Genomic DNA, 72,089 nt, shown 5'->3' with positions numbered 1-72,089 from the left:
GGAAAATTTGTGCCTTCCTCACTAATCAAGGCTCATCCCAGGCGACATCAATTGCTCCTCATGTGAATTCCCTCAACCGATGAGCCGCATTTTCTCCCTCTAGAAAAGATTAGACAGCTTAATCGATTGAGGTTCAGGTTGCGCGCGGAAGGAGTCCCTTCCATCACTAGTGTAAGGTCTTCGCAAACTCGGGCGGTTGAGCGTCGGGTGCGACGGGCGCATGGGAACGGCGGGCGCACATCGGTGCGACGGGCGGGCGGACATGCGACGGGCGGGCGCTCCACTTGTGACGATATGCGACAATCCTCCGGACATATGCGACGATAGAGTGCGACGATACATAAGGGCGCACGACACTTAGTGGGAAAAATGCGTGGAGGCAAAGGTTTATACCTTGGCTTGGAGAAGCCTTGCACGATGGCAAGGCCGACGTATGTTTGGGCATATGTACATTGATGTGGGGGTCGGCCATGGGGCTTCACACCCCCCTTAACATATACATATGATGCGTATAAATGAGAAGTGAAGGGAGTTCATTTCACCATCGACATTCGCTCACAAGACCTTCGCATAAGAGGGAGAAGTGCGCAGTAGGGGTAAAGTAAATGCGCATATCTCATGTGCATTGGACTTAAAGGTTGTGCAGATTGTCTCGGTTGAAGGGTGGCAAGGAGTGTCGTGTGTTGGGTGAATTCCGAAGGGCAGTTTTGTGCAGGACTTAGAGGTGGAGTTCTTGGTGTCTCGGGTGAGCACCCTCCTACCGTATGAGGTTGGCACATGTATTGTAAAGGCTGTTCTATGCCTTGATTGTAAATTATTCTAAGTATAGACTTGGAGTTTTGCCAAGTATACTTGATGATGTATTATTGAAGAACTGTTATAATATATTGTTGGGCAGACTGTTCGGGAGTTGCCCCTCCCTTTATACTTGTTTGCAATTGTTGATGTTCTTGGTTAATTGCATATGGATAATGAATGAGTATGGGCTTCATTAAGTATAAAGGATAAATGCATTTTACTTGGTTGCGAAACACAAACTAAGTAAGGACAAGTGAATTAGGCGTAGTCCACGAAGGTGAGTATTGGTGAAAAGAAAGTGTTCGGTGGTGCCGCACCTCGCTATAAGCGGTTGGAAGAGCACCGCAGGTGTAGGGGCATGACAGTTGGTATCAGAGCAGCTGATCCGGATATTGAAGCTGCTACACAACTTCACCGAAGTGAAGTTGGTATCAGAGCTCGGTTTGGAGCTGGTGAGCAAGGTTGCTCGTGACGAAGTGCAGGTGTGGGTACACTTGGAAACTTGACAGTTGATATTTAAGCAAGGTTGCTCGTGACAGTGGAAGCAGGTACTTGCAGGTGAAGGAAGCTAGTTTCACATACAAGTGGAACAAGGGTCGGTTCATGGTTGCAAGGAACTTGGTGAAGCTGGTGAAGGTTGAAACCGGGTATCATAGAGTTGGGCAGGTGGTACTACGTGCTGGTCATACGATTTGGGCACTTGTCAGATAGACAAGTGGGACTGTGTGTGGGCAGGTATACACGGTTTGGGCGTCTATGGACCAAACGAAGTACGAACCGGGGAAGACGAAGTACAAGGCATGGCAAGTTTGGGAGAAGGTGAAGGGAAGCTCTTTCTTACCTTATATAGGTTGAAGAGGTTGAAGGAAGAGAATCCCCGGATCCGGGATAAGCTTGAAGTCTTGGAAAAGAATGTTGAAGGAGAGCTTCTTCAACTTGGTTGGACAATGGAGCAAGGTGAAGTTGCAGATTGTGCTATCAAGGAAGAGGAAGTGATGATGATTGAAGATGTTGCAGACATGACCATGATGAAGAATGGACTTGAGATTGATCAAGTTGGACCAGGATCGTGCAGTTTGCCGACATGGATGAATGAGGAGGAGCCTCATGATGATGAAGTAAGTATTGATACTTGTGTTTCATTTGGGCATTTGGTAGATGGACCATATGCAGGGAAGGGCAAAGCCATTTTGCCGATGCTAGGGAGGATCTTACTATGGATGACTATGATGGGACCTTGTATGGAGAAGCAAGGATTGTTGATTGTTGCAAGACTTGTTGGGGTTGTTTGTGACCTTATGGTAGAAGGTACAAAGGCCCGTGACAAGGGAGGAACATGATGATCATTGTGTAGGATTGGGTCATGCTTTAGCCACTTTGGTTAAGTGCCCGGCATGACTCATGAACAGATTGGAGGGCACATACTTGGGTTGCTTGGGTAGACTTCTCATGGCCTAGACCAAGAGATAGTCTTGGTGGACACTTTGGTGGAGGAGCTATGATGGAAGGGACTCGTGATGATGTGATGATGATATGGTCGAGCGACCGAGTTCACTAGACCGAAGATTGCAGACTTGGATGAGGATGGCCGATGGTTGTGATGAGTCTACTTGGTTGGACTACATGGGCAACTTAGTCATGGACATCAGGTTGGAGACATGAAGCATGGCAGTCTTATGCAGGGACATTGTGTGGGAGCACTTATAGAGGTGTCACTTATGGGCATCCAATGAGGAGTGCCAAAGCAGGGATGTTGTGCAGATGGATTTGCTGATGTGACATGGAGACTTATTACTTATGAGCCTATGGAGAGGTTGTACACTCTTGTGCAACAAGACCATGGATTTGGATGGAGTTACGAGTAGATTATGGAGCATTCCTACTACATGGAGATGTTGGTTGGAGGTGACTCATGGAGCTCATGATGACATGAGATTGTTGTGACTTTGGGGACTTCATACATGGTGGACTTAGAGGATTTGATGCACTGAGGAGCTGAGGTCAGAGACTTTGATGCAGGATGGGGTGCATACTTCCAAGTACATGTATGGGCATGGCTTGGAAGGGTGACTTGATGTAGAGGATCGATATGAGGCACTTTGGGGTGATGGAGTTACAATGATGATGATGCCTTGGTGGCAACACTTGGGCATGAGTTGAGCCGAGACTCAACTACCTTTTGACACATGGGAGCTGATTGGTCTATGATCATGGGCAGCACATGGATAGATGAGGCAGGTGTATACATGTTTCTATGGAGACTTGAGGGTTGACACATTGCAAATGTGATGGAGGTAGCTTCATGGACTTGGATGTGGCATACCGAGAGTTGGAATTTGATGAGATGGTCTCTTCATATGGAGGAGGCACACATATGGATGATGTTGGAGTAGATGTGGCTGACTTCGTGTAGCACATTGACACCAAACATCATGGATGACATGTTGCAATTGAGATGAGGACTACTTCATGGACTTGGCATGGTTTACTTATATGGATGGATTCTTGATCAAGTTCAGGATGTGACAGGATGCTTTGAGGAACGACTGATGGTGGCATGAGGATGTGCATTCTCATGGTTTGGGTGTGACGGTTGGATTAGCTACCCAACTAGTTCAGACATGGGGGTTAACAGTGTGCAGAGATATGTTAGCATTGTGTTGGAGTATCATGGCAGCGGTTCACATGAGGACGACACATGATGAGGTCGACACGATATGTTGCAGTGGGCATGTAGCTTGAGATGGAGGGACCAGCCTTCCACAATGGAGCAGCATGTGGAGATTGTGACATGGTGGTCGATGATCATGGATTGAGATGACTTCCGATATATGACATATTGTTGAGATGAGATGTTGGCACATGGTTGAGGTGTGTTAGCACTTGTTGACATATCATGGGTAGTTTCGCACATGGTGGTGATGACATGATGGAGTTTGACACATTGTTGCGGTGGACATGTAGCTTGAATTGGAGGGAACAACCTTCCATGGTGGAGAGCAGCATGAGGAGATTGTGACAAGGTGGTCGATGATCATGGGCATCTGATATATAACATACATTGGTATGGAGTATCTTGGTGACAACTGGTTGCTAAGGTGAGACATGATGGAGATGGAGCTTTATATATGTTGCAGGGATGTTTGCCTTATATGGAGTCGACATCATGGTTGATGATGATCTTGGTGGAGAGCTACCGAGATGGTATGTTGTCGAGGACGACAACGATTTCAGGTGGAGGAGGATGTAAGGTCTTCGCAAACTCGGGCGGTTGAGCGTCGGGTGCGACGGGCGCATGGGCACGGCGGGCGCACATCGGTGCGACGGGCGGGCGGACATGCGACGGGCGGGCACTCCACTTGTGACGATATGCGACAATCCTCCGGACATATGCGACGATAGAGTGCGACGATACATAAGGGCGCACGACACTTAGTGGGAAAAATGTGTGGAGGCAAAGGTTTATACCTTGGCTTGGAGAAGCCTTGCACGATGGCAAGGCCGATGTATGTTTGGGCATATGTACATTGATGTGGGGGTCGGCCATGGGGCTGCACACCCCCCTTAACACATACATATGATGCGTATAAATGAGAAGTGAAGGGAGTTCATTTCACCATCGACATTCGCTCACAAGACCTTCGCATAAGAGGGAGAAGTGCACAGTAGGGGTAAAGTAAATGCGCATATCTCATGCGCATTGGACTTAAAGGTTGCGCAGATTGTCTCGGTTGAAGGGTGGCAAGGAGTGCTGTGTGTTGGGTGAATTCCAAAGAGCAGTTTTGTGCAGGACTTAGAGGTGGAGTTCTTGGTGTCTCGGGTGAGCACCCTCCTACCGTATGAGGTTGGCACATGTATTGTAAAGGCTGTTCTATGCCTTGATTGTAAATTATTCTAAGTATAGACTTGGAGTTTTTCCAAGTATACTTGATGATGTATTATTGAAGAACTGTTATAATATATTGTTGGGCAGACTGTTCGGGAGTTGCCCCTCCCTTTATACTTGTTTGCAATTGTTGATGTTCTTGGTTAATTGCATATGGATAATGAATGAGTATGGGCTTCATTAAGTATAAAGGATAAATGCATTTTACTTGGTTGCGAAACACAAACTAAGTAAGGACAAGTGAATTAGGCGTAGTCCACGAAGGTGAGTATTGGTGAAAAGAAAGCGTTCGGTGGTGCCGCACCTCGCTATAAGCGGTTGGAAGAGCACCGCAGGTGTAGGGGCGTGACAACCAGGATGACGATGGAGGCATCTTGGAATCCTGACAACTCATATTCCATATTTCATCTCTACACAAGGTATCAGCGAGCTAAATTCTATATATCACCTAGGGTTGTTTAATTTTTTCAATTATGTTGGTTGTTGACAGGTTCGACTAGAAGTTAGTAAGGATATGGATTTTTAATCTCTCTAGGGTGAAGGTGGATGTGTATTAGCTTAGGGAGACTCCTCTATTTGTTCTAGGTTGTGCCTCCCCTTTAAGAAAAATTTGCTTAGTGAAGGGAATTTCAATGGTTGAAGTAAATTTCACAGACTTTAGATCACCTTGGGGCCATTTAAATTTCTTCCTTATGTTGGTTATCGACAAGTCGGCCGAAAGGTAGTAAGGGTATGGCTTTTTAATTTCTTTGTGTTGAAGGTGGGTGCGTCTAAGTCTGATGTGATTCTCCTGTTTGGACTAGGTGATGCCTCCCTCTTCAGGAAAATTGGCTCTATGAAGAGAATCCTGATGGGTGAAGAGAAATGCGCCAACTTTGTTAGGGGATCAATTAAGACCCCTAGTCTCTTCCTTCTCTTTTCTATCTCTTCTCTACGACGTTCTTTCTCCATAGCTAACAATTCCTAGGGTCATCGAAAAGCACGCTTGCGAGAAGAAACTTAAAAAAATTGGCTATAGAAAGGGTTTATCCTAATTTTGCATCCCTAGTCCCCTCTGTCTGCAAACAATGCAACAGAGAGCATGCCGAATTGAGAGTGGAAATGTATGACCTACAACTATTGTTGCATCAATAAAGTGATTTGGCATGCGAGAATTTAGACACCATAGAAAATCGAAGTAAACAGATGAGGTTGGGGCATTGAGAAGTATGATAGAGGACCTCCAGCTGTAGATGGCCAAGGCGAACACCCCTCCAGAAACAACGAGCTTGGGATTTGACAACAGGGTTAAAACATTTTGAGTTTTGACCATCGAGACCATTCGTTGACTGAATGATCGGAGAGTAACCGCACTCGAATGTGCGCATGGGTTAACATTTCTGGCGGACTCAATATGGTATGAACTGGGGTTTATTTCCTTTTAGGTTCCGGCCTTAAACGTTCAAAGAAGGACCAACGGTGATTGGTCAGGTTTGATGTGAAGTCCGCCTATTAAAAGGCTTCCGATATATATGTACGTTGGCCCATAACCCACAGGTCCTCGCGTAAATTATGTAAAGATGCAGCTTTGCTATATCAAAGCAGCTGAGCTGTCATCAGGATTTCACAGTCACTATCACTAGTGATTTTAAAAGCCTTACTTCCAAGAGAAATGTACCGTCTATGTAAGCTTGCATCGAGAGAACTACACTTTTGAATTCTTCAAGAACTGAGCATGCATAAGCAAGTGACATTGACACTTAGAATCTGAGGTAACACCAAACAACCATGAAGCAAATATGAACAATCAAGAAAAGAAAAATCCTAGGATCACAAGTAGGTTCCAAAGTTCAAGTGTGAGCAAAATTTTGGAGGGTGTTTGTCGCTGTGACAACAAGTTCCTATTCTAACTTTTCGTATAGACTTTTATTTAGATATTTACAAGTTTTTTTTTCCCTGGTAAAAATTTGTAATTTAATTTCATTAGTGAATGATGCAAAATTACATTTTGTAGATGCATACTAATGTATTCATATAGATAAGATCGAGTGATTACCAAAAAACAATGTGATTTTATGTCACATCTATATTGAGAGGATGAATAAAACTCCGTCTAGATCATCTATTGCACATAAATACATAAGTTTTGCAATTATATTTTCTTTGTGAGAGCATTAAATTTATGTTTCTACAAAACTATATTTTACTGCACCCAATTAATACTAAGGAAGTCATTTATCCAACTTGACAACCCACACAGTACTTTCATACCATGGACAAAAGGCTAGCTTCAGCTTTGATTTTGCAATGCTTGTGGCCCCCACTTCTATGAAGGGACTATGATAAAACCCATAATGTAAATAATCATTTAATTCCTTGATCACCCAATTTCATAGTGCCATTTGAACACCTTATATAAGGTATCTTCTAGCAAGTTGTGTTCCCTATAAACATGACAAATAGAATAGTTGTCAAAATAATCTTTGAGTCAAATAACTTCTTCTAGCAGTGGTATAATAATCTGATTATGACATTTTTGGTCCCTTTCTCCCCATTTTATGATTAGCATTGAATTGCCAAAAATATATAGGGAGGTGTTGTAACACCCTCCGGGGTAAATGTGCATATAAAAACATAATAGGAACATAAATACAATAAAAATATCAACCATCAAAATCCATATATACATCATTACATTTTCACATGGAAATCAAGCGAATGAATTCTTTTCATTAATAATGCAATGAATCAACCGGTGATGGGACTACCACGTTCCACGTGACCATAGATTGGTTGAGCCAAGTCTCTCTTCAGCAAATCACCGCCATGCCATATTCCAAGCATGAATGTGGGACTCATAGAACACATAAGAAAACACCAATCAATGTGGATGCCACTAGAGTTCTCCACCTACACCATGAGGAATTTGAGTGCCTCCTAGTCTCTCAGGCTTTACCGTGCATCCGCAATCTGATCCAGGGATCACTAGGCCCTACACCGAGACATACTCTCCAGGCTTTACTATGAATTCCATCCTGGAATCACTAGGCCCAACGGAGAGAAAATACACCTCTTAGCTTTACCATATATCCCACCATTCACTGGAAAGGATTCCTAGGCCCACCGAGGCACACAATCTGGCTTTACCTAAACCCATAGTCTGGTTCAGGGGTTACTAGGCTAGTGGCTTCGTGCATCCTCAATCTAGTTTAGGGACCACTACCACCATGTGTTTGTCAATTCGGAGATCCACCCCACTCAGCGACGAATCCAATCCGGCCATCCCCCACAAAACGCATGAGAGAACCCATCTCATCAAAGCTATCAGGAAATGGCAAGGCTAAGCTGGAAATACTGTCACAGCTGGCAAAACCCATGCCATGGTAGAAAAGAAACACATGCAATCCCATGCATGCCAAATCTAGCAAGGAAAATACACATGCAATTTGATACATGCAATGAAGCTTATAGTCACTTGATCCTGCCTTTCCCTACTTGATTCTTGCTTCCTCTTGCCTTCTTTGCCTTTCTTGCTCAAATGCCAAAGTACTCCAATAAAACTCCAAGTATCCAAGAGTATGAGAAAGAGAGATAATAATGAGAGAGTTCCAAATCTAAACTGACCGAGTCTTGCCCACTGATCCTCAGAAGCCTTTTTATTAATGAGGCTTCTATTTTCTTCATTTTCCATTAGTTTCCTTCATTTTCCTCCTCATGTGCAACCTGTGACCTTTCACCTTCCTTTTCTCCTAATTTCCATTATTTTCATAAATAAATGTGCCAAAATACCTCTTTGCCTCTTTAATGCCTTAGCCATTGCCTTTGCCAATTTCCTTAGCCATAAACAACCAAATGAACACCCCCTAGGATGTCTTGCCCACCATTCAGCTTGGAATACGTGTCCCACCATCTGTGGTATTTATATATTTTTACATGGAATTTTCACTAGGGATGTTACAGAACCCTCCCCCTTGAGGGAACACCGTCCTCAGTGTTCAATGACACCTATAACTACATCACTGCTGAAAACAAAACATACTACCCATGGAGCTTTATAACATAGCTCGTTTCAGTATTTATAATGAAAGATCTTCTCAAAATCAAAACATCATGACAACATGACAACATACCGCATAATGGAGCTTTATAACACAGCTCATTATGGTATTTACAATAACCGCATATACACACATTCACATATGCACATTTTCTCAACCAACAAATAAAATAATACGATGCTTGCATCCACAACAAGGGAATCCAGAGGTTCAGACCTCCACCCTCAAAGTAATACCAGGATCTACCTCCTTCCCAGGAAGTCCATAATCCACCGCAAAGTCAAATCTGCATCCAATGTCCAGTGCTATAATCTCGTGCCACTTGTCCTCTCAGCGAATAGTTATCGGCTCATTGTTCCAGGGCGCACTCCCAATGTGCATCTGATTCCATTTGGCAATGCTAATGACCAAAACAAATCCATTCATGACCTTCCATTCTCTGCTACACAGTCCCTTAGGAATCCAGTCACCCCTTTTGTGCAGTCACTCACCTTCCAAGTTCAACTAGCACCCCCATCCTGGGCAGTCCATCCCTTAGCAAGGCTTCCTCACATCGGAAGATACAAAACCAAGGCATATACCTGCCTCAACACATCATATCGGTGATATCAGGCTCATGGAAATCAATGGACACTATTGGGTACTAGTGTCCCACAACGGCCATGCTCCTGAAGTGCTTTATCAGCATACTACTGCATGTTTCAATTCCTCTGCTGCTGCTGCTAATTCTTGCAGTCAATCTCAACCACCCAACTGGGCATGTTCATGCTTCCTATACCAAGAACATAACTTCCATTAGATTCAAAATAAATTGAACCTCATTGGTAGCTCGCCAATAAGGTACAGTTGCAATCATGTTTTCTTCCTGTCACAACAAGTCAAACTAACATATTTGACCAAATCAACATATATAAACATATCACATCAGGTTAGCTCAAACACAACCATCATAGATCATAAATCACATGTAACCATCATAAACCAAAATCACAAATCCCATATAATCATCATATACCATAGTCATAAATCACATGTATAATAAAATTGAAATAAAATGATGATACTTATCCTTTCCTCAATCCTTAGTTCTACCTTTGTTCTTTTGTATAGAGACCAGATTGGTTGCCACACCCAGCGCCTTCTCCTCTACTAGGTGCACATACGTATAGTATGCATCACACACATACAACCACACCTGACACACAACACCATGCACCTACACCTGACGTACAACGCATACACCTACAGCCAATGTACAACACAGTGCATCCATCTATACCTGATGTGCGATACCACTCCATACATGTACCTACACAAATTACAACACAACGAATACACATGATGCAATGTCATGACTACATGATGAACATACATAATACCACATGCCCATAACACAACATGGATGACATGCACACAATACCACACATACACCAGTACCATATGTACAACATGTACACAATACCATATGTACGTTGCACCACTTGCACAACATGTGCACAACATCACATGTACACGACGACATCTATACAACGTTGTACACAATGCCACATGTACACTACACCACTATACAACGTGTAAACAATACCACATGTAAAGAGTACCATACACACGATTTGTACGAGACACCATATGCACATAACATCACATGCACGACATGTACACAACACCACATGCTCATAACAGCTTATGTACAACATGTGCATGGCACCACATGCTCACAGCACCACTTTTACAATCATGTACACAACACCACATGTACATAGCACCATATGTACAACATGCATGCAACACCACGTGTACATAACACTGCATATCCAACATGTACATAGCATCATCCGTACACAGCACTGCATATCCAACATACATAGAACACCATATGCACATACATCACATATACATCATGAAGACAGTACAATATGTATACAACACCCCATATGCAATATTCACACAACCCTATTTGTACCATCCTATTCAAAATATTGCATAAATAACAAGTAAACATTCTATATATACACAACACCACAAGTGCACACATCATACGTGCAACATATACAACGTATGTACAATAATAGTACCGCACATCCAAAACCACATTGTTCTTACCAAGAAGCCTTGCTTCCGGTATCTCATCCATGCTTATCCTAGCATGCCACAAACTACACTGATTTCACTTTGTTGATGTATCCTTTAGCATTACCTGTTACATATAGACATAGGCATAATACAAGTATACAATATCAAATCATATCCACATTATACTGACCTCATATATTTGTTGTGACTATTATTCCCAATTGATTCCTCGTACGACCAGGAACCTCTTCATGTTTTTCTCCTGCATAAGCAATCATTCCTCCACAAGAATGATCCCTGACAACCATGTTAGATAGTAACATAGATACATGGATACATACATGCATATATAAACTTTAGCATAAAACAATCATGATCCTTTCAGACAATAACATACATACATATATATTCTATATACGTATATAAAAATAACAAAATCATGATTATAACATAATTACCATATAACATAAGGTCTAGGTTAAGAGAACTTCCTTATTTATGCAACAAATGTGCAACATTGAGAACAACAATTCCCAACATATCCAAGGCATATGACACCTCAAATCCATTTACTTTACCTTTTCATGTCACCTTCTCATGACTATACTGCTACCATCCATTTACAACAATGGACCCAGCCAATCCAATCGACTGTCATAGTCTTACCTTCCGCTGCGCTTACTCATGCACAGAGCTTCATCTGGGTCTTATATCATCGGTTGGGTACCACACATCACTCCTAGTTTCCATCAACTTTCCTCTTTCCCAACCAATTCCCAAGACTCAAAACATAAAAAAGGCAAGACAAGAAACAAACAAGAAGAAGACCATAAAAACCAATAACAACATGACTTCACAAACAAAGTGGTATGGCCATACACTAGACATAAACAAAGCCAAAAATCAAGCTCAAAAATTCATAAAAGACCAAAAGCACAAGACTAAAAGGAAACAACATGACTCAACCCCCATGGTTCCCAGGGAAAACTCAACCAGAGCCTTCTTCAAGATTTCATGATAGTCTCTCTTGCCATGCAACTCCCTGCATCATGCTCACACATGTCAACAACATGTTCCAAGTATCGAGACAATCATATTTATCAATTTGAATTCAACTTTTACAAACAATCATGTCATAATCCATAGTCATTAGACATAATGCTACAACTATCAACTACATTCAAGTACATATCAATTGTCTCAACACATACATGTTACTACAATAATCTTAAAACAAAATCATTTGAACACATACTCATATTAAGCAATTAATCAATCATTCAACCACTTGCAACCATACCATGTTAAATAAATAAACTAGGCACCAAACACTCAAACACCAAATAGACACCATAATCAACTATGAAACATCAAGTATAATACATAAGAAAACTCATACCTTAGTGTACCTCTAGGGAGGCTATCTTGTCTGCATAATCAATCTAGTTAGCGAGATATAGCTTTACAACATGTCAACATAAATCATGATATCCATAAAAATATCTAACTAACATGTTCACATCATAAACTCATACACAATTATCATTCACACATATGCAAGGTCAATCTAGATTAGTATGACACCATCTCACAATATGTCGGTTGATACCTAAATATCACAACCATAACCATCTGCATAGATCAAACCAAGTTAACACAATACATATAACATCAATATCTTCAAGGCAATGAACATAACCATCACGCATATGACCAATCCAAATTATAACATCAATATCTCAATGAAATGACCCTAATTATCAAGTTAATAGCATATAACAACAATAAGATATATATCATGCTCATCAACAACATAAAACTGAATTGTCAAGCTAACTGTCACATAAAAATCAACAAGTTAACCTATAACATACTCATCAGCAACATATAGCATAATCATCAGGTTATCTAATATAAAACAACAATAGCAATGCATACAACTACATGTTACTATCATTCTTGACTATCTGACACATGTGCATATAAACACACTAATCATCTAACATGAATGTAACTATAACATCAAATACATGTTCATAAACCTAATGTATATAAACCTGATGCATATAATAATCCTTAACTTACATAACTTCATGCCAAACATACACTACCTGTATCACGATCTTCTCTTACCCCAAAGTCTAATGCTGCAACCTCATTATGATAATCTGCATCTCCTACTCTATCTCAGCCAACACATTAGCATCATAACAACCAATAGCATCATGATGACCTAAATTGCACACCATGACTTCACAATTCATGTTTGGCCTACCATTCATGCATACTATAACCAAGACCATACATGCATAAAAACAGTATATAAACATATAACAATTGAGTACCAAACCATATACGCATCATTCTAGCTAGAGTCCAGTCATCAATGCATGACTATATCAAGTACACAAAACATGACCTCATGCATGACAACAACCATTACTCCATTGTACACATTGCCACATGCAACCAACAGTATGCATAAGCAATGCCAAATAAACTACACCTACACATAAACGCATGTAGTCAAACATAAGCAATCAATTCTTGTAATCAATCTACAAGACTGATGCATGTAATCAAAATATTCAAAAATGTAACCTAACATACAAGGATGTAAGTAGGTATCATGAAATCAACATGTAAGTGACATATAATTCATACGCAGTCAATCACATGTTCCAAAAATCAAGACATTGTGTCTATTAATTTGAAATCAGCATTCACCAATACTAACAAGCTATAAGCATACCCCCTTACTATCCATGGTCCACACTAAGGCAGAAGGAGGAAGCTACTATAATGGTCTGATCTCCAATGTCCAATTATGGAAATGGAATCTCCAAAGCTCTACTAAATTTAACCACACTTGAAAAGAAATTGATTTTTATTTCTCATACATTTGGATGAGACTAAGTCAAATACATTTCCCTTATTCCACTTGTAACATAATAACTAAAAACATGCCACTTTTCCATTTCCTTACATGCAACTTTTCAAATTCCTTGCATGCAACCTTTCAAATTCCCTACATGCAACTCTTCAATTCTTTGCATGAAAATAGGCATAGATCACCTAAATCCATATTATCATACTATAATACTATCCCATCTAAAAAAAAATAACATTTTCTTCAAACAATTACCATACTTTTACATTTTCTTCAAACAACTACTATACTTTAGACTTGGTTACCGGAGAATCCACAGTAAAAACCATTTTCCGTCAACATTTCAAATCCCAACTGGGATCCATCATCAGGACTTTCTTGAATGCTGGATTCCAGTTGGGATTTGAAACGTTGACGGAAAATGGTTTTTACTGTGGATTCTCTGGTAACCAAGTCTAAAGATATATACCACAGATGTCTTAAATCCAGAACTACTATACTATTACATTTGCATGTAAGAATTTCTTCAAACACTTTACATGCAAACTAATATAGCAAACTATTTGCATACAAGTAAGAATATATCAACTACAGCAATACTATTACACATCAATACTATCCCCAACCACAAAAAACATACTCATTGGGGCATTTTATCAAAAAAATTGTACGCAATTAATCATTGAACCATTTAAGCATTTCATCAAACACTTTGCATGCAAACTAGTATAGCGAATGATCCAATGCATATATTCTAAACTGTAGTAGTACAAGTTATGGAAATTGAACCAGATAATCAATGGAATTATCCCTCACTATGGTTCAAGTTTTAGATTTTGATATTTCATAGATGAAAAGTTATAACAAAAATACCAACACAATGATATTTGGTGCACAATTCTAGGAGTATCCAACAAGATCGACTTCCACTGGTCATATCTCCTAAATTATAGCGAATAAATGTTTGAAATTTTTATCACAATATTAGTGGGATTTCCCCTCATTGTATAAAAAATTTCAACTCCTGAGAGTTCCCAGAATAAACGTTATAACAACAATGTCAGTGTGGCCTGTTTGAGGCCTGATTTTAGGAGCATTCAGAAGGCTCGACTCCCTCTACTCATATCTCCTAAAATATTGCGACCCAATATCTGAAATTTCTAACACATAATAATTGGTATTTCCCCTCATTGTGGACAATTTTTCAGCTTCTGAAAGCCTACAAAAGAAAAGTTATTGTAGAAATTCCAACATGACCTATTTAAAGGTGCATTCAGGAAGGTCGTCTTCCTTGGATCATAATTCCTAAAGTATTGTGAACCAATATCTGAAATTTTTACCACATTATCAGTGGGATTTACCTTCAATATGGACAAATTTTTTACTTCTAATATTCCACAGAAGAAAATTTATAACAGATATGACAGAAAGGTCTAAAATTTAACCTTTGTTCTTCATTTTACCTATGATAGAGCCCATCTAGTCCAAGTGTTTGTGTTGGGTTGTGTTATATTCTTTCCACGTAGTTAACAGGGGGTTTGAGGGGCACCTGTAACCCCACTTTATGGGGTCCGGGGAAACATCCCATAAAATTTTGGTTTTGGACCCTATGTTAGGTTGGGCGGACCCACCTATTGTTTTGTGCATGATTTTCGAACACGTTTTTTGGACGCGATGGTTTTCAGTCCATGGTATTGGACGCGATGGTTTTTGGTCCATGGTATTGGATGCTTCGGCGTGCATAGATATGCATTATAACATTGAAAGGAGCATAATGAAAAATCAAGCTGGTAGTCCCGGTTTTGGGATCCAGGGGAAAATCTTTGTGTATATGTGTTTTATGTGTTCTGCTCTCGCATTATTTATTTTCTGTGTTTTAGAATTCATATGCAGGTACTTTTTGTATGGGGTTAAAACCTACATTTGGTATCAGAGCAGATTTGGCTTCAAGGGGACACCTTTGTTGCTGAGGGGTTTCGCTCGGGCCTGTGGTAGACCCTGTTCAGTGGGAGATCTGCGAGATCGATTTTGGTGGTGAAAGAAGATGGCGAGTAGTGGAAAGATAGAGATTGAGAAATTTAATGGTCATAGTTTTGAGTTGTGGAAACTCAAGATGGAGGATCTATTGGTGGATAAAGATCAGTGGATCGCGGTAGATCCGGGTACTAAACCAACGGGAGCGTCCGATGAATAATGGAAGAAGTTGGATCGAAAGGCAAAGAGCACAATACGATTTCGTGTCTCAGATTCAGTATTGTTGAATGTATCAGGGGAAGCTACAACAAAGGCTTTGTGGGACAAGTTAGGGACTTTGTACCAATCTAAGTCTGTGGTGAATAAACTATTCCTACGAAAAAAGCTGTATAACCTGAGGATGAAAGATGGAGAGTCGGTGACAGAGCATCTAAACGCATTTAATACTGTGGTAAGTTAGTTAGCATCTGTTCATATTAAAATTTCATATGAAGATAAGTGCATCATTTTGTTGTGTTCTCTACCAAATTTGTGGGATAGTCTAGTTATTGAAATAGGTAGCAATGCAACTGCCTTGCAGTTTGATGAAATAGTCTCAGCCTTGCTGACGGAGGAGATGAGACAGAAAAATATGGAGAGCCAAAATGGTGATGCCTTGTCTATATGAGGACGGTCCCAGAACATAAACAAAAATAAGTCATCGAGTGGGAGATCTAAATCTCCAGGAAAACCTGTAAAGGTGGTGTGCTGGAAATGCGAAAAGGAAGGCCACTTCAAAAGGGACTGTAAATCTAAAGCTCCTGACAAAGGAAAGGGATCTGATGAGGCTCCTTCTGCAGAGGTGAAAACCACCTCAGATGAAGGTGGGGATGTGTACTTGGCTTCTTCAAGTACACATGTAGATCATGAGGCATGGTTGATTGACTCAGGTGCATCCTTTCACTTCACTCCCCATAGAGAGTGGTTCTATGAGTATGAGAAATATGATGGTGGTGATGTCTTCTTGGGGGATGACAGGAAGGGTAGAATCATTGGTCATGGAAAAGTAAAGTTAAAGCTACAAGGTGGAAGGGTTAGAACACTTCCGGGTGTTCTGTATATTCCTACATTAGCTAGAAATCTAATTTTTGTTAATAAGTTGGATGATACAAGTGTAAAAACAATGTTTGAGAAGGATACCTGTAAGATGGTTCTGGGAACTCTGTACAAGCTACAAGGTAGCATTGTTGTTGATGGGTGAAACAGTTCCGTGGTTCTTGAAAGTGGAGCACAAAATCTAGTGGTCTCTAGAGAAAAGACTATGTTGTGGCATCAAAGGCTTGGACATATTGGAGAGAAGGGCCTTCGAATACTTCATGGTAAAGGTATGGTAGAAGGTATGAGTAATAGCTATTTGGATTTTGATTTCTGTGAAAATTGTGTATACGGGAAGCAGAATCGGGTGAGTTTTCCCTCTGGTGGTAAGAGGGCGAAACATATATTAGAGCTTGTGCACAGTGATGTGTTTGGACCTGTGAAGGTTCCATCACTGGGTAAGTTTGTGTACTATGTATCATTTATAGATGACTTCTCAAGGCATACATGGATATATTTCCTTAAGAAGAAATCTGAAGTCTTTGATAGGTTTAAAGAATTTAAGGCTCTAGTGGAAAACCAGACAGAGAAGAAGATAAAGTTGTTGATGACAGATAATGGTGGAGAGTTTTGTAGTAAGGAATTTGAAGAATTCTGCAAGAAGTGTGGTATAGCATGGTAGAAGACTACTCCATATACACCTCAACAAAATGGAGTTGCAGAAATAGCTGGTATGTAAGTTAAAGAAGTCTCTATATGGGTTAAAACAGTCACCAAAGATGTGGTATTAGAAATTTGATACATTTATATGGGGACTTGGCTTCACCAGAAGCAAAGCAGATCACTCTGTGTATTTTAAATTAATTGGTGACCGTGTTATTTATTTGGTATTGTATGTGGATGATATGTTGTTGGTTGGAAATGACAAAGAAGTTATCCAGGATTTGAAGACCCAATTGTCCTCCAAATTCGACATGAAATATCTTGGTGCTGCAAACTATATTTTGGGCATGGAAATTAGAAGAGATCAGGAAAAGAGGAAGCTCTGGTTAAACCAGAGGAAGTATGTTGAGACAATATTGCAGAGGTTTAATATTCAGGATAGTAAACCGGTGAAGGTTCCTATTCCTGTAGGTGTGAGGTTATCTGCTGAACAGTGTCCCAAGACACAAGAAGAGGAAGAGGACATGTCCCATGTTCCATATGCAAGTGCAATCGATAGCCTGATGTATGCAATGGTCTGTACTAGACCAGACATTGCACATGCAGTGGGAGTATTGAGTAGGTTTATGTCAAAACCAGGGAAGGAGCACTGGACAGTAGTGAAGCGAGTTTTCAAGTATTTTCGTGGCACTAGTGATTATGGTTTGTGCTACCAAGGAAGACCAGGATTGGACAGAGTGTTGGATATTCATGGCTTTGTTGATGCAGAATGGGCTGGAGATCTGGATCAAGGAAGATCTACAAGTGGGTATGTGTTTAACCTATTTGGAGGTGCAGTTAGTTGGATGAGTAAGAAACAATATTTAGTGGCACTGTCAACTACAGAGGTAGAATACATGGCAGCCACTCATGCAAGCAAGGAAGCAGTTTCGTTGCAGAGATTGTGTTCAAGTATGGGGTTAGTACTGGAAGCTATAAGGATAGACTGTGACAGCCAAAGTGAAATTTTCTTGGCAAAGAACCCCGCATATCATTCAAAGATAAAGCACATTGATGTTTAGTATCACTTTGTGAGGGGTATGATAGAAGACAAAAAGGTGTTGCTTGTAAAAGTGGACACTTTGAAGAATATTGCAGATGCATTGATAAAATCTGTGAGCTCTGAGAAGTTCTTTTGGGGTAGAGAGACAATGGGCATTTTAGGGCTAGAAATATGACTAAGCTCTCTTGTGGCCCCTTGTGGAAAGAAAACAACAAGTGGGAGAATGTTGGGATGTGTTATATTCTTTCCATGTAGTTAACAAGGGTTTTTAGGGGCACTTGTAACCCCACTTTATGGGGTTCGGGGCAGCGCCCCAGAAAATTTTGGTTTTGGACCCTATGTTAGGTTGGGTGGACCCACCTATGGTTTTGTGCATGATTTTCGCACATGTTTTTTGGACGCAATGGTTTTTGGTCTATGGTATTGGACGCGATGGTTTTCGGTCCATGGTATTGGATGCTTCAGCATGTATAAATATGTATTATAACATTGAAAGGAACATAATGAAAAATCAAGCTAGTAGTCCCGGTTTTGGGATCCAGGGGAAAATCTCTGTGTATATGTGTTTTATGTGTTCTGCTCTCGCATTATTTATTTTCTATGTTTTAGAATTTGTATGCAAGTAATTTTTGTACGGTGTTAAAACCTACAATTTGAACCTGGCTTTGATACCACTTGTGACACCCTCCGTGGTAAATGTGCATATAAAAACATAATATGAATAGAAATACAATAAAAATATCAGCCATAAAAATCCATATATACATCATTACATTTTCACATGGAAATCAATGGAATGAATTATTTTCATTAATAATGCAACAAATCAACCGGTGATGGGACTACCACGTTCCACTCGACCATGGATTGGCTGAGCCAAGTCTCTCTTCAACCAATCATCCTCGTGCCATATTCCAAGCATGAATGTGGGACTCATAGAACACTTAAAAAAAAAACACTAATCAATGTGGATGCCACTGGAGTTCTCCACCTACACCATGAGGAATTTGAGTTCCTCCTAGTCTCTCAGGCTTTACTGTGCATCCGCAGTCTGATCCAGGGATCACTAGGCCCTACACCGAGACATACTCTCCAGGCTTTACTATGCATTCCATCTTGGAATCACTAGGCCCAACGGAGAGAAAATACACCTCTTGGATTTATCGTATATCCTGCCATTCACCAACAAGGATTCCTTGGCCCACCGAGGCACACAATCTGGCTTTACCAAACCCACAGTCCAGTTCAGGGGTTACTAGGCCAGTGGCTTCGTGCATCCTAAATCTGGTTCAGGGACCACTACCACCATGTGTTTGTCAATTCAGAGATCCAACCCACTCAGCTTCGAATCCGATCCGTCCATCCCCCACAAAACACATTAGAGAACCCGTCTAATCAAAGTTATCAGGAAATGGCAAGGCCAGGCTGAAAATACTATCACACCTGGCAAAACCCATGCCATGGTAGAAAATAAACACATTCAATCCCATGCATGCCAAATCTAGCAAGGAAAATACACATGCAATCCCATGCATGCCAAATCTAGCTAGGAAAATACAGATGTAAGTTGATACCTGCAATGAACCCTATTGTAGCTGCTTGATCCTGCCTTTCCCTACTTGATCCTTGCTTCCTCTTGCCTTCTTTGCCTTTCTTGCTCCAATGCCAAAGTGCTCCAAAAAAACTCTAAGTGTCCAAGAGTATGAGAGAGAGAGAGAATAATGAGAGAGCTTCAAATCTAAACTGACCAAGTCTTGCCCACTGTTCCTCGAGAGCCTTTTTATTAACGAGGCCTCTATTTTCTTCATTTTCCATTAGTTTCCTTCATTTTCCTCCTCACATGAAACCTGTGACCTTTCACCTTCCTTTTCTCCTATTTAATGCCTTAGGCATTGCCTTTGTCAATTTCCTTAGCCATAAACAACCAAATGAACATCCCCTAGGATGTCTTGCCCACCATTCAGCTTGGAATACGTGTCCCATCATCTATGGTATTTATATATTTTTACATGGAATTTTCACTAGGGTTGTTACAGGTGTATCATATTTATTTTGCAAAGGTTACAGTTTGAGCTCATCAAGCAATCATTCCATCATTAACTCAAGTGCCAAAGGTTCCATTTGATCTATCAATCATTCCATCCACCCAGAACGAATACTCTTTGCCAGTGGGAAATAGATTCTTATTTATAGCAAACCAGCATTCACTCATCAAAATGAAGCAACAATTTTAAAGCCATAACTTCAGCATAGTTGTATGTTCCCCTCCCAAGCCCCATCTTCATGCAATAATAACGAGTCTCACATAGGTAATGTATAGCCCCTCCACCATAGTCTTTTTCATTTCCCTACACTACCCCATCAAAAAAAATCCAAGGCTTGGACTTATCAATTTCTTCAAGAACAATATTTTTGGCTCCAGGAATTTTTTCCTTTTGTGGAAGTAGGGGGGAAAGTGGAAAAAACTTGTGCCATTATACTATCCGATGTGGAGAGAGCATCTTGGAAGATATATTTGTTTAGGGCTAGTCATTATCCCTCAACATATAACTAAAGGAAGTGCATTGAATTATTTTATAACTCTTCCCTTGCCACTCCTATGCAAACCCCAATTTCCCTTTGTGACCTGCCCATACACATTTTATGTAAGGGCACTCCATAGGCAAATGTACCATAGTCTCCACCTTATACTTACATAGAGAACCATAGTTAGGTCCTTCTAGATGTCTTTTTTGGATGTTATCCCAAGTTGGAACTTTTTTTCTAGTAGGAACCACATGAAGAGATGGGCTTTTGCAGGAAATCATATTTTTCAAAGGCATTTTCACCACCATACCTATTCACCCCATATATAATCTGAAATAAGTTGAAGGTATCCTAGCTTTGGCATGTAGTCCCCAAAAGGAGAGGGATCCCATCCAAGTTCATCCTCCCCATTTGTTAGTTGAATATGGAATGCACACAATGCTATCTAGCCCATATTTTTGAGTGATTTCCCCCCAGTCCTAGTTGCTTAGCTGATGACCATCCTTGCATCCAAATGTTGGTGAGCATTAGATCTACTACTTTATTGAGAGTATAGATGCTTCCATCATTTAACACCACCACCAGATCCTATGGAAGGAGATAAGCTTCACCACAAGTGACCCATGAATCACAACCCAACTTGATAAGAGCTCTATTCCCTACTCACCATGCTAGACCTACCTCATTAAGATGGAAAGAGGCCAGAACAAATTTCCAAATGATTGGAACATTTTTTCGTGACTTATTGGGGCTCCTTATGTAATCCTCAAATTGAGCTAGGAATGATATACTTGATATGATCCACCGAAGTCCACATACTGGGAGTTGTGAGAAGCCTTTGTCCCACCTTTTTTGTGAGTTCTTTAGCAAAAAGAGGAATGTTCTTCAGTTCCCATCCACTCCATGCCTTTGGGACTGCAAATGACTTGCTTGATGAGTAAAATGATAAATAGACACAAAGATATTTCCAATGAGCTATCATGAGATCAATTTTGAGTTGGGAATACCTTCAAAAGTTGAATGCAGCAACACTCTGCATTTAGGCGGCCTCATTTTGCACATTTTGACCAGTCTTGGGAGATTGGACTTTTGACAAGGCAAATGACCTCCAAATTGGAAAATTCAAGATGTTGTGGAAAGTAGACTCGATAATCCTTCCAACGAGCCATCACACGCTCAATTTTGACTCCGGGAAGGCCTCTAAAACTGGTCTGTAAAAAGAAGTTGTGCATAGAATTGGCGTTGCGAACTTATGGCAGGTTTCCAGTGTAAAATTACACTGGCGCTACGCACCTGTTGAAAACACCTCAAAATTGCTATAAAAACACCTCCAAAATTATTTAATGTTGGTTCCAAGTAAGTTTACCATTCCTCCTTGCTAAGAAAGAAGTGTGCTTGATTTCTTGAGTGTGTTTGACATCATTTCATAGCGAACCCTATTGGCATTGAGATTTCTCTCATAAACCCTAAATAAGCTAACCTACCTCTCATAAACCACTAAGGGTCATTGGCTGCCTTTCTCCTCCATTTACACTTGGTTTATCAACTCTTACTCACTATCCATCACTCATCAAGCTTCATTCCATTAAACCCTAATTTCTACATCAAACCCTAACCCTAATTCCCTATTCCCAAACCCTAACTCCCAAATCCTACATATTCATTACACCTACTTCATTAACAAACCATAATCTCACATTTGAAAACCCTACTCCCTCCCTCATTTCCCCCATCCCTTCATAAATCCTTTACCCTAATTCCTTCAAACATTCACCCTCACCTTACATTTCACTTACTTTATATTTCAAAATCTCTTCATAATCATCTGTTTTCACTACAAACTTCATCACCCATCATATTACCAAAATCATGGAGAAAGATTCAGATTATGAGAGGAAAGAGGAAACTCTCAGTGATTCTTCCAGAGAAGCTCATGTACCAAGAAAGCCACACAAAGGGGGAAAGATCATCCGGGAGGAAACTATCAGTCTCATAGAGTTGCTTGCTTGTCCTCTTGCTATATCTTGTTTTAGACATCATTCTTGCTATGAGCTTGCCCGGTTGTTTGTCACCCATCTACATAATGGCCAAGTGAACCTTGCTGGTGTTTCCTTCACCTTGTCACCTACCACTATCTCAGAAGCAATAGGCATTCCAAATGTTGGTGAACAGTGGAACAAAGGACAATATGTTGACAGTATAATGAAGAGGCTTAAGGCTAAGTTGAAAAAGGGCCTTAAGAAAGCAAAAAGAGCATGATAAACTCAAAGATCTTGGCTGAAGCATCATTGGCTCATCAAAGCACTTAACAAGGATCATTCATGCCAAATTTCAAGAAATTTGGAGAAATTTTTGACATTTTTAAATTTTTGAAATTAAAAAACAGGCTTTTCCAATAAGTGTGCAGTGCCACTGGCGCTGCGCCTTTGTTGGGGGCATCCATTTTGAAAAAAAGTTTATGTTTTCAGAATCAACAGGGAAAAATATGCATGCTTAGAAATGGCTGAGAATTTTGGACAAGTTCTGGGTCTCCAAAAGGGAAAAAAACACCCAAAAAGTGCCCTCTCTGCCACTTTTTTGCCACACAGGAAGCAATATTGGGAGAATTAATTTTTGGAGGGGCAAATGGACTCCAAATTCAGAAATTCAAGTTTTTCCAGAAATTCAACTCACCAAGCTTTCCAACGAGCTATCCTGGACCTGATTTGGACTTCGGGAAGCCTTCCAAAAGTGGCCTAGACAAAGCGCTATGCATAGGATTAGTGGCGCTGCGCATAGGAGGAAATTTGCCAGTTTTGCCTGATTTTCCAGAATTTCGCCCAGTTTGACTATCAATTGACTTTTTCTTTTCTCCTTGGTAAATTTGTGATGGTAAATCATGTAAGATGGTGTAAATTTGATGAAAAATGACTTCAGGGGGTAGATACATCAGTTAGAGGTAGTTTGAGGTTGAATGAATTAGTTTCCATAATTTTAGAGGCAAGTTGTTCCACTGCCTATTTTCTAGTTCCTAGTTTAGATGTTGTTGAAACAGCTCCTTGACTCATGGATTCGACCCCTGATGGCTAGCATAGGTGGTTTTATGCCTATATCATGTACTTTCTTAGTCATTTGAAAAGGTTGGACTCTTCTGGATGCTTTGAGCTTCATTGTAAATCACTTTTGCAGTTTGGCAAGGAAATGAACCTGGGTTTTGCAGCATTTTGTGGGAATCTTGTGGTAATGTGTCTTGGCATTGTTTTTTCCTCTGTTATTTAGTTTCTCTTATGTGGATATGTGCCAGCATCTACTTCTGTCCTCATAACTAAATGAATCAAGATATATAGGTGGAATCCATTGATATTCAGTGCTATTCTTTGAGGATACATTTAGTTTTTAATGTTTTCTGCTATTTGAAGAGGACTCGTGAACTTTGCATGCCCTCACCAACTCCTCACTAGTCTTAGACCCACAATCACATCCAATTCAAAGTGCCAAAACACCTACCTAGCTCACCCCACAAAAAATTCTACAAATCTGAGTTGATTTCCCGGACCCAAAGTTGCCTTCTTCATTTGATCCAGCAACCAACCATCACAATCAAACAAAATCCTTTGACCTAATATACCTAGCCTAAAATCAGCATTTATTTTCAGTCATATCAAGCCCTATTTGCCATATTCTAATTGAGATTGACAAGGAGAGAGCCCTCTCCCAACCTGGTAGGGCTAGCTACCAGGTTAAGTGTGTTTGATGTTACCCTAGACCTACCTTTCTTCAGCCTGAGGTAGATTTAGGCACTAACAAGAGCCAAGAGTTCAGCGAGTGTTGCAAGTAGTGATGATGATGACGAGTTACTTCCTAGTCTTCAAAGTACCTCCCTTGCTAAGAGGGAGTGTTGATTTTTTAGTAGGTTGGGAGGTACTACAAGCCATATGGTTCTAGGTTTGGAGGGTGGATCGCCACAAGGGTCACTTATGGGCTTGAAACCCAAGGTTGGGGTTTTGCACCCATCATGATTTCAACCAAAACCATCAGCACATTTCGACATGTAATGGATGAGGATGATAGCTCTCTTCGAGATGAACCTGACGTAACGAAGATCATCTGATTCCGAGTTGTAGAAATGGAGTTGTGAATTTTTTAATTCTAGAAGTGGTTTTGCACAAAATGAGTTAAGGTCAGATTGATGTTAATAAGCCTCTTGATAGGTTATCAAACCTTATGTTGGATGTTGGAGGAAGCCCTTCTTATGCATATAAATAAGAGGTGTTTGAGTTTCATTTCACTCATACAAGTGTAAACAAAGTCAAGGATTCATCTATGAAATTAGGCCGAAGTCAAGGAGAAAGAACATCAAGAGTTTAGGAATCCATTTTGGGTGGAATAAGGGTTGTCTTTCCACTACATGGAGGGAAAGTTCTGTTGAAGGGAGGTCATGTAAATTAGAGATAGTTTGGGTTTGTGTGGGCATGTTTTGAGGGTTTAGTTTTATTACAGGTAGGGCCGCAGGATTTTATGAAGTAACTAAAAAGGTGTTTCCCCTATTTGAGGAGGCTGAGAGGTGGAACAACCTCATGTGAGGAGGACACATCCAAAGGAAGGGAAAACATAGTTTTCGGGCCTGTTCTGGAGCATAACACAGGAGGTTACAACAATGTCTAGGGTTGTCGAAGAAACCCTAACCAGGACTGTCATCTCAGTGTTATAGTGCATAATTCTCATGGTTAAGGAGGGGTATGATTGGTACCTTGTTTTTGGCAGTGTTTGCTAAGTGGATGCCAGAAGTTGCAACCTGTGGAAGCCATGAGTTGAAGTTGATTGGGTGATATAAGACTTCAACTAGGAGCATATTTCACAGTGAAGAGTTGGGATCCATTGGACTAGTGGAATAAAGCATGTTTGCTACCCAAAGTAGCCCTAGAGCAGCATACAAGAAGGGTGTTGTTTGGTGTGTGATTGGGTGAAGTTTTAGCCTAATTTGTAGCCCTTTGATGGACAAAAGAGGCTACTATATTGGAATATTGGAGCTCAGGGATTGGCCAACCTAGAGATAAGATTGGATTAGCCCATGTTCATTGTAGAAGATGTGACTTGCAACAGTGATAGGAGGTAGCCCTCATAGAGTCTCTATGTGTTGTCCTTTGAAGGACTAAGGGGAAGCTAGAGAGTAGATCGAGAATGAAGGAATGGAAAGACAAGATACGACATAGAGTCAACAGCGTGATTATCATTGTATTTTGTATTCCAAAGACTGTTGTATTATTCAGGTTGGTTTAATATAACAAAGATTGGGTTGTACAATATTTTGTTAAAAATTGTGTATACTTGTGCATATGTGATTTACTACTTTATATTTTCCATTGTGTAAAGTAGTTCTTGTTGAGATTCTTGGTTTGGTAGTGTCAAATATCCTAACATTATATCCTAGACCCAAGATCATGGAAATTCAACACTTGTAAGTAATAACACTTCTATGATCACATTGGCCTAAAATCCTATAATCCATGATAAAACCAAGAAAATAAATGAAAAGTATTATTTGTTTGACATCATGTAGAGTTAAATACCATTCAACTAATACCTTGTTCCACATGTGAGAAAATTGTAAAATTTTCACTAAAGCACTTGTAAGAGAAAAGTTAGAAAAAATTAGAAAATGCTTGGACTTACAAAACCATTCAAGATTTGGGGATGATATTAGATACCTAATACTTGGTTATGGTATATTGAAAATATTAATTTAGTAGGGATATGAAGTCATGGGTGAATAAGACCTGTTTAGATCCCTTGAAAGATGAAACCAAAGATCACTTTTCAATATATTTATGTGTGGATCAATTTAATGAAATGTTTTTAATGTTTGGATCTAATTGACCATAGATTGTCATCAACAAAGATGCTAGTTATCTAAATACCATTTTTAAACAACCAAATGAGAAAAAATAATTTGGAATTAAGCAAATGCCATCAAGCTAAACTGAGGGAGACTAACATAAAAAAAAATGTTTGTTAAATGAAAATGTAGTTTGAAAGGGATATCTGCCCGCGTTAGAAACATTTTAATAGTTTCCTATTCCTTCCATATACTTTAAACCATGACTATTTCAACATTAATAATTTGTGTAAGAGTGAAAACTAGGGTTTGCAAAGATAGGGCCTCTTTCATAGTAGGGATCATTGATTAATAAAGTGTCTAAGTAATTATTTCTAAAAATCATTCCTTGTGTTGACCATTTGAAAAAGAGAACATGGGTATGATTCCCTTTGTTGATGATACCTACTCATTCATACTCATACGGGGTGAAGTGGAGATCCCAATTATTCTTGTGAAATATTTTATGATTATAATTATTAGCTTAAAGTAATATCATAATAGTCATTTTGAGATGTCGATAGGCCTTCTTATAGGTATCTACAATTATTAATAAACATGAATCACAACTTAATTTTTCAGACAAATATGAATCTTCACTATGATCCCCAAAGGCATGCTATTTAATTTTTTTTTCAACCCTCTACACCACCACTTCCCATAAATCCTTCGAAGAATCCTACAAGGAAAAGGAATGTAAATGGATTTAAATATTTATCTCAATTAAAGCTAATACCACTCCTAATTTTCCAACCTAATTGGAGTATTGGATGTCGATGTTAAATTTTTTCATCCATGCACTCCATCATGTTTTCGTAGGAGGCTTCATCTTTCAATCATTATGCATTATATGCTAAATCTTTATGGTATTTGAGATGTCAATGAGTCTTCTAGGTTGATTTCCTTAGCCTCCTAATGAACGTTTTACTAGCCATAAACCATATCTCTACCCCTTTATGAATTTTAATATATCACAAACTTGAACAACACTTCAGCTCCAAACCATGATGTTGAGTTTGCATTAAGATTGGTATTTTAAAGGGAATTAAGGAATTTGTACCCATTCAAGTAGGGGATAGGTATCTAAGACAAATCATCTAGTATGGTAATCTTTCTAACACTTTATTTCAATGTTAAATATGAAATCACCATATAGAAGATTGTATTCTCTTGTCTTAAGGTGATCTTACAATTACCTAGCTCATGTATGCCCACTTAAATACAAAAGCTTCCTAATAAATGAATGTGGTTGAAGATGGTTGAACTTGGGTGGTGAGGAATAACAAAAGAATTAGATTGGATAGAATCCAAAGCTAAAAGGTCAAAAAGCATACAAGTATAATCTTAGTTTCACCCAATAAATCAATAACTAAAGTAGTTAGTAAGACTCCTACTAGGTCAACCCATCACAAGAGTGGGATTCATTGAGTTGACCCTCCTTCATTGCTCCTACATTCTTAAGAGAAAGGAAGAAATTAAATATGTTGATGGCCAAATGGAATGGGTGAGACAAATTACCCTCAAGTATTAGCTACTTAACGCTCCAATACTAAAAAATAACTCTTTGGTATTGTCTAAGAGCTTGAGGCTAATGAGGGAAAGTTGTTCAATATTATTAGTTTGTAATAAAAGTGACCTTATGGAATGTTTGGGGCTCATGTGATCTTGGCATAAAATATATTTTTTTCCTATCATTGGTTTCAATTAGCAGGACAAATATTATTTGTTTACAACAAATCAAAATTGAAAAAAATGTGGTGTTATTGTGTTATAAGTTTCCCCTTAGTAAGTCATCATTAGTGTTGACTAAAGGATTATAAATATTGCTTTGGGTTCTTCTTAATATTGATGCCAGTTCTACAATTTTGATAACATTAATACCTAGAATTAAGACAAAGCGAGGGCATTAATTGCATACATGTCGTTTAGGGAAAAGGAAGTTTGACTTTCTTTGAAGGTATACCATTGGATCTATAACCCCAATTGGAATAATCAGTTGGATTTTATAGAAGTTTGGTTCTCTTTGAGGAATTTAAAAATAAGGATAGAAATAATCTACTAGCATATTGATAGAGGTTTTCTATTGGAAAATAACTTTTTCTACTTTGATTACATTGTGAATTGGTCAATTCTTGTTGACAACACAACTAATTTATCATAACATCAATATATATATATATATATATATATATATATATATATATATAGATATAGATATATATTTTAATTTCCTTAGGAGATGAAAATACATATTTTCCAATATATTGATATATCATGAATGTTTCATACCTCCAAATCATAAGGTGCTATGCTTTCATTCCAATTTTATGAAATTTGATCCCTAAACAAAGGGGAATTTTTGTTAGATGGTACAATGGTAGATAGCAATCTCAAAATTATTTCCTTTATAAGGATATATGATAGACAAATTACTCATATTAGGCACAACTAAAAAGAAGGAATGTGTGATTAGCTAGAAGAAGTCATGCAATGATTATGATACAATCCCCTATGATGAAGAAAATTAAGCTCACACAATGAAATTGTGTCATCATCTAGAAATGGATGAGACCCACCAAACCATAGATAGTCAACTATAAGTGAAAGTTTATTGGCTCAAAATATGTGATAAACACACCAGATCCTTCTTTAAGGATAATTTCATGAACATGGAGGCCAACGAGAGTATATATTCCTTGAAAAATGAATTAGGTTAGACTACTAATGAAGAAACTAATAAGAAAGGGTTTATGAAGCATTACATGTCGGTGCTCTAATCCTAAGACCTAGTGAATGAGAGGTGGGGATTCATGTAGAATAGTCTTGACTTATTCCCATGCTCGATCTTGAAAGATAAATGAAGTCACGTGACCTATATCTATCTCTTTAGGAGCTCCTGATAACCCTACATGAAATGGAAAATGATAAGGCATATAACCTCGATGGATTCCTTTGTGAGTTGTGCAAGGTTATGTGAAATTTTGTTAGGGTGGACCCCTTGCAAGCACATAAAAAATTATTTGAAAACCACTCTTTGTGAGAAGAAATTAATAAATATTTAATTAATTTCATCCATAAGGAAGGGAGCCCATATATAGTTGATTACCAGTGGGAGGCCATCACTCTTCTGAACACTTTTGATAAATTTTTGGCCAAGGTTTATATATGTATCAAACATATTATTCCCAAGGTATTCTACCATGATTTAAAAGGTTAAATTCAGGGGTTCCATATCCTCGTTAATGTTCTTGTAGTTTATAATGGTTTGGAAGGGGCCAATCCTGTAGTCTAGGGGCCATTTTATAAAAAATAGACTTTGAAACCTACGACCAAATAGAATGGTTTTTCATATCATGATGCTCCAATTATTTGGGTTCAATCCCACCTTCGTGGATAGTGTTGAAATCAACATAGGTAATTTTGAAAGAGTGTAGCTTATTCAGTCGACTAGACAAGGATTCCCCTTGTATCTAGTCTTATATGTCATGGTAATTGAATCCCTTCACTATTTGATGCAATCTAAAATTGATCTAACATTAATTTAAGGGATTCCCCCCCACCTAAACACAATGATGATTAATTAGTTAATGGGCACTTTCTTGATGGTTCCTTCTTGATGATTCTTAAAGACCATAATTCTTTGGTTCACACTATGGAATTTTTGGATGCTTGTTTTGTGGCCTTAGGATTGAATATAAGGGGATAAGAAAAAATATTAGATAGAGAGCCAAAATCCCATACTTGACTAGCCTGCTTTGTAACACTAGTCCTAGATTGAATAGGGATAATTAGTTTTACTTTGTGGGCATCACATTCACCATTCAAGCCTTAGCATCTCTCAAATCTTATCGTGTAGAGGGTGGAACTAAATATCAGTGGAATAGCATATCCTTATCCTTATCTATAAAATTCCAAATCTTTACTAGAGTATGACTCATGTGTATTATTCTTACTCTTAAAGTCCCCTCTAAAGAAACTTATTCAAAGCTAGAGAAGGTTGTTATAAATTTTCTTTGGCCAAGATTAACCAAATAAAGGAATTTCATAGAATTAATTAGGAACTTTGCTACACCTTATGAGAATTTGGTGGCTTGGTATAATAAAATTCCCATCTACAAGTACAAGAACCATGTATCAAATGAGTGGTTTGAGTTATTGATGGAAAAGAAACCTATAACGTTCTTCCTAAACATCAATCCATACAAGGATTTACGCATGGAAATGTTATTTGGAAAAACATATGGAAGGTTTGGGAGGTTACCAAGCTCTACCTTCTCTAGAAAGATTTTTCCCTTCGGGTTCCCTCCCCTTTAATGCACATTGTCTTTAATGGTTGAATTTTATAAAGTTTTAATGTAAGCCTCTAGTTAAGACTTCTTCATTCTTAGATTTAAGGATTTTTAAAAAGAGCATTCATTATTCCAATGGTATGTTTCACAATCTATCAAGACATTGGCTCTTGCGAGCTAAGATTGAGTGGAAATTTAGCTTGGTTAATGTAGAAAAATTTATAGTAGAGTGCATTGAAGATGTCACCTCAAATGAGCTCATGCTTAAACTTCGCCTCCCAACACCTCAAATTTGGTGGTGCAATAGAAGTGGGGGAAGGCCATAAGCTTTGCTAAATACAATATGACTATGGGCTACAAGTGGTTAAACCCCAAGTCAACCATTGAAATTTGGATGAATAGATTGTGGCACTTGAAGTTGCAACAAAATACTTGGGTTATCTTTCCTTAGAGTATTTTTAATGTAGTGTTTATATGGTTTTTACTATTAGGAAGTCTCCTAATGGATAAGAGATTACCATACCTATGTGTCTAGATCTCGTCTGTGTTGTTCATAATGTGGGCAAACCTAAGACCCTCACAAATTTTTAGTTTTCCCCTCTAGCCAAGCCTATTTAAGCATGGACCAAGACATTATGTTAGGAATTCCTTCTTGCCTTTTTCACTTGAAGCATAGCCTAGGTGACTACCTACCTTGGGCCATTGAGTTTTATTTTGGTTAGTTTCTTATTAGAGTTGAAGTTATTTTTTGTATTTGGAAGAGATTCAATGATGTTACTTTTAATTCAATATTCACATCACAAATATTTTCTTCATATGCTTTTATATCATTGGGGTTCCCCCACTTTTCAATTTGAGTGGGGATCCACCCAACCCTTCTCAACATGGCTCTAGAAGTTCTCATAGAAGTGGCACTAACACTCACCCCTCACCACCCGAACACTTTTCGTAGCTTTTATATCATTGGGGTGCCCCCCCTTTTCAATTTGAGTGGGGATCCACCCAACCCTTCTCAACATGGGTCTAGAAGTTCTCATAGAAGTGGCATTAACACCCACCCCCCGCCACCCGAACACTTCTCGTAGCTTTTATATCATTGGGGTGCCCCCCTTTCAGTTTGAGGGGGGATCCACCCAACCCTTCTCAACATGGCTCTAGAAGTTTGCATAGAGGTGTAATTAACACACCCCCCCCCCCCGCCACCCCCATCATGCTAGGAAATAAGTATGGAAGAGATGCAAGCATGGGCAAAGTTGGCCACCATCTCGACCTTATATGACAAACATTTTCTGACTCTAACTCTAACCATTTTTAAAGAGTCCTAACCCTTGAAATCTCCTGTAAATGGTCAGGAACTTGTGCAATCATTCAAAGTTGATCCTTGATTTTTCAATAATACCCTCCCTAAGATAACCCTAACCAATGTCCTCTTGTGGTGGGCTAGTCAATTCTTATTAATATTTAATTAATCCTATGCTCTTTATCTTATAATATTTTAGTTATTTACCATTTACCCCATTTGTTAAATGATAATATGATTGTGATGGTTTGGACTAAGTCAATAATGTATTTATTATTTTTATATTTCACTTACTAACCATAGGTATGGACCATGTTTCTATGTTTAACTTTATAAAATTTATTAATATTAAAAAAAATAACAAATGTGTTACTTTTCATAAATAAAAAACTTAATTCAATTTTAATTTTTAATAATGAAATTGTATTTAAAAATAGGAAAAGACAAACACACATGTAAAATGCATTCGTAAGGAAAATATTAAGATAATATACACTATTAGAAGAAGCCAACTAACACTTTTGATTTACTATTAAAAAAAAACCATTGCTGTTATTAGTGCAAAGACATGTGACAATGCCTTGATGAATAATCCTTATAGCCTCCTCACCTGTGTTGAAAATTTAATAAAAACATAATTGTTAAATGGTGTTCTTTTTTTACAAAAATGTATGTTAACTTTGTTACATCTCTTTCTATATGTTACATCTCAATTATAATATTTTGTATGATTGGCCATCTCAACCAATTTCAATGAACACGCCCAATATGTAATTGTACTATACTATTCTTATATTAAACCTTCTAAAACATTTTAAAAATCAAACAGTTATTGAATATTAAACCTCTTAAAACATTTTTAAAAAATCAAACAATTATCAATATTAAAAATAATATTGATACGAGGCAATTATTGAAAAAATAAGACAAGATAGCAAAGACAAATATTAAATATATGCTTCAAATAAAATCAAACAATTATTGATGGAAAACAATATTGATATGAAGCAATTATTGGAAACATAAGACAGGATAGCAAAGACAAATATTAAATATATGATTCAAATCAAGCCATTATTTTTGCAAGTGGGTCTAAGAGTAACATCAAGCCATTAGTTTTGCAAGTGGGTCTATGAGTAAGATCAAATTTGAATGGGAAGCATTATTTCTCCAAAATATTGAGAGGATTAATTATAGATATTAGATAGATTTCAAAAAATCCAAATATATATTAAATTGTGTTATTGTAATGTTTTATTTTAGATTTTAAATAGTTGTCTTTTTATGTGAGGATATGTTTGTTTAGTCTTAAAGATATTATTAAATAATAAGGTTTGAAGTTATTATAAAGATATATTTATTATGAACTCAAATAAGTTACATGTGGCAATTGAATATAGGTGGTAAGGATAATGAACTCAAATAAGTTACATGTGGCAATTGAATATAGGTGGTAAGGATAATAACATTTTTCCCAACCACCTAAATGACATCCAATTTACAAGGTTATGTTAATAATAGAGCTTAAACTTATTACAATTGTATACTCATTATGAATTTAATATGTCACTTATGGGAATATAATTTAGGTTGGGAGGATAACACTTCATTCTAGAACTATTCAACCTAAACCTAGTTCACTATGTATTTAATGTCATTATAACAAATTTGCAACATTTGAAGCCATCATTTGAGGGGTAGTTATAAAGGAATAAGTTAATAAATAGACTAATTCAACTTTTTTATGTTTATTTTTTTCAATAAATCAAAGTTCTACCTTGATCCACTCATTTTTTCAATATTCTTACGATTTGGACCATCTTAAAATGGGCCAAAACTTCTAAGGCAAAAGTTCCATAATCAAAATTCTTTTCAATTAAATGTAACTATAACTTTCAACAAACCTCCTATTAGATTTGAGGAAATTTTTCTACCTTAAGGGGTTGAATTTATCCATTTATTAACTTGCTCCATTTATAAACATGTAATTGTATATCATTAGACTTATCAGGAGAATTTGATGACGTATCTATTTGTCAGGTAGCAATATTTTTTTTATGTACTCAATGCTATTATGTTTATAATAGTGCAAATTAAAACCATCATTTACGGGAGATTTCAAAGGCTTGGTCGTTTTGAAAATGGGTGCTTCCACATTCATTATAGAACTTAGTTCATCCTCGTAAATACTAATGCCAATGAAGAAGATACATATGGGGATAGAACACCTCTATTAGCTTCTATATCAATGGGGTGGCCCCCTTTTCACTTTGTGTGGGGATCCCCCTAGTCCCTCTCGGCATGCTTGTATAATTTCTCATAGAAGTCACATTAGGCCCCACCATCATGCTAGAAAATAGGAATGGATGAGATACAAGAATAGGAGGAGTTGGCCACCATCCCCACCTTACACAGACATTTTTTGAACTAGCCCTAGCCATTTCCAAAGGGCATGAGCCCTTGGAATCTGGTGGGTTCACACCATGGAATTCTAGATACCTTTTGTGTGGCCTTAGCGTTGAATATAATAGGATAAGGTAAAGTGTTACATATAGGATAAGACAAAGAGGTACACATAGGCTAGTGGCCTATGATTGATTGCCTTGCCTTGTAACACTGGTCATAGATTTAATACAACTAGTTTTTCTTAAATTAATGGCCATCCCATTCACCACTTCAAGCTTGAACGCATCTTGGAGGTTATGGTATCTAGGGTGGAAATAAATATGAGTGGATTAGCAAACACCTCCTTAAAAAAAAATCCATTTTTTTACTAGAGTACTTGCTATGATTCGCACATATTGATTTTCATGTTCAATCCCCTCTGAAGAAACCTATTCAATGCTAGAGAAGGCTCTTATTAACTTTCTTTGGGAAATATTTAACAAAGAAAGGAATTTCCTAGAATTAATTAGGAACAATTTTGCACATCATGAGAATTTGGTGGCTTTGGCATCATAAAATCCCACCTATAAGCACAAGCCCCGTGTGCCAAATTAGTGGTTCGAGTTGTTGATGGAATAGAATCTTGAAATTTTATTCTTAAATGTTAAATCAAATAGGGATCTATACATGGGAAATGTTTTTGGAAAATGTTGTTGTTTCAAACCCTCTTACTTATGGCATCTCATGTTAAAATTTCCCATTGTAACTTTATTTTGCAAATCATGTGGAAGGTTGTCTTCCTTAGAAGAAGCTTTCCTTTTAGGTTGTCCTTTTCTTGAATGACCAATAAATATCATCTCTAGTGGTTGAATTTTGTAAAGTTTGAATTCAAGCCTCTAGCCAAGACTTCTTAGCTCTCAAACTTAAGCATTTTTAGAAAGGGAATCCATTATGCCAATGATATGCTTAATAGTTTATCAAAACATTGGCTCTTGTCCGCTGATCTTAAGAAAAATTTATCTTTTTTCCACTGTAGATAAATTTATACTAGATTGCAATGAAAGTGTCACCCAAAGTAAGCTTATTCTTAAACTTGGCCTCCCAAAACCTTGAATTTGGTGGCATGATTAGAAGTGGGAAAAATGCATAAGATTTCTGAAATACAATTTGACTATGGGCTACAAGTGGTTAAGCACCAAGCTAACCCTTGACGTTTGGATGAATGAAGTGTGGCACTTGAAATCTCAACAAAAGACTCGTTTATTCAAATATCAGAGCATTTAGAAAGTAGTGTTAAAATACAAAAAAATATCCTTTGCATGGTGTTTAGCAATAGAGGATCTCTAGGTGGATAATAGATTGCCATACCTATGTTTGTAAAGCCCACATGATTCATAACATGGGCAAGATGAGACCATCAAGCATCTTTTCTAGTTTTTCCCTCTAGCCAATGTTACGGGAAATTTTGGCCTAAGCAAGTAGGCGACTTTTAACCCAATAGATCAAAGAATGATCTACCCAAATTTTTGTGTGATCATGGACAAGATAAAAGAGTTAAGCCCCAATCATTTGCTATAGAAACAAATACATTCAACATTTGTACATGATAAGATGAGGATCATCAGCTAAAACCCAATATCCTTGCAAGTCGGTGGAGTCTCTTGGGTCTGATGCAAAGGAAGCGCGCTTACACTTGAAGATATCATTCCATCGGTAACAAAACAAGACCCTACACACAACGCATCCAAAAAAGCAAACAATGGCCTTTCCACAAAGGGTCTATTAGCTTAAACTAACATATGCAAGAATAGAACATACCCAAAACATGGATATAGGAAAGGAACATATATCTATTAATCCAAAATTAAAGTGCATCAAATGTATACCTTCCAACAAATGAGACTTCCTCTCAAACCAGCAGCATGACCTCCTCCTCTAGGTGTAGGAATCTCAACCACATAAGCACAAGATCTTAGGTATGAAAGAATATTGCTCTCTCAAGATTCAAAATTTCACCATTACTTACTCAAGACTCCCTAACCCGAACCTTTAGAATCACTAATATAAATAGGCTTAGAGGCTTCTTTGAGAAGATGAACTTGGATACTTTGGATGTAGAGAAGTTAGGAAGCTTCTCTAATATTTCACCCAAAGCAACTCAAATCCATGATCCTCTAATCTGATCATATAGGGAAAGAAAAACTCTAGAAGCCCAACCATCATTGTTGGGACATAACAATGCAATGAAGGAGGTTTTTGGTAGGATAAAAAAAGTTCCCAGTGAAGACAAGTTTATTTGCCTTTATTACCACTCTATCCTAGAGAAGATGCAATAAAAATAGTTAAAAATAAGGTTCGGGCACCATCAAAAAGATCATCAGTATGAAGGCTCATGAACATTGGCTGTAAGGAGAAAATTAAGCTGATAAAAAGCAAGTTTGTTTGAGCATGGGTCAAGTCGTTATGTCAACAATGCCTTCTTACCTTTTTCACCTATATCATTGCCTTATTAAGTGACCAATTACCTTGGGCCATTGAGTTTCACTTTGCTTAGATGCTTATTAGAGTTAAAGTTCTTTTTTGGATTTGGTAAACATGCAATGATGTTAATTTTAATTTATCCATCTCAAATATTTTAATGGTATGAGGACACTCTAATGCTTATCGATCCATCCTTGCAGAAACTAATTCTAAAGAAAAAGATATGTGTGGAGATGGAAAACCTCTAGCACCTGCTGTATCAACGGGATGCCCCCCTTTCATTGTGGGTGGGGATCCACTAAGCCCCTCTCAATATGCATCTAAAATTATCATAGAAGTGATATTAAGCCACACCATCACGCTAATAGATAGGTATGGAATACACGCAATCATGTGAGGTCTTGACCACCACCTTATAATGATAAACATTTTCAACTCTAACCCTAGTCATTTAAAAAGGTCCCAAGCCCTTGGAATCTCTCATAGATGAGTAAAACCCTATGCAACCATTTGATCTTCGATCCTCAATTTCTTAAAGAAACCCTAGCTAAGATAACTACGACTAACATCTTCTGGAAAAACCAATTTTAATATTATAATAAAACTTGTTTTCTTTATATTATAAAATTTTAAATATTAAGCTTATATAATTTGCTAAATAATCATATAATTATAATGATCTTCCATCAATATACATATTTTTTTTTATTTCACTTTTAAATTGTATTCCTAAAACACCTTTTCTATAATAACCTTATAAAATTAATAGCAAAAAATTAATTAATTTATTACTTTTAATTATAAACGATTAATTTAATTTTAAATTTTATTAAAAATATAGGAAAAAACCAAAATAAAAGCTAACATCACATAACATAAGTGACATCACATTTTTATAATACGCAAAAGTCACTTTTTCTAAAATATTAAGATAATGTCCACCCTTCGGAAGTCAACTAACACTTATGATTTCTTTGAAAATAACAGCACACTGACAAATCCATCCAGCGAGCACTGAAGACTACATCATTCCACATTGTTGTTAGTGCAAAGACTTATAGAAATGCCTTGAAATTACAATAAAGACATGGTTGTTAAATGGTATCTTTATTGGATGCTTCAAAGCATCACTTTCGATATTTTGTGTGAATGGCCATTTGAACAAATATCATAATATTCTGAGATAAACACTTCACTAACATTTTCAAAAATTGATATCAAGTGATTATTGCTTTAAAAATTTGATATCAAGTGATTATTGCTTTAAAAATTGATATCAAGTAATTATGCAAAATCGATGAAAACAAAGATCTGAATATATAAAAATTATTTAGATCAAGTACTTATGGTTGCAAGTGGGTCCAAGTGTGGTCTTAAATTGGATTCGAAAGGTTTATTCAAGAGTGGGATCAAATTAGATTCCAAAAGGGTTTCCCCAAATCTAATATTGAATTAATAATTAATATATATATATATATATATATATATATATCTAATTTATATTTATATTTTTTATATTAAAGTCGAAAGTTTTTATAATTATATATTTTATTTATGAGAATGAGAATGAAAATGGAAATTTGATTAATTGAATAACATTTCATTTTATAATTACTCAATCTAAACTTAATTAATTAAGCATTTAATGTTATTTATTTGCGATTTTTGGGTAAGAATAATACATTCCATAAAGCTCAAGATCATTCAACAATGAGGCTTGAAAATATGAGCTTAACTTGTTACTTCTTGGAATTGAAATTTGTTGGGAAGGATAACAATCACCCCCAAACCACTCTAGATGATCCCAATTGACATTTATTTAATGCCACTATGATTACACCTACAACATTTAAAGCCATCAATTCTGAGGTATTTATAAAGAAATGAGTTAATAAATGAATAAATTTAACTTTTTCGATGAACATATCTTTTTCAATAAAGTAAATTTCCACTTTGATCCACTCCTTTTATGGAAATTTTAATGATCTAAGTTGTCCTTGTATGGACTATGGTCAAAGCTTTTATTAATTAAATGGAACTCATACTCTTTTAAACAAAGTTCTTATTAGATTTGAGGAAAAACATCTACTCGAAAAGAGTTGAGCTTGTCCATGTATTAACTTGCTTCATTTATAAACATGTAATGACATATCATAGATTTATCAGGGTCATTTATTGATAAGTCTAAACATTTTACAATTTTATCTTTATTTAGCAATCATCACAAGAATTTAGAAAAATAGATGAAATTGTAACTTTTTGTTGTTAAATTTGTAATTTTTATCAAAAATGAGTTTAACTTTTCCTAAAGCCCCTACTATATTTGGATTGTGCTATTTCAACAATTGATATTTAAAATTAGAACAATTTATTTAAATCTTTAATTAAATTTTAGATAAAGACTTAACTATAAACAATTTAAAACATAAAGCATTTAAAATATATGATTTGCAAAATAACAGTATAGAATTCCAGATCTACCAATTATCGAGAGGGATCAAATCTCTCAAAACGTAAATGTCTTTTTGAATGCCTATATAAATCATTATTATTTTAATTTATTTTAATATCATATGCACATGATGATTTAAAAATATATATATATGTAATTTTTATTATTAAAAACAAAATTACAATATAACAAATTAAATGGAATCAATTTTTTATTTTTTATTACTTTTCTCACTGAGTCATTATTAGTATTATTATTTCATCTGATGGTTCATTTCACAAATACTATAACATCTCTCCCATGTTACACTGATATTTAAGTGTTTATACTCATTTAGAGACACTACAACATCTCCCTCATACTGAGTTGGAGAGCACCTCTCGATGCAATGACCCCTTTAAGTGCTTAATAGATCCAGGGTTAATATGGATCTAATCTAGTTAGTGATAACCACCTCTCAAGGCAATGACCCCTCTAAGTGCTTAATAGATCTAAGGTTAAGATGGATCTAATCTAGTTTACCGATAATTTTTTAATTTTAACTAAACTTATATTACTATTATTGTTTTATTATTTCAATTTCAATAATTATTATTATTATTATTATTTTGTGACATATGTTATACATCCACGTGTTACTTAAATCATTATTATTTAAATCTAGGTTAATGTCATATGCATATTATATTTTTTCCTAAAAACAAATTGTTTGTAATTTTATTAATAAAGGGTAGCAAAAGGGGGGGGATTCTCTGAAATCCCAAAGAAATAATAGTCAACAAGTATGCTTGGATATTAGGAAGAAAGTCCAATAATCAATTAGAGGTATATGGTCTCTACACGGGGCTCCTCTTATCCCAGAAGAGGGGAATTAGAGACTTCTTAATCCTAGGAGACTCTTTTCTTGTCATAAGGCATCTACGAGCAAGCTCCATCACTCAGGATAACAAGTTAAATTAGATGCTTCAATGAGCCCAAGGTATCCTCCTCTCATTCGCTAGCTCTCAGTCATTTCATATCCTAATGAACATAAATTAGAAGGTCGATCTTCTAGTAAACAAGGCTTGCCAAATGAAAGAAGGTAAAACAAAAATTAATGGTGTTGAGGGTTTCTCCCCTATCCCCTAATGGTTATCATGAAATTTGCTCTCATTTAAAATTCCCTTTCTATTTCCATTCCCAAAAGGAATCATAATAACATTACCCCTATCCCCCCCATGAACTCCTCTTACCCCTCCATCTCTCCACTCTGCAATTCATCAACATCAAAACATAATACCTCTCCACCCAAGCACATGATCATCCCCTCCCTTTTCATCATGATGCGGGGCGTTCTTAGTCGTTCCCACGTGACATTCATCTGGTTGAATCTACATGTAAGTGTGGGAAAATTCGTGCCTTCATCACTGATCAAGGCTCATCCCAGGCGACATCAATTGCTCCTCATGTGAATTCTCTCAACCGATGAGCTACATTTTCTCCCTCTGGAAAAGATTAGACCGCTTAATCGATTGAGGTTCAGGCTGCGCGCGGAAGGAGTCCCTTCCATCACCAGGATGACGATGGAGGCATCTTGGAATCCTGACAGCTCATATTCCATATTTCATCTCTACACGAGGTATCAGCGAGCTAAATTCTATAAATCACTTAGGGTTGTTTAATTTTTTCCATTATGTTGGTTGTTGACAGGTTCGACTAGAAGTTAGTAAGGATATGGATTTTTAATCTCTCTAGGGTGAAGGTGGATGTGTATTAGCTTAGGGAGACTCCTCTATTTGTTCTAGGTTGTGCCTCCCCTTTAAGAAAAATTGGCTTAGTGAAGGGAATTTCAATGGTTGAAGTAAATTTCACAGACTTTAAATCACCTTGGGGCCATTTAAATTTCTCCCTTATGTTGGTTATCGACAAGTCTGGCCGAAAGGTAGTAAGGGTATGGCTTTTAATTTCTTTGTGGTGAAGGTGGGTGCATCTGAGTCTAGTGTGATTCTCCTGTTTGGACTAGGTGATGCCTCCCTCTTCAGGAAAATTGGCTCTATGAAGAGAATCCTGACGAGTGAAGAGAATTCCTCCAACTCTGTTAGGGGATCAATTAAGACCCCTAGTCTCTTCCTTCTCTTTTCTGTCTCTTCTCTACGACGTTCTTTCTCCATAGCTACCAGTTCCTAGGATCATCGAAAAGCACGCTTAGGTTGGGTGGTGAGAAGAAACTTCAAAAATTTGGCTATAGAAAGGGCTTATCCTAATTTTGCATCCCTAGTCCCCTTTGTCTGCGAACAATGCAACAGAGAGCATGCCAAATTGAGAGTGGAAATGTATGACTTGCAGGTATTGTTGCATCAGTGATTTGGCATGCGAGAATTTAGACACCATAGAAAATCGAAGTAAATAGATGAGGTTGGGGCATTGAGAAGTATGATAGAGGACCTCCAGCTGCAGATGGCCAAGCCAAACACCCCAACAGAAACAACGAGCTTGGCATTTGACTTAAACTGCCTTACTGATCCTAAAATCTAATCTACAATTGTAATGACTAGTTTCTACCGCATTTCCCTTTTGTCACAGTTTTGTGGTGTTTACACTAGTAGAATAACAAGAGTATTGCTACTTTTTGTTGTTAGTAATGACAACTAGGCATGGCTAGATAGTCTGCAAATGTAATAATTGATACCCATTGATATAGTTGAAATGTAAATCCCCTGAATATTTGCCACATTCAAGTACAAACTTAATAAAATGTACTCATTATTTAAAAACAAAATTACAATATAACAAATTAATTAAATCATTTTTATTTTCATTACTTTTTTAATTGAACCAATACTATCTTTTTATTATTATTTATTAATCTAATAATTCATTTTGTAAATACTATAAAATTTATCCCATATTAAATCAATATTTAAATGCTTATATTTATTTATAGACACTGCTATATCTTTTACACTAAATAATAAAACACCTCTTAAAAAAAATTATAAAAAAATAAAAATAAAAAAATAAAACACCTCTTAAAAAAATTATAAAAAAAAAAAAAAAAAAAAACGGTTTGAAATTATCATTTATAAAATATTAATTTACATCTAAAATACCTCATTACTTTCAGTGGAGCTTTTATATGTCATCTTATGAAGTGATCTTCTCACAATGAAGGTTTATATATTGAAAAAGTCTTTGACATCATTTTTCTTTAACCGTGTAACTCATTGATCAAGGTGGCTAAATATAAAGTTTGGTGACTTAAAATAGTTTTATTTAGAAAAATTCATTGTGAATCTTTGTTTTAATATGGGATATATAAAAAAAAAAAAAAAAATTATGTATATTTTTTTAAAATAAATGTTAGAAATTTTAAAATAATAAAAATGATTTAAAATAATTAATAATTTTATATTTATTATAATTTTTATTTTTATTATGGTTTGTTTTCAACCTTACAAACACATTTTGTTATTTAAAAAATAAATCTTTAATTTACAAAGATGGAAAAAAATAAAAACTCTACCAAAATCACAGAGTAATAAGTTATAATGGTGCATATTTAACGTACACATAAAACAAATAAGAAATATTGTATACAACACCTTAAGATTTACATTTGCACAAATTTCCAATTGTCTCATTTTTCTAAGTTTCAAATATGTCATTTAAATTAGAATATTAATTAATTAGAAATAGAAAATATTAGGGTTAAATGTGAAATGAAAGAAAAAACATTTATATTAAAATTATATAGAGGATTAGTTTGGGTAATTGATTTCTTTGAATTATAAGTAAAATGCATGAGTACTTTGAAATTATTTTTATTTGGCTAAGAATTTGTCTTTTTTAAATGTAAGGAAACATGTTAATGACCCAAGATCTATTAGCATCTCGCAGGGGTGAAACCCTTCCTCCTTACGGACCACCAACAAGTTATTCCAAGAAGCATGGTTTTCCTTGAATAACTGTGATGAGTCAACTTGCATTCACAGAGAGTGACTAGAGATGGTTATCCTCATTACTGGTTTGGCAACTGAGTTATGATAAGTTTTCCCATTGTGTAAAAAACTGAGTACTTTAAATTACAAGTAAAAGATTATGGGGTAATTATTTAGGATAGTTTCTTTTGTGGATTATTGAGCCTCATTCAATTTCCCACTAGCTTAGGTTGTCAAAAGCTACAACCTACTTACTTTGGGTGTCATCCTAAAGAGTTCATTGGAATGTGTAATTAGTTAATATTTCAATTTATGTTATAAATTTTGTTTGTTTGTTAGTTTGTTTGTGACTTGCGGAACTAGTCTTTGGCTACTCCAAGTACCATCCTGAAGAGTTCCCCAAGATGTGTAATTCATCAATATTTCCATTTATGTTATATTTATTTTTTTTCGTTTGGTAGTGTTTTTGTGACTTGCGGGACTATCCTTTTGCTAAGAAACCACAACTAGAGGCAGTTAAGTTGTCAAAATCACTTGGGGATCGCACTTGGCCTGGGTCGCAACAACCCTTAACATGTTTGTATTTTTTGTACCAAAAAGTTTTTGAATTGACAACCTTCACACAAGGAGTCACTTCACAAAACACATTGTCACCAACTATTATACATCTCTTGGGTAATTTATGTTATATTTGTTAACCTAAAAAGTGAAAATAATATTTTATTTAAAAATAATAAAAGATAAACTTTATATCTAATTATTTATACCTTAGTATTTTGTTTAAAAAATTATGTAGTGTGTAAATAATTATGTGCATGAATTTTGTATTGATTTGGATGTGATAGTTCTTCATTGGTTCATGGAGGGATGCAAATTTGAGGATGTAGTTTCGAGTGGATTATTTGGAGGAGCCTGTGGATTTTTGGGAGGATCCTCTTAAAGGAGTTAATATTTCAAAGGCCCCCCCATGGTATGTGGAGCCTTCAGGATAACCAAGCATGAAGTTATTGTTCTTAGTCTCTTGGCTAGATTTCATGAGCATGGTTGGAATTTACAGATGGATGTCAAATTAGGTCCTTTTGTTGGTGAGAGGGAATGTCCCATGGTTTTCAAACTTCTTTATAATTCTCTTTGGGCTTCATATGTACCTATGGACAAGGGATTTAATAATATAGAAAGGGTAGATCGGGAAGGTCAAGGTGATAAGGAAGGTATTTATAGCATAAGGCATGTGCCAACATTCCTTTGTTGACCAACCATAGGCAAGAGGTGTTTTTTTTTTTTAGGAGAATAATAACATGAAAATTACACTTATCAAAGTGAATTCAAGAAAAAACAATAGTTGCGAATGTGAAAGCGACAATTGAGAAAACAAGGGTGTGCAGAGCGACAATTGAGAAAACTCACCGAAATGAAAGTGCAATTGCATCGAAATGAGGGAGATTGTCAATGTTGAATATGCACTAACTATCGATATGTATTACGCAGTACACTGTGCTTATGGATTTGATGTAGAAGCATCTGACCACCCTTAATCAAAATTCAAATTCAAAGCTACGAAAGAGGAAACGTGGACAATCATTGTAAACCGGGGCAAATTCTGTTTAAACAGAGCTAAATTGATGGAATTGATAAGGCTTGATTTAATGTAATTATCTGCCATAGAGAGATTTAGGGGATTTGATTGAGCGATTGTGGGAGAAACTCATGGATCGTAAACGATCCCTCCCTTTGTAATTTCCTATATAAGAGAGTTTGTGTTGTGTGAAATAGAAGAAGAGAGGATACAATGTAGTCGCAAGGTAATTTGTGGTTCGGGCTGTGAGGCCTTAGCCTGTAATCGAACTATGTATATAATGGAAATATATGTGTTATTGTACATTTGCGTGTTATCTGAGTTTTGTGTGTCTGTGTACGGTTTAAGTATTGTTCTTTACTGTAAGTTGTGAATTATGCGTGTGCGAGTGTAAAGGACAAAGTTCCTATGAACCTTAAATAAGTACAACAAAGATAGACCTCTGTTATAACATAATTCCACCGATAAGCGAACAAAGAAGAGTTTTAATCGAAACTGGAGTCGATTGAGTAACGCAGCGACACCGTCGGATCATCTAGATCGACGGATAATATTGGCGGAACGAGAGAACCCTGACAAAAATCATGAGAACCTGGAAGAACCATCATAGCCGTCCGATCGGACAGACCCAGCAGATCCAACATATCTAATGGTCATCGCGTGGTAACAAGTGTTGAAGTTTAATTATAAAAACGGACACGAAAATTTATAAAACTGGGTTAATAGCTCAGTTAATCATGATTGTCTGCTTGAAGGAGTCAGATCTAATGGTAATCGCGTTGGAAAATGCACGGGACTTAATTCCAAAATCGAACGCGATGAGGTCTTATACAATGGGCTTAAAACCTTTTGAGTTTCGACCATCGAGACCGTTCATTGACAAAACTCAAAAAACACATCTATATTAAGAGGATGAATAAAACTACGTCTATATCATCTATTGCACATAAATACATAAGTTTTGCAATTATATTTTCTTTGTGAGTAGCATTAAATTTATGTTTCTACAAAACTACATTTTACTGCACCCAATTAATACTAAGGAAGTCATTTATCCAACTTGACAACCCACATAGTACTTTCATACCATGGACAAAATGCTAGCTTCAGCTTTGATTTTTCAATGCTTGTGGCCCCCCCTTCTATGAAGGGACTATGATAGAACCCATAATGTACATGATCATTGAATTCCTTGATGACCCAATTTCATAGTGCCATTTGAACACCTTATATAAGTTATCTGCTAGCAAGTTGTGTTCCCTATAAACATGACAAATAGAATAGTTGTCAAAAGAATCTTTGAGTCAAATAACTTCTTCTAGCAGTGGTATAATAATCTGATTTGACATCTTTGGTCCCTTTCTCCCCAGTTTATGATTAGCATTGAATTGCCAAAAATATATAGGGAGGTGTTGTAACACCCTCCAGGGTAAATGTGCATATAAAAACATAATAGGAACATAAATACAATAAAAATATCAGCCATCAAAATCCATATATACATCATTACATTTTCACATGGAAATCAAGGGAATGAATTCTTTTCATTAATAATGCAATGAACCAACCGGTGATGGGACTACCACGTTCCACCCGACCATAGATTGGCTGAGCCAAGTCTCTCTTCAGCCAATCACCCCCATGCCATATTCCAAGCATGAATGTGGGACTCATAGAACACATAAAAAAAACACCAATCAATGTGGATGCCACCAGAGTTCTCCGCCTACACCGTGAGGAATTTGAGTGCCTCCTAGTCTCTCAGGCTTTACCGTGCATCCACAGTCTGATCCAGGGATCACTAGGCCCTACACCGAGACATACTCTCCAGGCTTTACTGTGCATTCCATCCCGGAATCACTAGGCCCAACGGAGAGAAAATACACCTCTTAGCTTTACCGTATATCCCACCATTCACTGGCAAGGATTCCTAGGCCCACCGAGGCACACAATCTGGATTTACCGAAACCCATAGTCTAGTTCAGGGGTTACTAGGTTAGTGGCTTCGTGCATCCTTAGTCTGGTTCAGGGACCACTACCACCATGTGTTTGTCAATTCGGAGATGCACCCCACTCAGCTTCAAATCCAATCCGGCCATCCCCCACAAAATGCATGAGAGAACCTATCTCATCAAAGCTATCAGGAAATGGCAAGGCTAAGCTGAAAATATTGTCACACCTGGAAAAACCCATGCCATGGTAGAAAAGAAACACATGCAATCCCATGCATGCCAAATCTAGCAAGGAAAATACACATGCAAGTTGATACCTGCAATGAAGCCTATAGTCGCTTGATCCTGCCTTTCCCTACTTGATCCTTGCATCCTCTTGCCTTCTTTTCCTTTCTTGCTCCAATGCCAAAGTGCTCCCAAAAAACTCCAAGTGTCCAAGAGTATGAGAGAGAGATAATAATGAGAGAGCTCCAAATCTAAGCTGATCATGTCTTGCCCACTGATGCTCAAAAGCCTTTTTATTAATGAGGCCTCTATTTTCTTCATTTTCCATTAGTTTCCTTCATTTTCCTCCTCACGTGCAACCTGTGACCTTTCACCTTCCTTTTCTCCTAATTTCCATTATTTTCATAAATAAATGTGCCAAAATACCTCTTTGCCTCTTTAATTCCTTAGCCATTGCCTTTACCAATTTCCTTAGCCATAAACAACCAAATGAACACCCCCTAGGATGTCTTGCCCACCATTCATCTTGGAATACGTGTCCCATCATCTGTGGTATTAATATATTTTTACATGGAATTTTCACTAGGGATGTTACAGAACCCTCCCCCTTGAAGGAACACCGTCCTCGATGTTCAATGACACCTATAACTACATCACTACTGAAAACAAAACATACTGCCCATGGATCTTTATAACATAGCTCGTTTTAGTATTTATAATGAAAGATCTGCTCAAAATCAAAACATCATGACAACATGACAACATACTGCATAATGGAGCTTTATAACACAACTCATTATGTTATTTACAATAACCACATATACACACATTCACATATGCACATTTTCTCAACCAACAAATTAAATAATACGATGCCTACATCCGCAACAAGGGAATCCAGAGGTTCACACCTCCACCCTCAAAGTAATACCAGGATCTACCTCCTTCCCAGGAAGTCCATAATCCACTGCAAAGTCAAATCTGCATCCAATGTCCAGTGCTATAATCTCGCGCCACTTGTCCTCTCAGCGAATAGTTATCAACTCATTGTTCCAGGACACACTCCCAATGTGCGTATGATTCCATCTGGCAATTCTAATGACCAAAACAAATCCATTCATGACCTTCCCTTCTCTACTACATAGTCCCTCGGGAATCCGGTCACCCCTTCTGTGCAATCACTCACCTTCCAAGTTCCACTGGCACCCCCATCCTAGGCAGTCCATCCCTTGGCAAGGCTTCCTCACATCGGAAGATACAAAAACCAAGGCACATACCTGCCTCAACACATCATATCGGTGATATCATGCTCATGGAAATCAATGGACACTATTGAGTACTAGTGTCCCACAATGGCCATGCTCCTGAAGTGCTTTATCAACATACTACTGCATGTTTCAATTCCTTTGTTGCTGCTGCTAATTCTTGTAGTCGATTTCAACCACCCAAGTGGGCATGTTCATGCTTCCTGTACCAAGAACATAACTTCCATTAGATTCAAAATAAATTGAAATTAATTCACATCATACCTCATTGGTAGCGTGCCAATAAGGTACATTTGCAATCATGTTTGCTTCCTGTCACAACAAGTCAAACTAACATATTTGACCAAATCAACATATATAAACATATCACATCAAGTTAGTTCAAACATAACCATCATAGATCATAAATCACATGTAACCATCATAAACCAAAATCATAAATCCAAAATAATCATCATATACCATAGTCATAAAACACATGCATAATAAAACTGAAATAAAATGATGATACTCATCCTTTCCTCAATCCTTAGTTCTACCTTTGTTCTTTTGTATAGAGACTGGATTGGTTGCCACACCCAGCAAACACCCAGTGCCTTCTCCTCTACTAGGTGCACATACGCATAGTGTGCATCACACACATACAACCACACCTAACACACAACACCATACAATACATGCACCTACACCTGACGTACAATGCATACACCTATAGCCAGTGTACAACACAGTGCATCCATCTATAACCGATGTGAAATACCACCCAATACATGTACCTACACAAATTACAACACAACGAATACACATGATGCAATGCCATGACTACATGATGCACATACATAATACCACATGCCCATAACACAACATGGATGACATGCACACAATACTACACGTACACCAGTACAATATGTACAACATGTACACAATACCATATGTACACTGCACCACCTACACAACATGTGCACAACATCAAATGTACATGGTGACACCTAAAAAAGAAAAATGGCATTGGGTGGCTTTGAATCCGTTGAAGGACCTCTTTTAAAAGCTCTGTAGGGCTTTTTTGAAGAAGTTTCTGCTACTTGCTTTTTTATGTCGACCATTTCATTGGACATGGTCTTTAGAACTTTCTGCAATCCTTCCAAATCAAATGGATCTTTTGCTTGTTTCTTCTTGGAGTCTTCCTTGAAGGTGACTTTTTTGGATTTACGTTCCTCTATCGCGGATTTCTTTTCTAGGGCTATTATTCGTTTCTCTATTGTTATTGCTTCTTTCATGTTCTCAGCTAAGGTTGTTTTATTGGCCCTGTCCACGAAGATTGCTATGTTCGATGGTAGAGCGGTGATATACCATTCACATTGTACTTCTTCGCCGGGCTGGGAAGCAGTAGGAATTTTGTTGAAACGTAAATTGAAATCCTTGATAGGCTCTCTAGTTTTGGCTTTAAGATTGGATAGATCATTGATTAATGTTGCCGTAGACCTGTCATCACCAAACTTGGTTAGGAATTGCTCTTGGAAGATGTCCCAACTTGTGATGGATCCGGAGGGTAATGAAAAGTACCATGACCTGGCTGTTCCTTGCAGTGTATAGGGAAAAAGCCGAACAACAACATCTTCATTAGTAACCCCATTGAGATTAATGGAAAGCATGAAGTTTTTATATGCTCTTCTGCTAGCATGCCTGCCTCAGGATTGAATTTAGGCAGCCATTTCTCAGGATGGGCCAGTATTTGACTCAAGGGTGCAGGCATGAAGACTGCCCCAGGGTTATTCCATGGAGACTGGGCCATTGTTGAACTGCTAACAGAGGAAAGTGCAGAAGATGATCCCTGCGGCTGGGAGGATGAGGATACTACGATGGTAGATGATTGAAGAGGGGTTGTGGGGGTTCCAGTGGATGGATGGATGATGATCTGGAGTGGAGGAGTGGATGGTTGACTTCGCGGTGAAGTAGTTGAGATGGACGATGTTCACGAAAGAGTCTCACTGTCAGACCCTTTAGGTGATTTCCTCGCTCTTTTCTTGGTGGGAAGAGGTAATTCGGTTGGCTGGACGCCAAAATTTTCACTCTTTAGCCTGGTCAGAGGATGAGCAGGGTTGTACTGCGAAGTCACGCTACCTTGAGATTTATCAGACGTCTGAGGAGAAATGGAAAATCGTTGAAGTTTGTGAATCAGGGATTCGAATTCAGGAAGTTCAACAGTAGATTGTTCTGAAATATCAGGGTGTGTAGCAGTGGTTGATACTCGAGCGACTTCTGACTCTGGATTTAAATGTAATGGAGAAGTCGGGGGAGATGATGAGGGTGATCTACTCTCAGAATGGTATTCAGATTTGGATTTGCTTGCCATTCATAGTTCAGGCCCTCCTTCTAGCGCCAAATATGTTGAAGCCCCGAAAATCGGGTCGACAACAAGGGGGATACCCGCCCGGTCCGGACCTTGGTTGGCAGCTCCTTATCCGCTTGGTATAGCGGGTCCGACTGGGGATAATGGGACCAGTTTCCCAATCTATGAGTGTGTGTGTGTAGAATTTGATGTTTCTGATCTAACAGTTCCTATCTAAGATATTCTAATTCAAATTTTAGTCTAATTTTATGCTATTGTAATCTAATAAACAACACATCTAAATCTATACTAACCCAGGATGTAATTCTTCTATTAAGCGATCTAAAGAGATTTCAAATAACAAATGGTAATAAAGATCATTCGGCGATTATAAGAAAGGAAATCAATCAAGATGAACCACTTCGCATAAAAAGTTAGACGAAACAGTTGTGAAAAGCATATCGCATAATGAGCTATTCATACATTAGGCATAAATAAATAGCTATCACCGTACAAAAGTGCCAAATGATAACTCAAGCAATCATGCAATAATACACAAACAACTAAAAACTGTATATCACTCTAACATATAAGCAGAAATGGTCAAGAAATAAAAGTACCATTTATTACTAGTCCTACTCATAAGCTTCAAGCAACAATGATTTATCTCTCTTTGCTCTAACATCCACTAAGAGTATAGAAGTGCAACATCAGTAGCAGATATCAAATGCAAACATCAACAAATCTTGATCCATTCATTCACCAAAACCTCCTCTGAGGGTGCAAAAGTGCATGTTATGAGGACAAGTTTTTGATAAATTTCTGGACCCTTCTCTAAATGCATGAGAAGGGTTTAAATACTACTAACTAAATAACTTAATTACACAGATTCAGGATACGGTTTAAATGACCGCCCTTTTTCTAAGCAAAACTATTTCTAAAAATTAAATCTAATATCTAACTATTTCTACATTTTCTCCTTAATGTTGCGAGCATTCAATATTAGCCTGGGTAGAGTCGGCTGACTATCTTCCGCTTTTGGTTGAGCTAAGCAAACAGAAATGGTAAGAGTTGGCACCATCTTTTCAGCAAAATCGATGATATACTCGAGAGTCATCCTCTGGCTATGTGGATTTACTGTGTATGCCCAGTAATAATCCAAGTTCCACTTGGTTAATCCTCGAATTGCTTCTGCCTTTTCTTTCAGCTTTATGTTTCTAGTTTGTTCTTTACCATTGCTTTCTTGCGTTTTCCGGGCTTACAAGTGACTGAGCAGTTAGAGGCTTTGCTTTTTGAGCAATTTTCTCAGTGATGCGTGATTAGCGCTAGGCGCTAATCGCGCATCGGAAACTGCCTCCGTTCTTTGATCCGGGCCTCTCTGATGCGTTTTTTGCCTTTAGTGCCTTTTCCTTCACCGGGTATAAGCTTCAAAATTTGTAAAAATACTGCTTTCGTGAGCTTCTGACCTTGAGCGTTAAACCACCTGTTGATATCAGCATTGTTCAACTATTCATTCAACCATGGCTGTGAATGAAATATCTGTAACGGATAGATCAGCAACGTTCTATGAATCTGCGGCTCTGTTGCATGCGGTATCCATTTATGAGGGCTTCTTTTCTCTGTCTCTGAGCATTGGAGCTTTACCCTTTTCCTTCATGGCTTCCTACACATTGCTATGTGTTACTTCTGTTTTTCGTTCCTGCAGTTCACACATGAGGAGAGAGTAATGATAATAAAAATCGAAAAGAAAGCTTTAAGCTCTATGGATGTACAAAAACATGCCACCTGACGTAACCTGACTCTTCGAAAAACACAAAAACCGTCTTTCATTAACAACTGACGTATAATTCATTAATTATCATTAAAGCACGTATCCAGTTCTTGGTTTATGGAAAGCTTTTCTTGAATGTTGAGCCGGGGAAAATCTGCGATGGAATGTTTCTGCGATTCGCATCGCAATATTGCATTACCGCAAATTTCATTAAGATGTGTTATCGCAAGGTTGCTCGATCGCGCTATCGCAAGATCGCGGATCGCAGTATCGCGCTATCGCAAAATCGTAGATCGTTACAATCGTTAAATGGTTATGTGTTTTTCATGTGACATTGCGATATGCGATATCGGATATCGGCGATTTTTTTAAGGTTTTCCAATGTGAGCATTTCTTAATGCATGCGATGCGATGAAATTTGCGTCGCACTCTCGCAGTTTATCATTTTTACTCATAAGGAAATGTCCTATCATTCTTCGCGCGATGCAATGTTTCTTAAGGAGTAAAATATATGAGCCTTAATTGAATTTTTTGAATTTTTTACTAAGGGTCCCCACTTATCTAGTGTTATTGCTAATACTAAATAAGGAGGGGGGTTGTTGGTTTCCACAACACATCTAAAAAAAATAACATTTTCTTCAAACAATTACCATACTTTTACATTTTCTTCAAACAACTACTATACTATTACATTTGCATGTAAAAATTTCTTCAAACACTTTACATGCAAACTAATATAGCAAACTATTTGCATACAAGTAAGAATATATCAACTACAGCAATACTATTACACATCAATACTATCCCCAACCACAAAAAACATACTCATTGGGGCATTTTATCAAACAATTTGTATGCAATTAATCATTGAACCATTTAAGCATTTCATCAAACACTTTGCATGCAAACTAGTATAGCGAATGATCCAATGCATATATCCTAAACTGTAGTAGTACAAGTTATGGAAATTGAACCAGATAATCAATGGAATTATCCCTCACTATGGTTCAAGTTTCAGATTTTGATATTTCATAGATGAAAAGTTATAACAAAAATACCAACACAATCATATTTGGTGCACAATTATAGGAGTATCCAACAAGATCGACTTCCACTGGTCATACCTCCTAAAATATAGCGAATAAATGTCTGAAATTTTATCACAATATCAGTGGGATTTCCCCTCATTGTAGAAAAAATTTCAACTCCTGAGAGTTCCTAGAATAAACGTTATAACAACAATGTCAGCGTGGCCTGTTTGAGGCCTGATTTTAGGAGCATTCAGAAGGCTTGACTCCCTCTCCTCATATCTCCTAAAATATTGCGACCCAATATCTAAAATTTATAACACATAATAAGTGGTATTTCCCCTCAATGTGGACAATTTTTTAGCTTCTGAAAGCCTACAGAAGAAAAGTTATTGCAAAAATTCCAACGTGACCTATTTAAAGGTGCATTCAGGAAGGTCATCTTCCTTGGATCATAATTCCTTGTGAACCAATATCTGAAATTTTTACCACATTATCAGTGGGATTTACCTTCAGTATGGACAAATTTTTTACTTCTAATATTCCATAGAAGAAAAGTTATAACAGATATGACAAAAAGGTCTAAAATTTAACCTTTGTTCTTCATTTTACCTATGATAGAGCCCATCTAGTCCAAGTGTTTGAACCTGGCTCTGATACCACTTGTAACACGCTCCGGGGTAAATGTGCATATAAAAACATAATAGGAATAGAAATACAATAAAAATATCAGCCATCAAAATCCATATATACATAATTACATTTTCACATGGAAATCAATGGAATGAATTATTTTCATTAATAATGCAATGAACCAACTGGTGATGGTGTTAACACTCGAATTTGCCTCAGGCTGAAGAAGGAAAAACTCAAGGCAACATCAAACCACGCTCAGCCTCGTAGCTAGCCCTACGAGGACAGGAGAGGGCTCTCTCCGGGTCTATCTCGGCAAACAAGTTTTCAAAGGGGCTGAGATGACCAATAAAGAATACTGATTTTAGGCTAGTAAAGAGATATGAAATGAGGTTTTAAATAAATGTTTGGGTTTTCTGGGCTGCATGGGCAAAGACAGCAAGAGCAGAGGTTTAATAAAAGGCACAGGTTAATCCATAAGGCGAGGTAGGAGTGAAGTTTAACAATAAAATTGAGATTAAACAGAATGGCAAGACTGCTGAGAAGTCGACAAGGGCATGTGTGATGGATCCTTATCAAACAGAAGAAAACATTAAATATGAACACTTCCTCAAGACAAAGCAAATAAATTGAATTCTGCCTTTCTCACTTAAAAGTATCCATTTAGAAACGATTATGAAATGAAATGGAAACATTACAAAGACATATGAAACAGAAGAAAAACATATGCTAAATTTCCACACCACAAGAATCTTACAGATCAGAGCTGAGCCAGTTAATTAATCTCTGTCATTCAACTGTACAATGAAATGCTATGTTTTCCTCCACGCACCTCTCAGAATTTTTTCTCCCAACCCCTTACAAATCATTTGCCATACAATAAATAAACTATACTAGACAAAAACAGAATGACCCAAAATAAGGGCATTGTTTCACCTGAAGCCATGAAGATAGAAAAGAATCCTCCATCTGCTCTAAAGATAGAAAAGCCTTCCATTATTCCAGCTTGAGGATTTCTAATGACCCATGAAAACTAATCCTGGAGCATAGACTAACTAAAGACAGAAATAGGCAATCGAACCTTTGAATGCCACTTTGCAACTGCTCTCAAATTTCTGGAGATACGCTTTGCCACTTTACAGAAATTGGGAAGAGGTCCCCAATATTTTAATGATAAAATATGGGTCAAACTGCCACATATGCTCTTTTAGATGAATCGAATGCCCACATATTGCAACGATTGCCACGTTACATTTTCCATGTGCTTATCACCACATCATACATATACTAATACCTTTAATTCATTTGAAGAAGGTTCTATCATAAAACAACGACTTATATATAAACAACTCAATGCGGCCATCAACTATCTGATGCGAATAGACCATTTTCCTGAAAATACTGTGTTCATTTCCACTTTACTCCATGACAACATACACTATCTGTTTTGAATACATGCATTAGAACTGGCAGTGATGATGTCCCAATGACGTCTGAGAAGATTCCTTTGACTCCATTAAGATGATAATACAACTGGCTGTCTTTGAAGGCATCTTTATGAACACAAGGCCCTGGGGAGCATGCTAATTTCAAATGTCTAGTAAAGTGTAGCTTTATAAAAATGGGCATGCAATGCACATTGAACCAAGAACTTGATGATTTTACTGAGCCACGTCCCAGCGCCACATACTACCATCGTCACAGCAGCAGAGAATGGTACTTCCATCATGAGATATAGCCGTCTTTCTAATAGGATGTTTGCAATGTGGATGTGATAACCTGGCAATTAAATTAGGAGGGCTCGACTGTAATTCCCAAACATAAACTTTTCCTTCCCTTGCCAACTGCCATAGAATTATAGTGGAAATCGCATGAAAACTTGATAAACCAAATGTCACATTCTGGCACTGGATACTTCTGCAGGATGTCCACACTCTTTGATAGGATGAAACTGCCAAGCCATCTAGTGCAATCCACATAGTTTGAATGCACTGCAGCAATAAAAACAGGAAACTGCACATACTTCGTGGGGAATTTCGATGGCAAATCCGTCCAGGTAAATGACTTCTCAACATAGGTCCAAAACTCTTTCATAGACCAGATCTTGACGGTGTTGTCCATGCCACAACTTGCAATACGATATACATCTGAAGGATGGAAATCTACACTGAGAACTTCATTGCGATGTCCCCCAGCTCCAACAAATATCAAAATGCATATTCCAGTTTGAACATTCCAGAGTCGTACAGATTCATCTTTGCTAGCAGATAAAATAAGGGAAGGTTTCAATGCTTGGGTCCTTATTTCATTCACAGAATCTCCATGGCCAACGAAACTCTTATGGACCCTTTCATTTGCAACATCAAGCACTCGAATTATACCATTGTGACCACCTGCAACTAATAATGGTGAACCATTCACATCGCATGCCCAACTTAATGTGTAAAATGATTCATCCTTATCATCGTCAACAGATGCCTGCAAAACAGAAATAGCGCCTCGCTCCAAGCATTGGTAAATGGTCACCTTTACAGGTCTACGAATATCACAGCCATTATAACACTTCTAAATCATTACGGATTGCCACCATATCTGCACAAGTGAGGACGCCGCCCTAGTTGACACACTATACAAACCAGCAAGAGATAGAAACTCTAATTCTCGGGCCTGTCTTTCCATAGTGATTATCATCTCCTGAGCTTGGCGTGCAGCCCACTGATTCAAAATTCCAGATTGTCGTTTTCTTACAGCAGAAGACTCTGTCGATTCGATACTACTGGATCTATGATGCCTGCGTGAATGCTTTGAAGAGCCTATAACTGATATTGATGATGATGGCGCGCTTGCAATTGAAGCGTATGGGCATGGGATTGGATGCAAGAGCAACAAATTTCTGAGCTCTGTTGCTGTGTGGGTAGCGCCCCTGATGCGTGTAATTTTACACTGTGTTTTTGTGCCTGATGCGCCGCGCGCCCCTAATGCGTCGTGCGCCAAGTCCAACACGTCGCACCTAAAAATTGATCCACCAAGATATTGGTAGGCTTGACATCTTTATGAATAATTGCAGGGGAGCAATCGTGGTGTTCTTCTAATCGGTTCTAATCGGTGGAGTTCTTCTTAGTTCTGTCCTTCCAACATCTGACATGGCTGCAGCATTATCCTGTAGATCTCCAGCTTCAGCAGAATCAAGAATATGCCATCTTATTTATGCAACTTTCAATACTTATGATAAGTCCTCCTGTTTACATAGATGGAAGGCTTTAAAATGCAAATTTATTACAAAAACAAATTTGTCGATTTCTTCTCCAAAACAGAGTTTTTTTGGAAAAGGATCATTTTCGAGTATTACTGATGATAAACTCTTGAAGTAAGAGACTTATTCAACCTCCCTCTGGCCTGCAAGCGTTATTTCACATTTCTGGAGACAAAACCCTGGACTCAAGAAGTAAAATGACTCTTTTCTGGACCACAGTAACATCAATGACTGCGAATGACGAGAAATGAACCTTGGTGCATTTGACTGCAGCGAGTTGACAAGACGGAGTCTAACATTGGCTCCAATGGGGATGGCAGCTGCCGCTTTTTGGAGGTGCCAAGAACCGCAGAGCTTTGGGAGAGCAGATAATGCCTCCATCCATTGGGCAATGGATTCATCATTTCGACAACCAACACAGACTTTGACATATTTATGGACTGAAATTTGACTGAAATAATTGAAACACTTGCTCAGCAAACTTCACACTAAAACTGTAATGAAACTCAAAACGAAATGCTTCTTTTTGGCTGCTTATTTATTTACAAAATCTACCCTACTTTGCTGAAAAAACAATAGATCAGGTAATAATGAAATGACAGATTAACCATTCAAGTAAACCTGAGGATGATGTCGCTTGAGAGTGCTTCAACCAGATCACAGATGCAATTGCTGGCAGCCCTTCATGCACGTAATGAATCTAGCTATGTATAAGACAGCTTGATTTGTCAGTCAAACTGAAAAACATTTCCATGTAAGTTGACATTGGATCGCAGAAGCCAGACTCTGTTGGTTGCCCCAACTCCGCAATACATATTTCCAGCTGCACACTGTCAATGCAAACATCTGTAGGCAATTCTATTATTTCTTGTTTCGAAGGAGGAAGGATTTCCAAGAACTTTTTAGGGTCTTGGAAATCATATGACTGGATCTGCTCATTCAAATACTGAATCTCCTTCTCAAGTTTTTCAACAATTAACTCGCAGAAACCAGTTTTAGCTTCAAGAGGGAACTTCGGAGATTTCAAACATTGAAGCAAGGCACTGAAAAAATCTTCATTAATTTCAAAATCTGCTAACTGATTTCTTACTTCTTTTACAGCTTCACACAGTGCAGGGTTTGCCACATACCCTACCATTGCATAAATGGATCAGCGAGCACTGGACTGTCTGGATCGAGTTGGAGTCACCAGGTGAATGTTTCAGCCTGCATATGTGTCTGAATGTTGTCCACCATCAGCATCAGATCTGCAACTTGATTTCATGTACTGGAGCAAGACAATCTACAAGTCGAATGTCACATCAACAGCAAACCATCTTCCCCAGTATGGTCGCCACTATGTTAACGCTCGAATTTTCCTCAGGCTGAAGAAGGCAAAACTCAAGGCAACATCAAACCACGCTCAGCCTCGTAGCTAGCCCTACGAGGACAGGAGAGGGCTCTCTCCGGGTCTATCTCGGCAGACAAGTTTTCAAAGGGGCTGAGATGACCGATAAAGAATACTGATTTTAGGCTAGTAAAGAGATATGAAATGAGGTTTTAAATAAATGTTTGGGTTTTCTGGGCTGCATGGGCAAAGACAGCAAGAGCAGAGGTTTAATCAAAGGCACAGGTTAATCCATAAGGCGAGGTAGGAGTGAAGTTTAACAATAAAATTGAGATTAAACGGAATGGCAAGACTGCTGAGAAGTCGACAAGGGCATGTGTGATGGATCCTTATCAAACAGAAGAAAACATTAAATATGAACACTTCCTCAAGACAGAGCAAATAAATTGAATTCTGCCTTTCTCACTTAAAAGTATTCATTTAGAAACGATTATGAATGAACTATGAAACATTACAAAAGACATTGAAACAGAAAGAAAGATACATTTGCTAAACTTTCACACCACAAGGATCTTACAAATCAGAGCTGTACTCTTCAATTAATCTCTGTCAAACACTGTACAATGAAATTTTGTTCTTCTCCACGCACCTCTCAAAATTCTCCTCCCAACCCTTACAAATCATTTGCCATACAATAAATAAACTATACTAGAAGAAAACAGAACGACCCAAAACAAGGGTGTTGTTTCACCTGAAGCCATGAAGATAGAAAAGAATCATCCATCTGCTCTAAAGATAGAAAAGCCTTCCATTATTCCAGCTTGAGGATTTCTAATGACCCATGAAAACTAATCCTGGAGCATAGACTAACTAAAGACAGAAATAGGCAATCGAACCTTTGAATGCCACTTTGCAACTGCTCTCAAATTTCTAGAGATACGCTTTGCCACTTTACAGAAATTGGGAAGAGGTCCCCAATATTTTAATGCTAAAATATGGGTCAAACTGCCACATATGCTCTTTTATATGAATCGAATGCCCACATATTGCAACGATTGCCACGTTACATTTTCCATGTGCTTATCACCACATCATACATATACTGATACCTTTAATTCATCTGAAGAAGGTTCTATCATAAAACAACGACTTATATATAAACAACTCAATGCGGCCATCAACTATCTGATGCGAATAGACCATTTTCCTGAAAATACTGTGTCCATTTCCACTTTACTCCATGACAACATACATTATCTATTTTGAATACATGCATTAGAACTGGCAGTGATGATGTCCCACTGACGTCTGAGAAGATTCCTTTGACTCCATTAAGATGATAATAACAACTGGCTGTCTTTGAAGGCATCTTTATGAACACAAGGCCCTGGGGAGCATGCTAATTTCAAATGTCCAGTAAAGTGTAGCTTTATAAAAATGGGCATGCAATGCACCTTGAACCAAGAAATTGATGATTTTACTGAGCCACGTCCCAGCGCCACATACTACCATCGTCACAGCAGCAGAGAATGGTACTTCCATCATGAGATATAGCCGTCTGTCTAATAGGATGTTTGCAATGTGGATGTGATAACCTGGCAATTAAATTAGGAGGGCTCGATTGCCCCTTTGAAAACTTGTCTTCCGAGATAGACCCGGAGAGAGCCCTCTCCTGTCCTCGTAGGGCTAGCTACGAGGCTGAGCGTGGTATGATGTTGCCTCGAGTTTTGACTTCCTCAGCCTGAGGCAAATTCGAGCGTTAACAGATGGGACTACCACGTTCCACTCGACCATAGATTGGCTGAGCCAAGTCTCTCTTCAGCCAATCACCCTTGTGCCATATTCCAAGCATGAATGTGGGACTCATAGAACACATAAAAAAAACACCAATCAATGTGAATGCCACGGGAGTTCTCCGTCTACACCGTGAGGAATTTGAGTTCCTCCTAGTCTCTTAGGCTTTACCGTGCATCTGTAGTTTGATCTAGGGATCACTAGGCCCTACACCGAGACATACTCTCCAGGCTTTACTGTGCATTCCATCCTGAAATCACTAGGCCCAACGGAGAGAAAATACACCTGTTGGCTTCACTATATATCCTACAGTTCACCGCTAAGGATTCCAAGGCCCACTGAGGCACACAATCTCGCTTTACCGAACCCACAGTCCAGTTCAGGGGTTACTAATCCAGTGGCTTCGTGCATCCTAAATCTGGTTCAGGGACCACTACCACCATGTGTTTGTCAATTCGGAGATCCACCCCACTTAGCTTTGAATCCAATCCGACCATCCCCCAAAAAACGCATTAGAGAACCCGTCTCATCAAAGTTATCAGGAAATGGCAAGGCTAGGCTGAAAATATTGTCACACATGGAAAAACCCATGCCACGGTAGAAAAGAAACACATGCAATCCCATGCATGCCAAATCTAGCAAGGAAAATACACATGCAAGTTGATACCTGCAATGAAGCCTGTTGTAGCCACTTGATCCTACCTTTCCCTACTTGATCCTTGCTTCCTCTTGCCTTCTTTGCCTTTCTTGTTCCAATGCCAAAGTGCTCCAAAAAACTCTAAGTGTCCAAGAGTATGAGAGAGAGAGAGAATAATGAGAGAGCTTCAACTCTAAACTGACCAAGTCTTGCCCACTGATCCTCGAGAGCCTTTTTATTAATGAGGCCTCTATTTTCTTCATTTTCCATTAGTTTCCTTCATTTTCCTCCTCACATGAAACCTGTGACCTTTCACCTTCCTTTTCTCCTAATTTCCATTATTTTCATAAATAAATGTGCCAAAATACCTCTTTGCCTCTTTAATGCCTTAGCCATTGCCTTTGTTAGCCATAAACAACCAAATGAAGATCCCCTAGGATGTCTTGCCCACCATTCAGCTTGGACTACGTGTCCCATCATCTGTGGTATTTATATATTTTTACATGGAATTTTCATTAGAGCTGTTACAGGTGTAGCATGTTTCTTTTGCAAAGGTTACAGTTTGAGCTCATCAAGCAAGAATTCCATCATTCACTTAAGTGCCAAAGGTTCCATTTGATCTATCAATCAGTCCATCCACCTAGAACGAATACTCTTTTCCAGTGGGAAATAGATTCTTGTTTATAGCAAACCAGCATTCACTCATCAAAATGAAGCAACAATTTTAAAGCCATAATTTCAGCATAGTTGTTTGTTCCCCTCCCAAGCCCCATCTTCATGCAATAATAATGAGTCTCACATAGGTAAAGTATAGCCCCTCCACCATACTTTTTCTCATTTCCTTACACTACCCCATCAAAAAAAATCCAAGGCTTGGACTTATCAATTTCTTCAAGAACAATATTTTTGGCTCCAAGAATTTTTTCCTTTTGTGGAAGTAGGGGGGAAATGGAAAAAAAACTTGTGCCATTATACTATCCAGTGTGGAGAGAGCATCTTGGAAGATATATTTGTTTAGGGCTAGCCATTATCCCTCAACATATAACTAAAGGAAGTGCATTGAATGATTTTATAACTCTTCCCTTGCCACTCCTATGCAAACCCCAATTTCCCTTTGTGACTTGCCCATACACATTTTATGTAAGGGCACTCCATAGACAAATGTACCATAGTCTCCACCTTATATTTACATAGAGAAACATAGTTAGGTCCTTCTAGATGCCTTTTTTGGATGTTATCCCAAGTTGGAACTTTTTTTCTAGTAGGAACCACATGAAGAGATGGGCTTTTGCAGGAAATCATATTTTCCAAAGGCATTTTCACCACCATACCTATTCACCCCATATATAATCTAAAATAAGTTGAAGGTATCCTAGCTTTGGCATGTAGTCCCCAAAAGGAGGGGGATCCCATCCAAGTTCATACTCCCCATTTGTTAGTTGAATATGGAATGCACATAATGCTATCTAGCCCATATTTTTGAGTGATTTTCCCCTAGTCCTAGTTGCTTAGTTGATGACCATCCTTGCATCCAAATGTTGGTGAGGGTTAGATCTACTATTTTATTAAGAGTATAGATGCTTCCGTCATTTAACACCACCACCAGATCCTATGGAAGGAGATAAGCTTCACCACAAGTGACCCATGAATCACAACCCAACTTGATAAGAGCTCCATTCCCTACTCACCATGCTAGACCTACCTCATTAAGATGGAAAGAGGCCAGAACAAATTTCCAAATGATTGGAACATTTTTTCATAACTTATTGGGGCTCCTTATGTAATCCTCAAATCGAGCTAGGAATGATATACTTCATATGATCCATCGAAGTCCACATATTGGGAGTTGTGAGAAGCCTTTGTCCCACCTTTTTTGTGAGTTCTTTAGCAAAAAGAGGAATGTTCTTCAGTTCCCATCCACTCCATGCCTTTGGGACTGCAATTTTTTCCCATTCAACCCAAGGCATCATTGCTTGGTCTCGAGATCCTACACACGAGAACCTCATACACAAATTTCCTATTTTCTCCAAAATTCCTTTTAGGGTCTAAGATAGTGACATCCAATATATAGGGATGGCTTTAAGAACCAAATTTATAAGAACTACATGACCTGCTCTTGAAATCCATCTCAAACCCTAGTCCTTTATCCTTTTTTCCAGTTTTTTAATGAGCTAGTTCCAATATTCTTTCCTATAAGAATTTGGTTTTAACTGAAAGCCTAAATATTTTAGGCCTTCATCAAAGTCCAACCTGGTGTACAAAAACAAATTCTATAAGTATAAGACTTCCATTCCTTCCAAGGAATGAGTAGAAAGGGTTTATTCAGTCATATTCACCTATATACCAGTGACTCTCTTGAAGAAATCAAGGGAATTGTGATCTCTGCGATCACAAAAAATGAAAATGTCATCTACAAAAAATAGATGGGTAATTTGTAGATTATCTTCCACTAATATCCCTTTAAACTCTTCTCTTCTCTTTACCTCTCCTAACATCTTGCTTATGCCTTCTACCACTTGTAGGAAAAGAATAGGGGATAGTGGGCATCCTTGATGAAGGCCCCATTATGCATGAGAAAAATGGGATGTTGAGCTATTTATCAAAATGGAAAAAGGTACCAAGGAGATACAACTCATAACCCATGATATAAAACGAACTTCAAACTTGAGATTAGCCATAAGGAACCTCAAATATAGAAAATTAACCCAATCATAAGCTTTATAAAGATCAATATTAAGGACCACTCCTTTCAACTTCCTGGTTTTAATGTTGTGTAGGCCCTCTTGGGCCACCCCTGTGGGCTCATGAATCTGACATCTCTCTAGAAAACCAAATTGCTCCTTTGATATGGCTTTGGATATAATTGTTTTTAGGTGATGAGTTATGAATTTTGCTATCATTTTGTAGATGCAATTGATGTTTGCGAAATTTTTTACTATATTGACCCAGGGTTTAGTTGTAGGGTGCCAACAAAAGTGTTTATCATAGTCTAGCACAACATTGATGATTTCATTCCTCTGCAAGGGAGAAAAGTCTCACCCAAGGAATTATGGGACTCTTAAATGATGTGTAAGGGTTTATATGGTAACATGATTCAATTCAAAAATTAATTTATTCAGTAAACTTACATATATTCATGAGTATTCAAAAGGACATTAATGTAGAAATAGATAAATACATAACAACATAGTAACACAGTTTGTACAAAGAAAATTTAAAAGGTTGAAAACTCAATCACATTCATTCATGAGATACCTATTTATATATCCCCACAAGAGCCTCCTTATATTATATTTCATAGAGCCAAGTCATTACAATATAGAGTTGCGGAGACTACGCAAGATCTTTTTAGAACTCCTTTAACATTATCTAACGGGACAAGATTACAACAAAATACATGAAACAAGATCAGTTTTCATTTTAGTAGCATGAAAGCTTTGTCCTTCTTCTCCCCTGTTGTAGCTTGATCCATCTCACTTTATATAGATTTTCCCTTTTTTATTTTATCTGCGCTCGCTTGATTTTGTCCAACTTAACCACCTTGATGATATCTAACCACTTGGTCCACTTTTCACTTGATTCTTTCAAATTTAGCTTCTTGATGCTTCTTTTGTGACCTTAGTGAATCCCAATGTAACTGATCTTTTCCATCACTTGTCAATTTCTTTTTTTTGTTTGCCACTTTCTGGTTTCTTTAACAATTTGCTTTTTTGCTTGCGCTACCTGTCCCCATGACTCTTTTTTTGTCAAAATTGATAAAAAAAAATATCATAAAAACGAAGGACCCAACAAGTGCCGAACATGGTCTATTGAATCCCCTTGAATTGATCCTTTTCTTGCATGCTTTATCATTCTTGTGGTTGCACAATTAATTCTAATGTATTTTGTCCCTTTACATATGCTTCTCCTTCAAAGGAAGGACCCAACTCTGGAATGGTCAATAAATATTGAGCCTTGAAACTGTTATAATAATCCATCGCAGTTTTCCATGTAGTAAGCAACGTAGTAGCCTTATTAAGAAATTGAGTTGTAGTCTTTATAGTTAGTTTCTCACAACGTGAAGCAAGCAAGGTTTTCCATAGAGTATTTGCATCAAAATTGAGCTCACAAAGTTGTAAGTATTTATCTTTGGAAATAGGATAAAGGTCTCGGAGGGTAGTCTTAGCCTTATGTGACTCCTCTTCTAATCCATGAATTTTTATCAAGTTCTTCATCTTGAGCAAAGGATTGTTGTTGTTGTGCTAGGTCGATGGTTCCAAGATCTTGCTCCATCAAATTTTTTCATTGTTCGTGCAACTGATACAAAGGTCGATTACACTTGTAAAGTAATCTTGGCCAATCTTCAACTTGATGGAAAATATCATGTGAAACTCACATGCACTGTTAAAGCATATTGCATAAATTGGATACCTATTTAATGGTGTCATTGATATGTTGTTGGATTTGTGGTGTAGGATCAAAGGTATAATCTCACAGCTCAATAATGGTCTTGCACAAATCCTAGTTTTCAATAACTAGATTTGTATAGGTGATCTCAATATATTCAAGACACTTCTTAGGTTCATATGAAGAAATGTCTTTCAGTGAAAAAGAGGCATGCTCCGCAATAGCTAGCCACATTTCCTAAATTTTGGCAGTGATTTCTTTGACATATTTCTACTGTTGTTTGTCTTTAGTCACAACCGATCATGTTCCTCAATAACAATAATAATTTCTTGCTTTTGTTGTTCATGCACGATGACAAGTTCATTATTCTCGGAATCAGTAGTGAATAGTTGATCCTCCAATAGTGTCGATAATATGGAAGAGCTATTGTGAGGACCTTTGTTGAATATCTTAAATAGAAATACCATCGACAAGAGGAAATTTAGCCTGCAATGGTCGGCCACTCGCAACATAATTCTCATATTGTCCTTGTCGTGAATTCTTTGGTGCGTGATCTTGTTCTTACTGTAGATCTTCTTGGACTTTATTAATCACATGAGAAAGAAGAAGGGGAAAAGTATTGAGGGACTATGCAAATAGATGAAAAGCTTCCTTACAATAGAATGAGTCCTGACTAAGTGTAGATAATTGTGTTGCAGAAATGATGATGCTTGGTTCTGATTGCGATGCAGACAGAGGTTGCACACGTGACACACAAAATATATCTAGAATTTGTCCTTGATAACCTGTATTCTTAGGATCTGTGAGTATCTCCATATCATCGGCATGCTCTTCAGTATCTTCATGATCAGAATGTTGAGAAGGGTGATCAAAAATGGTTTTAGAGGGTGTCACAGTTTTGGGAGATGAAATGGGGCTCTGCGTAGGAGATGTGGTGGGTGAAGGGATAGTTCGTTTTTCAATAATAGGTGTAGGTCGAATGGGCTCTTCATTCTTGTCGTCAGGGATATCTACAATAATTGAATAACTAACAATAGGAGTAAGAGGTTTGGATGCAATAGTAGAAAATGTTGCTTGTACAAAATCAAAGTAACTAAAACGTAAGGAAAAATTAGGATCAACATTGGAATGGTAGAAGGCACTAAAGATAAAGGGCCCATGGAAGAAAAAGGAAAAGTTGGAGGTTTAAAATTTCTACCATGTTATGGTGCAACATCAGGAATAGAAGTGGTTGCGATAGGTGGACTTACCGGGGATTCCATAGTAGATAGTGGTGTTGACTTAGGACATACATTATTGGATCCTCTTCGTGATAGGCTGAAAATCAGAGGTAGGTGCAGCCAAATTCTTCCATGATGATGATGGAACATTAGAAGATAAGCTCTATGGTGTCAAACCATCGAGATAATAGACAGTTCCCTCAATGGTCTCCATTCGTTGAATAAACAGTTCCCTCAACAGTCTCCATTCGTTGAATAAACAGTTGCCTCAAAAGTCTCCTTTTCTGACTCTCCTTGTTGCCTTGTTTTCTTGACTAATTTTGTTGGTGCACTCCTGTACTTAGTTCCCCACTCATGAATCATGGTAATGGTTGCATGAATGAATTTCAAGGCTTTCACATTTTCCCATGATTTCTTTTGCATATCATGTAAAGGAACTACTGCTTTATGCAAGGTGACCAACTCCTCATAAAGATGCCTCATAGTGTCTCCCAATGCCTAGATCTCACCATATATAGCTACTTGGAGCTCTTTCAAGCAAGCATGTACAAAAGACAACTTTTGATTCTTTGCTTGTAGTTGTTTTATTTTGTGCTTTGCAGCTTCCAGATTCTTTTCCAATTGTTCATTTTCCGCCATCGGGAAATTTGTATTTTGTTTTTGAAGCACCTGCAAAGGCTAATTTAGTTGCAGCAATAGTCTAAGGATTCCTTCTAGTGTTAGTGATGATCACCCTTTCCGTGTGATTGAAATTAGGATGTGTCAAATCATCGGGAAAGTGTTTCTTTATTTCTTACACAACTCTGTTCTGAAGCTCATTAAAGGTTAAACTTGAGATATCCATGATCGAGTCTTTATCTAGAGGAGAGATCTCTTCTTCATCATTTGGGGCTTTCAAATTTGCAAGGGGAGGAGGAGGCTAACTAATGATTTTATTTTTTATTTTTTTTTGCATGAGGTCAACATATTTGTTATGCTCCCCTTATTTTATTTCCATGTCCTGGGCTACTATATGCTCCTTTATCTATTTAACAAGCTATTGATGTTGCTTATGCTTACTTTCTTCTTCTTCAAGTTGTTTCTGCCTTTTTCCTTCTGCCTCCTTAAGTCTAGCTTCTTCCTCCTCCTTTTTTCTGAGCTCTTCTCACAATTGCATTTCCTCTTGTTCCTTTCTTTCCTGCTCTTCAATGTCTGCTCTTCTTCTCGTTTCCTCTCCAATTCCAACTGCGTCCTTTTGCGTTCTGTTGTCAAAGCCACCTTTAGAATAATTGGATCTACCTTGAATTTGCATCTTTTCTCCTTTGCTGGGTTGTGTGAAACCTTCCTCTCATAATTACTACTCACTGGGGAGTGATCTTCTGGCTACTTTTCTTCCTGAATAACACCTCTTTTTGGAAATGCATTGGAAGGGCCTGTCTGATCTCCTGGTGCACGTGACCGAGAGGCATTATAGTGATTCTTCATCTTTTCTTCCTCCAGCCTGGCATAAGTCCCATATGGCTAGAAAAAGACTTGGTACAATGGTTCTTGCAAACTCCTATGGGATCATACTGATGATAGTCTATTGTACTGAATCTGAAGTCTTCTAATTGTTTGGGTTCAGTTTTTGCGGCCTTCAAGTTCTTGATCACATAAGATCCCACCTACAAGGGAAGAGCGGGCCATGGTTCTTTCTTATTCCTTTGCATCACTACATAAAAACTTGACAAGATGATATGTGACCCTCTTGCATGAATATTTTGTCAATGGCATACCTCGGTATGAGATGAGATGGTTTCTGACAACTTAACACTTTGAGGTATGTGCCATCTAGTGAGGTGAACCAATCTGCAACTTTTGACACTGCACTAATCATTAGGGGAATTTTCAGGTCTAATATGGACCTCCTAAGGAAATTATAAAATAATGCTGGAAATAATAAAATAAGGTTAGATTACATCATCAAATTTTATAGGGAAAAAATAAAAAACTAATTTTCAACTCATATTTCCAACTTATCTCCCTATGGGTTTACTCAAATTTCAAGCGGGAACACTTGTTGGATACAAAATTTGATTCCTCATCTAAGGAGTACCCATGTTGCATACTTTTGATGGACCTTGCTACACGAAAAATGAAAAATACATGAAAAACGTGATTGCAATCATGTTTTTTAATGTATTTCTCATTTTTCGTGTAGCGGGGTCCATCGAAAGTATGCAACATGGGTACTCCATGGATGAGGAATTAAATTTTGCATCCAACGAGTACTCCTGCTCAAAATTTGAGTAAAACCTTAGGGAGAAAAGTTGAAAAAGTAGTTTTATTATTTTATTATTTTTAATCTTTTCACTTTTTTACCTCAAAAATGGTGAATCATCCCCCATGGTTGACATCATCATATTGAATCCAATTGGTTCTTATAAAGTTTATTTTGGTTGTACATTTTTCTTAGGAGGCCCATTTTAGACCTCAAAAGTTCTCTAATGTGCCTCGTGACACTTGCAAGGGGCTTCTTCTTCAAAGATCATCTAGTATAAGACTCTGAAGAAGTGATTAATCAGTGTTTCAAAAACTCCTTTGTAGTTGCTTTCTACCAACAACTTACAATATATATGGATAGGAGGGTCTCTATAAGTCCATTTCCAATCCATGCCAGGGAAAGCATTGCAAGCACATATACCATCCAATAGGTAGGTAGACATTAGAGAAATTTTGAGGTTAAAAATGGGTCTCAAAACAAAAATGTACAACCAAAATCAACATTATAAGAGCCAATAGGATTCAATATGATGATCTCATCCATGGGGGATGATTCACCATTTTTGGAGTATAAAAGTTAAAAGATTAAAAAATAAAAAAATAAATAAAAAAACTACCTTTTCAACTCGTATTCTCAACTTATCTCCCTATAGTTTTACTCAAATTTCGAGCAGGAGCACTCGTTGGAAGCAAAATTTAATTCCTCATTTGAGAAGTACCCATGTTGCATACTTTCGATGGACCCTGCTACATGAAAAATGATAAATGTGTAGCATGGTCCATCGAAAGTATGCCACATGGGTACTCCTTGGATGAGGAATTAAATTTTTCATCCAACCAGTTCTCTCACTTGACATTTCAGTAAAACCGCAAGGAGTGTTGAAAAATGCAGCAAGAAATTCTCAATTTGAATTTTCCTTGATTAAATTGAGAAAAAATTAAATTTCCACATCAATAGACAACTTGGATGTAGTTAACTTGTGTGACATGGCTTAGGTCACCTATTTTACTCATTCAATTTGAGTTGGAGGAGCTAAAGTTTAGTTAAGCACGTTTGATTGCTAATTTGTAGCAATCAAATTCAGTTATCTCAAGTTGTTTTCAGTTAAAATAGTTCCAACTGTTGGAGGAACTAGTGGAAGGTCAATTGTGTAGTGGGACTTATAAGTGAACTAGTCTTATAAGTGTTTTTTGGTGTCTGGTGAAACTTTGATGGTTCCTTTACCCGCATCTTGACCACATCCTTAGTATTGCGATAGCCTGATATTGCATAGAAATAAGATTCCATATGTTGGTAAGTGATAAATCAAGTGGATGTCATGTGGATGGTAGGAGGCAAGCTATTGCCCACTAGCATTGTTCAAATACATGCTCTTGGTGTCAAAACCTTGAAAAATCCATTTGATAACAGCCGCACAAGACCGGGAATTTGCAAGAAACCCTTTGAAGCCTCGATCATTGGGAGTTGATATAAACCTCTCTATCTTCTAGATCTACTTTAAATTATGTGGTCGTGAATTCCATGTGATATATGAGACCTTTTTAATGTACAATTGTGTATTAGTTAGAATGTGAACTGAGGATGAAGGACTTTCGACCACCTCATTAGTATTGCTTTCTATAGCCTCTTTTGATGTTGATCTCTTGGGAGGCATGTTGATTTTTTTGCTAAAAAGAAGTATGCTCAAAACCTGCAGTATTTGTGGCAAGAGATGTGCTCATAGCAAAAACATGTTAGCTCTAGACAAATCATCTCATCAGTCAATCCAAAGGCAACAACACAGTAATGAGGAGAGAGATTACACAATTATGGGTTAGAAGAGGGCAAGTTGAGCTCTGGGATTGCACAATGCGCATTGAGAGAGGAGGATTGCATAGTCTCAGTTGTGAAAGGGATGTCTTGAGGCTTGAGAATGTGCAATATTAGCTGGCAGAAGAGAGAGAGAATTTTGCATTATGCAGTCTCAATGGCTAGGCTGGGCCACTGATGACTGGGATTGCGCAATGCACATGCGGAGAAGGCCAGTGACTATGGATTGTGCAATTGCAACTAGAAAGGAGTGAGCTTGAGGCTTAGGATTGGGCAATGCATAGTGGGAGAGATCAGTAAGCTTTGATGATGAGGCAATTCCGCCCAGAAAAGAGGCAAGTTTAAGATCTAAAGTTGAGGAAGGAGTAAGTGTAGATTGGCCGTAAGACAAGTTAGATCAGTCATTAACATCGAATATTATGAAATGGAAAGAACATGCATGCACAAAAAGACCCAACAACAATAACTGTTGATAAGAAAAATAACATGGGAGGGATGCGACACTTGTAAACACTAAACGACAAACTGAAACAACACTTGTACAAGGTAAATATAGTAGAAATGACTACACAATTCCTAGTGACAAGGAACTGCGTAGTCCATTGGCTCAGTGGATTGTGCATTTCTAACTCTCAGTGGAAGATTACATAGTTTACTTCCCTAATGACTACCTGTCTGACAGGATTGCGTAGTTCAGCTCCTCAAGGGATTGCACAGTCTTCAGTGGCAAAGGATTGTGTAGCTCCCATATGCAAGACGAACAATCAATCCTAGATTAGGACATGAGTTTGCTTGTGTTTGGAGGAAAGTAACTTGTCGTCAAAAGTTGTGCAATTACTAGCAACAAGATTTAGTCAAAACATCACACAAGTATTACATGAAAGAATGAGTGATTACGACACTAAAATATCAATAGAAACACTTGACAATCGTGAAAGATAAGTTCCGATTGACAAAAGATAGGCTCCAAAATCAAAGCGTAGACAAAATTTTGGAGGGGG

General features: G+C 37.6%; 1 pseudogene; it reads right to left on the bottom strand.

The window, feature by feature from the left end:
* Positions 1-56,081: 56,081 nt before the first annotated feature.
* On the bottom strand, positions 56,082-60,542 carry LOC149265358 (polycomb group protein FIE1 pseudogene; annotated as a pseudogene).
* Positions 60,543-72,089: the final 11,547 nt, after the last annotated feature.

This window comes from Pinus tabuliformis, chromosome 6 (assembly GCF_031772625.1).
Source record: "Pinus tabuliformis cultivar Carrire ecotype Pingquan chromosome 6, CPIR1, whole genome shotgun sequence".
In the NCBI taxonomy this organism is placed as follows: Eukaryota; Viridiplantae; Streptophyta; class Pinopsida; order Pinales; family Pinaceae; genus Pinus; species Pinus tabuliformis.
Note: the sequence above shows the minus strand (reverse complement) of the source record. Positions and strands in the feature narration are given on the sequence as shown.